At 50.1% G+C, this 68,851-nt stretch overlaps 5 protein-coding genes and 1 non-coding gene across 12 annotated transcripts; 3 read left to right on the forward strand and 3 right to left on the reverse strand.

The window, feature by feature from the left end:
• Window positions 1-252: 252 nt before the first annotated feature.
• Window positions 253-13,766, reverse strand: GSDMB (gasdermin B). Its single transcript, XM_043904445.1, is given in 14 exon segments — window positions 253-580; window positions 1,026-1,096; window positions 1,470-1,608; window positions 1,712-1,872; window positions 2,712-2,738; window positions 3,751-3,789; window positions 4,333-4,417; window positions 5,126-5,297; window positions 7,148-7,200; window positions 7,203-7,321; window positions 8,668-8,769; window positions 11,293-11,535; window positions 12,732-12,818; window positions 13,646-13,766. Coding segments are annotated over 14 exon segments (1,563 nt in total). The 3' UTR covers window positions 253-436.
• On the reverse strand, window positions 13,740-20,179 carry ORMDL3 (ORMDL sphingolipid biosynthesis regulator 3). 4 transcript variants are annotated; one of them, XM_043904441.1, is made up of 4 exons: window positions 20,024-20,179; window positions 16,648-16,847; window positions 15,795-15,946; window positions 13,740-15,371 (listed from the first exon to the last, which is right to left on the reverse strand). In XM_043904441.1, the coding sequence occupies exons 2-4, from the start codon at window positions 16,819-16,821 to the stop codon at window positions 15,236-15,238; spliced, it is 462 nt and encodes a 153-aa protein (XP_043760376.1). In that variant the 5' UTR covers window positions 16,822-16,847; window positions 20,024-20,179; the 3' UTR covers window positions 13,740-15,235. The 4 variants fall into 4 exon arrangements, with proteins under 4 accessions (XP_043760376.1, XP_043760378.1, XP_043760379.1 ...); XM_043904443.1 differs by having other exon boundaries at window positions 16,648-16,842; window positions 20,024-20,151; XM_043904444.1 differs by lacking the exon at window positions 20,024-20,179 and adding an exon at window positions 19,488-19,707 and having other exon boundaries at window positions 16,648-16,842.
• LRRC3C (leucine rich repeat containing 3C) lies at window positions 17,849-32,701 on the forward strand. Its single transcript, XM_043900785.1, has 5 exons — window positions 17,849-17,854; window positions 19,663-20,207; window positions 20,441-20,559; window positions 28,489-28,525; window positions 31,898-32,701. The coding sequence occupies exons 1-5, from the start codon at window positions 17,849-17,851 to the stop codon at window positions 32,697-32,699; spliced, it is 1,509 nt and encodes a 502-aa protein (XP_043756720.1). The 3' UTR covers window positions 32,700-32,701.
• TRNAG-GCC lies at window positions 25,911-25,983 on the reverse strand. Its single transcript has one exon. It is a non-coding gene; the product is annotated as a tRNA-Gly (tRNA).
• Window positions 32,702-40,550: 7,849 nt separating the features above from the next.
• LOC122693236 (protein CCSMST1-like) lies at window positions 40,551-41,056 on the forward strand. The gene has a single exon (XM_043900786.1). The coding sequence runs from the start codon at window positions 40,551-40,553 to the stop codon at window positions 41,004-41,006; it is 456 nt and encodes a 151-aa protein (XP_043756721.1). The 3' UTR covers window positions 41,007-41,056.
• A 10,833-nt stretch (window positions 41,057-51,889) lies between these two features.
• GSDMA (gasdermin A) lies at window positions 51,890-63,116 on the forward strand. 4 transcript variants are annotated; one of them, XM_043904447.1, is made up of 12 exons: window positions 51,890-52,045; window positions 53,905-54,123; window positions 54,304-54,484; window positions 56,367-56,532; window positions 57,687-57,783; window positions 58,419-58,466; window positions 58,858-58,884; window positions 59,416-59,436; window positions 60,340-60,494; window positions 60,960-61,074; window positions 61,936-62,009; window positions 62,526-63,116. In XM_043904447.1, the coding sequence occupies exons 2-12, from the start codon at window positions 53,910-53,912 to the stop codon at window positions 62,766-62,768; spliced, it is 1,341 nt and encodes a 446-aa protein (XP_043760382.1). In that variant the 5' UTR covers window positions 51,890-52,045; window positions 53,905-53,909; the 3' UTR covers window positions 62,769-63,116. The 4 variants fall into 4 exon arrangements, with proteins under 4 accessions (XP_043760382.1, XP_043760383.1, XP_043760385.1 ...); XM_043904448.1 differs by lacking the exon at window positions 59,416-59,436; XM_043904450.1 differs by lacking the exon at window positions 58,858-58,884.
• Window positions 63,117-68,851: the final 5,735 nt, after the last annotated feature.

The following is a 68,851-nucleotide window of genomic DNA, read 5'->3' on the forward strand; positions in this document are numbered from 1 at the left end:
TTTAATTATTGTCTTGAAAAATATTAACTAGAACTAAAAGGTTTATGATGAAAACCAGCAGGCTCATCCTATACTCCTGCACACCCCTCAGTCACGAGGCTCCTAGCTTACCACTCCTTTAACTGCTTCCAAAGATGTGTTGAAATCCCTTATCAGCTGCCTAATTCTCTTTATTCCTTGTGGGTTTCTATCATTTCCATCACTTTATTGTCATTTAGTGAAATCTGAAGAGAGAGAGAGGTAATTAATATGATCAGTCTGCCATTTTTAATCAGAAGTTCATGCCTACAATCTAACTGATTTTTGGACATTATCATAGTGAATGGGATGTATCAAAGAATAGCAGTGTGTTTTAAAGACATCATTCTGGTGATTGGGATTAGGGATGATGAGGACGGACTGGGGAGGGGAGCACTCAGGCTGGTGGGGAGAATGCTTAGGAAGATGCAGAGATGGGCTTCTCACCCAGCTGTAGCAGGATAGAGACAACAACATAGAGGGCACAGGCAGTCCTTGCCTCAGGATCACAGCTCACATCTAGGGGCCCCTCACCCCAGTTCTCCTCCAGGACGGGCTCCACCTGGAAGGAAATCCACTGGACTGTAAAAACTGAGAACAAGGAAATATACCAAAAATGGCAACTATGTGGCCATACCCCTTAGTCCCGAGTCCATAGCAGAGGTCCTAATCCACCTCGGCACACTTTCCTGCAGAGCCTGGGGAGCCTCATACTCCCAAATGGTAATAGACACTGCTGATGCGTCAACATGGGGCTGATTGCCCTCCTGGAACTAATAGTTTCCCACTCCCTCTCCAGCCCACAGGCAAACAGCAGAGCCTAAAAACCCCATCCTGAATTGTCCTGAAAACTACATGTCCAAGGAATTGCCACAAACTGGCTGCGTAGATGTGAGCTGGCAGTGGACTATGAAGTAGGAAGCGAGGTCAATGAGGTTTCTGGGTCCCTTGAGAGCATGGGCAGTCACTTCCACTAGGACCTGGGCCCTCAGCTCAGGCTATCTTACCTTGTCCTTCATGTGGGGCAAGGTCCCCTTATCTAGGGCCTCAGCAACAAACTGCCGGACCTCAGACAGCTCTGGGGACAAGAGAGAGGGTGGTCAGCAGAGAGGCAGGGCACATAGTGGGACAGGGCTTCGCTGTCTGATCAGACCCCGGACAAGCATCACAGAAGGTTCCAGAGAACCCCAGAGTGGCTAGACGGGGATTATTTCCACTGGGTTTCTGCTTTCCTCTTAGCCTGCAGGAGGTCGGAGACTGCACCATGGGGAAAGAGGAGGCAGTCCCTCCATCCCTGTCCTGGGGAAGATGGCTGGTTTGTGAAGTGTGAAGTCTGTGCCTCACAAAATGTAAGAGGCAGTGATAACTCCCTTCCTCCCAAGAGTTGACTCCCCACAGGTCCCTCTGCTCACATGCCCTCCATGCCAGCTTATATCCAAGCCCCTCCTCACCCTTCAGGGCATCCAGGATATCCCAAATGGTTTCTGCGCGTGCCTCTATCAAGACTCCAGCAGCATTGAAAAGACTGCTTATGAGAGAATTCGCCGCGTTGTTCATCTGTAGCTCCCCGGAGCACTGGACCTCAGACACCTAGGACCAGGAGATGGGAGAGAGGAGCCTGGTCCCATTAGAGTGGATTGTCTCCCCACTGGTCCCTCCCTCTCTCTGCCCTCTTCTTCCTTGGGCCTCTTACTCTTCGCTCTAGATCCTGCAGCTCTTCATCACTGTGGAGGCACTTAGTCAAGCAGTTTAGCACCTCTTTTTGCTCCTCTGGAGTCAGATCCTGGAGGACTCGCACCATACCCTGAACCCTCTCTGTTATGCTTTGGAAACTCTCCAAACTCAAGGACTCCCCTGTAGAGGCAGAAATTGGGTAGAACCCAATCCCTTCAGCCTAGCAAGCTCCATTTCCAAGTCCCCCCAGACCCCATTGTTGATCTACCTTTCTTCTGGAGACCACTTCTCTGTAACTTCCCTTCTTCTAGTCTTTTTCTGTTAACATGAAGCAGATCGATAACCCATCATCACTGCCTTCTGCTGACCCCACTTCCACCTCCCAGCTCACCCTCAATTCTTCTCCACCTCCGGGAAATCAAAGCTTACGTAGTTCTTGCCATTCAAAGTGCAAGCTTTGAACCACAGTAGGAGTGATGAGGATTTAGAGAAAGTTAGAGCAGTGGTTCTCAATCTTGACTGTGCATGAGAATCCCCTGCAGAGTAATTAAAACCCCCAGTGCCCAGACCAGACCACACCCCCAGATCAGCTAAATCAGAATTTCCAGAAGTGGAACTCAGTCATCACTACTTTCAACATTTCCCTCAGGTGATATCAGTGTACCAGTGAGAATCACTGTGTTCAGAGGAGATAGATGCAACCTCTAAAGTGGAAACCTACTTTTGGCACTGCCCTCCCTTCTCCAGGGCATGGCAACCCACTCCAGTATTCTTGCCTGAGAATCCCATGGACAGAGGAGACTGGTGAGACACAGTCCACGGGGTTGCACAGAGTCGGACACGACTGAAGAGACTGAGCACGTACTACCCTTCGCCTCCCAACACTCTCCACTACTACTACCACACACACACGCATGCACACACACTCAGCTGCCGCACTTGAACTGCATTCCTTGGGGCCAGAGGGCTCAAAGGTGAGGACTGCAGCTACCCTGAACATAGCTGGCCTCCATCCTTACCCAACCACGGTGAACCGCCATCTTTCTCTGCAGAGAGAGGAAGAATAATCTCAGTGAGTCCTCAGGTCACCTCCACCCCAGCTCACCCCATGGACATTCTTGTCCCAGTGGTGGGGGTTCTCAATTCTAGACTCTGAGCCCTCACTGCCTATGCTGGGGAGCCTGCAACCTCATCATGGTGTATAAATGACAAAGTACTATATTTACAGACCCCTTCCTACACTCAGAGATAGGCAGCCACAGGCATATGCCTAAGATGATTGAAGGAGAAAGGGAAGTCCAGAGAGAAGCACCCATGCCCTTAGCCACTCAGAAAATTTGGGTGACAGCAGGAACTGGAATCTATTCCCTGACTCCTCTGTGATGGCACTTAAGATTGACAGAGAATCTCACCTGAGCTAGCAAGACCTCGCCAGAACTGAACCTGCAGCTTCTACAACTTTCAGTAATTTCTCTTGAGTGTTCTACTCCACCTAGACTTCTACTCCACCTAGAACCTCGCTCCACTCCTTCACAAGGGCCCTTAGGCAGAACAACCGTTATGGGATTCAGGGGAAGGTCAGAGGAAGCCACACACCGAATCATACGGGTCTCCTGGTCTAGTCCTAGTTCCTTTTAAGGTTAGTACAACCTGGGGGCTGTAGGCCTATTGAGCGGCAGAGCCAGGCCAAGACCCTGAGACTATCTGACTCCTAGTCCAGTGTTCATGCTGTTGTGTGAGAACTGGCCAGGCAATTCAACTGTGCTTTGTAAGCCAATAGGCCTTCTGTAAGGACTGTGAACCCAGAATCCAGCCCACTGACCTACACAGGGCAAGTCAGAGTTGGCGGAGCCTAGAAACCCTAGGCCAGCATGCAATCCAACCTACTTATCCAACAGGCAGATTTTCCTCCTGCCCTCACCTTGGCTCAAACTTGAGTGCATCCTGTTACATTCTCAGCACTGATGACTCTATAATTCCAGGTCATTTGCTATCCTCTTTTTAAAACCAGTATCCCTGCCAATTCTAGAATGATGAACAGGAAGCCCACTCACTCACCTTCTGGAAAGGATCTGGTTTCGTCAAAGAAACAAATATCTTAACCAGTTTTTAAAAAGAGAGGAAGAGAGATCAGTTGTTAGAAAGCCCAGTTCTCTCTCTGTAAGTTCTTCTTTTTAATATCTCCCCAGTCTTCCCAGCCTGCCCAACAGGAAAAATAAATTCTGGGAGAGAGACAGGAGCTAACACCTCTAGGGAAGAATTGGGTTTCCCAGGTGGCTCAGCAGTAAAGAATCCGCCTGCCAATGCAGGAGACACAGGTTCGATCCCTGTGTTTGGGAAGATTCCCTGGAGAAGGAAATGGCAACCACCCACTCTAATATTCCTGCCTGGGAAATCCCATGGACAGAGGAGCCTGGCAGGCTACAATCCATGGGGTTGCAAAAGAACTGGACATGACTTAGCGACTAAGCAACAACACCCTCCATCCTTCTTCCCAGTCCCTGAAACTTCCCCCCACCTTCCAGGTCACCAGGACACCTACAGACTGACACAGACCCCAGTTGAACTGACCCCCACCTTCTTCATGTGTTCAGCTCCCCTATCCCACCCCACCCCCTGACCCCACGAGGCCTAGCTTACCCATCCTCTCCGCGCTGGGGAAGACAAGCTGCTTTACCCGATAGGCCAGGACCTTCTCAGGGGTGATGGTCACTTCCTCTTCATTCTAGGAAAAAGGAGCGATGTAGATTGACCCCTCAGTTCCTGACATAATTACCTTGCCTGATCCCCCAAACATTCCTGGGAGGTAGACATTATTACCCTCAATTTACAGATGAGAGAACCGAAGCTCTGAGAGGGTCAGCAGATGAGCCCATTTCACATCAGCAGAGTTGATATTTGATTCCACATCTGATTTCATTTCCATTTCATTCAACAAATATTTATGGGGAATTCCCTGGCTGTCCAGTGGCTAGGACCCAACACTTTCACTGCCAGGGGCCTGGGATCGATCCTTGCTTGGGGAACTAAATTTCCACAAGCCACATGGTGTGGCCAAAAAAAAAAAAATTTATGGAGGACAAAACATGCCTGCTTTGCTCCAGGCATCACGGCTCCTGTTGTCCTGCCTCCTAAAAAGGTAGGAAGACAATGAACAAGCAAACAACACCTGTATAATTATGAGCCATGGGAAGCGCTAGGAAGCCAATGAAAACAGAGCACCGCCAGAGATTTAAAGGGGAGAGACTGTGTGATACTATATACTTTCTTGGGGCAAGAAGAGAAGTTGTAAGAAGGCCAAGGAGCAGGCAAGACTGCTCAGAAAAGTCTAGAGGAAGAGATGAGGAGCCTGGTGTCTGGGCTGGCAGCCCCTGACCTGCAGTGGGTGAGCCAAGCTGGCTTGCCCACAGTCCCTGTCTCCAGAGATCCTAACCTTGCTTTCGTATTGGAGATCAGAAAGTTCCAACAGGATCTGAAAACTAAGTTGCTTTTTACATTTCAGAGTTTCAGTCTTTGCTATCTTCACAGTTTCTGTCACTAGATACAGGTCTTCTCTCTTCGCCTGGATTGATTGGAATGAAGAAGGCAGTTCCTTCTTCAGCTTCCTGGAAGGAGTAAAAGGGGGAATGAGAGGGGCCCCACCTCCTAGGCACATCTCTCCCTCCCCACCAGTTACTCTGTATTTGAGAGTAAGTGCTCCTGAGGTCAGAAAACCAAGGAACATGGAACCCCTGTCAAAGTTCACTTTACCCACCATGGAGGGGAAGGGGTGCAAAGTGGGAAGGGAACCCACTAGCATTTCTGGAAGATTAGAGTATGCCAGCACAGTGAAATACTTCACATGTTGTTTCATTTAACCCTCTCCACACCCGCATGATATAGGCAGGCTTGCATTCATTTTTCATATGAAACTGAGGCTTAGAGACAGGTCCTGAATGGTCCAAGTTCACACAGCAAATGAGCAGAGATGGGATTCAAGCCCCGGTCTGTATGAGTCCAAAGCTTCTGCCCTTCTCATGGCACTGAGATGGGCATGTGCCCAGCCCAGAGCAGCCCCTTCTCTGAGAAGCAGTCCCAGCTCCCTACACGGGTCTCTGGGACCTGGTTGTGTATTGTCCACCTTCAGGGTCCATGTGCCATTTCTGATTCCATAAGGGAATTCATGGGCTTCCCTAGTAGCTCAGAGGGTAAAGCAACCACCTGCAATGCAGAAGACCTGGGTTCAATCCCTGGATCGGGAAGATCCTCTGGAGAAGGAAATGGCAACCCACTCCAGTATTCTTGCCTGGAGAATCCCATGGACAGAGGAGCCTGTGGGCTACAGTCCATGGGGTCGCAAAGAGTCAGACACGACTGAGCGACTAACACACAAGGAAATTCATTTTGTGACTTAACACAGCCTGGTGGAACTTCTGGTGTTTGCAGCCAAAAGACCTCTCTACATCCTTGCCTCTGGTGACCTTCCTTTACCTACCTGCCCCCACACAACTCTATTTACACACTCAACATAGCCTCACCCTAGAAACAATGCATTCTAGAAAAAAAATAAGTTCCCTCAGCAAAGGCCCCTCCCCAGCAAGACTGTGGTGGTAGGAGCAGGTCAAAGGACCAGTCCAATTTCACTGGAAGCCTTTCAGTTCTGAATTAAAAAGGGGAAACAAAAGGCATCCACCCTGCCCAGGGAGGGCTAGCCCAGGAAAACAGAGGGGCCTCTTTCCCTGAACCAGCCACGCTTTCCAACGATTCCAGCTAGGGGAGAAGCCACCAATACCAGCCACAATATAACTGCTGAGGCGGAGGCTGCTGGAGTCCCTCGGAGGGACCATGCCCCCAGCTATCAGCATGTCTGTAGCCCCTGATCGTTGCCACTCTGGTGGGGCGGGGTGATGGCACTTCCTGTGCAGGAAATGTTCAACCGGGGTGCTTTGATTTCACCTTGCTTCCCCTCAGCTCTCTTCTTGAATACTTACCATGTGCTGGGGATAAACAGCGAGGTTAGTAAAGACGGTCCCTGGTCACAAGCTGTTCTTAGTGCAGCGAGGGACAGGTACATGGAAACCACGGACTTGCCAACAAAGCAAAGTGAAACAAGCACAGAACGAAGGTTTGGGCAACACAGTTTAAGAAAACAGAGGAGTGTGGTCTCAAAACCAGCCAGTTTGCTCCAAGTCAGATCCATCAGTTACCCTGGAGGACAGCAGGAAAGGAAGTGAATTGGGGACCTCAGAAGAAGGGCTCCTGGAGGCTGGTTCTGGATGAATGAGAAGGCTTGCTAAGGCTGGACAAGAGGAGGGCATGCTTGAATAAGGACTGGGTTGAGGTGGGGAGGAGTACTGGGAATAGGGAGTGACAGGCAGCACCAGCCAGGGCTCCCCCCACCTCCAATGGCCTAGGTGCCCCAAAATATGGGCTGCTCCCTCTCTCCTTCTCCCTTGCTGTCCACCTCCAGCCTCACTTGTTCCTAAGGGAATCCAGGAATTTGAAGGGTATCTCGCACTTTTTCAACTTTAGATATTCATCTCATGGAAAATGTGGAATGCTATTTTAAATGTCATTTTGGGGGAAAATTTCACTGTCCAATTTTCCTTTGAGTCTTCGACGTCCAGAATTTCAAAGTTACCATCTTGACCTGGAAAGAGAAAGGTAAGGTCACAATGTCGTTATTATCACTGAGGCTAACCCAAAAGATCTCTAGAAGATCCTTGCTGATGTGCCCATCCTGGGCTCCCCTCATGATCCCCTTCTCTTCTGAGCAAGTCTTCCAGCCATGGCTCTCCAGCCAATGCTGTTCTCCCCGGAAGTTATCATAGCTGGAGCCCACTCTGCCACATTCTTACCAAATGACCTTGGGTAAGTCACTTCACCTCTGAATCTGTTTCTCATCTATAGAAGGAGAATATTCATAGCACCTACTTCCAGTGCTTGAGGAGATTAAATCATGCAGCTAGCACTTAGCACACTGCTAAATGCTCAGTAAATGTGAACTAGTCCTATTAAACCATTTGAGAGGTTGAAATGAAACAAAGAAAAGTAAAGCGAAAGAATTAGGAGCCCCTGACCACCTGGCTTCCCAGGTGGTGCTAGTGGTAAAGAACCCGCCTGCCAATAGAGGAGACAATGAGACTTGGGTTCGATCCCTGGGTTGGGAAGATTCCCCTGGAGTAGGAAATGGCAACTCGCTCCAGTATTGTTCCATGGAGAATAATGGACAGAGGAGCCAGGAGGGCTATAGACCATGGGGTCACAAAGAGTTGGACATGACTGAGGGAATGAACACAACCTTTGGGAAATAAAAACAGAGCAGAGTTCAATCTCTGTGTTTGTGTGACCTAAGCAGGTGTAAAGTGAGGCAACTCTGGAAAGTTGCCCACCAGCATGGACTCTGCCTGGCCTTGCATAAGGCCTTGTGTAAGGGCCTAGAGTCCAAGTCCATTGCAGCCCCAGAGTTAATGGCGAGTGTGTGGAGACGCTGCCAAGTTGAGTGCCTTTCTCTCAGACCTCCCAGTTCTGAGCCCACAGAGGAGGGAGAGAATCTACTGCTGCATTTTAGGGGTGGGCCTGGATTTCTAGAGAAAAAAATGCATTTTGAAACTGGTGGAAACATGACAGACCTGGAAACAATGCCTGAAATCAGTCCTGTGTGTGTGACGCTAATGTCTCAGGGCCCATTTGTTTCTTGAGTAACGTAAAACTTGGTGTACTTTATCAAAGAGAAAGAAAAATCAAACCTCATGCACACAAAGGCTACAGCGTGGGAGAATTCCCTGGTCCAGTAGTGAGGACTCCATACTTCCACTGCAGGGAGCATGGGTTTGATCCCTGGCTGGGGAACTAGATCCCACTAGCCATGCGACATAGCCCACACAGTACAGAGAAGGGCAGCGGGGAAGAGTAACGTGACAATGAAGAAACCTAACAGGTACTACCTCAGCCAGGTGACCAAGGTCAGTATCAACAGTGATAAGTCTTGTTGACAGTACATAGCCTTGCTATGAGGGTTTCCCAGGCAGCTCAGTGGCAAAGAATGCTCTGGCAATGCAGGAGATGCAGGTTTGATCCCAGAATCAGGAAGGTCCCCTAGAGAAGGAAATGGCAATCCACTCCAGTTACCTGGAAATCCCATGGATGGAGGAGCCTAGTGGGCTTAAGCAACAGCAGCAGCAAACCCTTGACATGATGTGGTGAGAACAGCACTTTACCTCTGTAATCTTTCCCCGCCCTCCAAACCCATTTCCTAGGTCTAAGAGACAGAAAAAAAAAATCAGACAAATCTCAGTAGAGAGGCATCCTACAATATGCCTGACAGCTGCTGCTGCTAAGTCACGTCAGTCATGTCCGACTCTGTGCGACCCCATAAACAGCAGCCCACCAGGCTCCCCCATCCCTGGGGACCAGGCAAGAACACTGGAGTGGGTTGCCATGTCCTTCTCCAATGCGTGAAAGTGAAAAGTGAAAGCGAAGTCGCTCAGTCGTGTCCGACTCTTCGCGACCCCATGGACTGCAGCCTACCAGGCTCCTCCATCCATTGGATTTTCCAGGCAAGAGTACTGGAGTGGGCTGCCATTGCCTTCTCCAATATGCCTGACTAGTACTCCTCAAAACTGCCAAGGCCATTAAAAACAAGAAAATTCTGAGACACTGTCACAGCTGAGAGGAGCCTAAGGAGATGTGACAACTAAATGTAACATGATGTCCTGGATGGGATCCTGGAACAGAAAAAGGACACTAGATGAAAACCAAAGATATCTGAATAAAACTAAAGAAATCTGAATAAAACTTTGTTGCTGTTCAGTCACTCAGTCATGTCTGACTCTTTCCAGCTCCATGGACCACAGCACATCAGGCTTCCCTGTCCTTGACTATCTCCCGGAGCTTGCTCAAACTCATGTCCATTGAGTTGGTGATGCCTTCCAACCATCTCATCCTCTGTCACCCTCTTCTTCTCCTGCCCTCAGTCTTTCCCAGTATCAGGGCCTTTTCCCATGAGTTGGCTCTTCACATCAGGTAATGGACTTTAATTTTTAAAAAACCTATGTACAAACATCCACACCAAATAGTTAAAAATAATAATGTTTCAAAAAGAAGCAGGTCAAATTGCTAAAAATCAATTTAAATTATCAGTTCACCTCATTCTTAATTTTTTTAAAGTTTGGTTTCACCTCTGTCTCTGAATTTTTTATGCAAACAGAATTTCCCTTAAAGGAAGTTAACCTTGTCGATTTTCCATAATTAAACTTGCCCCTGCTGCCCCTGGAGAATAATGTGATCATTGCAAAACATCCTAGTCCTACTTTGAAGTTTTTTATTTTTGTCATTTGGCAAACTGATTTTTTGTGGGGGGGCGGTGGGGTAGTTGGCCATGCTGGGCGGCATGTAGGACCTTAGTTCCCAGGAACTTAGTTCCCCTACAAGGGCTCGAACCTGTGCCCCCTGCAGTGGAAGTTCGGAGTCCTATCTACTGGACCACTAGGGAAGTCCCTGATTTTGATTTTGATTTTTTTGAAAACTAGCTTTTAGTAAATTGACTCTTGGCAATTCAATTTTCAGAAAATCGACGCAGAGTCTTTGAAAAATGCTAATCTGAAATTTTCCTAAAGATGCTTGCTTGCTGAATTAAACTCCACTTGTGGAAAAGCCCATCACCTCTGAGCAATCTGGGTACAGTTCTTGATCACATAATAGTCATACGTGGCAGGTGCTCTAGAACCATACAGTGGTGTTGTTAGAATTCTTTTCCATCTCTTGCAGAGAACCAAAAGGATTTTGGTAGAGATGTCTGAGCTGTAAAACTCCTCACCATGAGGCATGAGATGCCGTAATAAAGTCTCCAAGAGAAGGTTCATCGACACCTCTCCTGGGACTTCTGAAACCCAAGAAACCCCAGGAATTGGGAATCGCTGAGCTTGGAAGCAGGAGAATGGGACAGACTTCTCTCCTAAGGCCTCTGAACCCTTACGGAGTTCTGCTGACCAGCAACTTCCCATTCAACCCATATCCCCAGGGAAAGGGAAGGGCTAATAACTGCCACCAGCAAAAAGCCTGGGGAGAACTTTTATTGAATGCTCCTTCTTGCCGGCACTGTGATAAATGATTTACATAATTCACCTCATTTGACTCTTGCAACAGTCTTCTCAAGTTGACAGATGAGGAAACAAGCACAGATAAAGCAACTTGTCCAGAGGTTACCCAGCTGGCAAGTGTGGCAGAGCCAGGTTTTGAAGTCAGACGCCCCCCAGTTCTAAAGCCTGAGTCCTTTCTTAACCACTATGCAAATTGTTTGCATTTATTTATATGTTTCAATGATTAACTTTATAAACACATGAGAAGACCTCAGCTAATTTAAAAGCGAATTATTTACAAAGGGAAAAAATAGGAAAGAAGACTATTTAGGAATAGTTTGCAAGAAAAACAAACTGCCACTTCCCCTATTCCCTTCTCCCCATGCAGCTCTCTTAAGCATTTCTTAAGTTGAGGTGTATGGATACGTACATACAAATTCTACGGTTTCTTTGTTGACTGGTTGACCTGGTTGATAGCAATGGGGCATTGAGAGAGGGGCAGAGTAGGAGTGGGCAAAGTCTCTCACCACCTCATACTGACCTTGGAACTCAGGAACCACCATATCAAATGGTACTTCACTCTCCAGGATGTCTTTCAGGGTGAGGTTTGTCTTGTCATACTGGTATCCAAAGAAACGTCTCCTCTTCTTCACCAGACAGAAGCAGTGGAATTTGTCAGCATCCGTGAAGCTTCTGACAGCAATCAACTCTCCACTGTTGTCTAGCTCTTCAACCACAACTCTTGTGACTGACTCAAATAGTGTGGGCATTGTGCCTGGACCAACTGGGGAAAGGAAGTCAATTGCAGTTGGGGGCAGGGGGATATTGGTTCAGGTTTTATGATCTTCTACTTTTGGCAGATCCAAAAGTTCTAGGCCAACCAGAACTTGGAATGATTTGTCTTCCCTGTTTCTAGGTGTGGCATTCACTACAAACTAAGATGGAATGACCATTACAAATGCCAGACTCTCCTGGTAGAACCCTTCTGGAGGAAGGCTGGAATGGCGATTGCCCCAAAAGGAAAGTGAGACCTGTTTTCTGAGTCTCCCACAGCAGAGTTGCTCAGAGGGACCTGATGGGTGGCAAGGCAGTCCCACCATCCCCAAACCTTACCAGTGCTGATGAACAGAGGAACCAGGAAGAGATGAAGGGCCTGGCTGCAGACCTCACGTTACCAACCCCAACAGACGACTTCTTCCCTTGGCTCTGACTCCTGGGCCTCCCTCCCTTCCTGTTCTGCAAGGCAGTTGGATGGGTGCCCCTACCCACAATTTCCCAGTAAGATGGTGATAAACTGGTCTCAGAAGGAAACAGAAAGGGTAGTACCCTACCTTTATACTTAAAGAGTGGCTTGCAGCTGGGTACCCTGGACAGCCACACACCACCAAATCCTGTCTCCTCCATTTCCGGTCACCTTCTGAAGGATTCCCTCATATTTGGTAAAAGCAAATGAATCCTGAAACCTCACCTGGGATATCTCCCGCCACCCACTCTCTGCTTCACCCTCTCCCTGGTCTACTTTTGGCCCCTGTACCTCTCCACTCGCCGGCCATGCGGAACCTTCCACAGGCCCATCACCAGTCCAGCCTGACATACCCACCACGTTGGAGCCCTCAGGCTCTCTTCCCCCTAAATCCTTCCTACTCTTTCCTCTTCCATCAATCACTCTGCCCCTCCTTCCTTTTCAGATCTTTCCCCCCTTTCTTCAGGTTCCTCTGCCACCCTCCTGAGGCCAGACCACACCCCACAGGCTTCCTGGTCACCTTCCTCTAATTCCCTTCTGGCTGATGCAGACACCTGCTCACCCCTCACCCATGTTCCCTTCTCTGCCCCTGCCCCCGTCATGGTGATCAGCTCACAACTCACTCCCCACCGGAATCCTTCTGGGATTCTGGAGAGGCTGTGCCCATCTCTTTGGACCACAGGTGTGTGGTCCGAAAAAGAGGCCGCCACACCTCTTTTTTGTCCTCAGCTACTCACCAAAAATGGAGGTTGTAAGAATTCCCTCTGTGTAGGGTCTCTGCACAGTTCCAGGCCACTGCGTCTTGGGACTATATAATATGGGAACTGAAAGAAAAAATAAACTGGAGAGCTAGGAGCCCCACCTCTCAGATTTTTAGATATGCCCCTTTATGGCCTGGCTGGAGGCCGACCCAGGTCAAAGGTAAGAAACCGACGGGGCTTCCCTGGTGGTTCAAAGGGTGAAGCATCTGCCCGCAATGCGGGAGACCCGGGTTTGATCCCTGGGTCGGGAAGATCCCCTGGAGAGGGAAATGGCAACCCACTCCAGTATTCTTGCCTGGAGAACCCCATGGACAGAGGAGCCTGGTAGGCTACAGTCCATGGGGTCGCAAAGAGTCGGACACGACTAAGCGATTTCACTTTCACTTCCCTCCTCAAGGACCCAGGGCGCAGGTAGGTGGGAGGCAGACAGGCAGACACAGATAAGGCACAGAACGGGCTGTAAAGGCCCCTCCCTGGCAGTGAGCCTCAGTAAGTCCTCTTCCCTCCCAGTCATGCTTATGGAGGGAGAAGGAAGCAGGAAGCTTCCTCTGAGGACACAGAGGCCAGGGGGAGAAGCCGCCCTCCAACGCAGGAGGAGAAGTGACAGGAGTTCAGGGGGAGGAATTCAGAGGAAAGGACTGGGCACCCCTGGGACTCTGGCTTCTTCAGGAAGCCACGGCTGAACTGATGCCCTCCCTGGCGGCAGCACAAACTCTCCCTCTGCCGGCCCAGCCTGGCTCAGCCAGTCAAGCCTAGAGGTGTGAGTTCTGTCTGAGGACCAGCCAGGCGAAATCCCAGAGCAGACTGCTGCACTCTGGCCAGCTTACTGCCTTGGCTAGCTCGCCACCAGCCCTTTCACCCCGTTCTGCTGGCCCCAGGGGCCCTCTCACCAACCAGCAAAGGGTTGGACCCATGCTCCACACTGCCCTCCCCCCGCTCCTCCTCCAGAGCCCTCCAGGAAGCAGAGGCCAGACTCCGGGGAAATAGGAACATGTTGTCCTTTATTTGCATTTCGCAGAATACTGTACAAAGGGAGTAAAAATCCTATTCACACTTTGCTTAGAAAGATTTTGAGGTGAAAGTTCCCTATGATACATGGGGTGGGGCTTGGGGGGACCAAGAGGCAGAAAACACAGCCAGTGACCCCCCAACCCCCACTGCTCCCTCAAGGCCCTGGTACCCACACCTCAGAAGTGACACAGACCCCAGTCAGACAGAGGGGTGGGGAGAAGGCGGCTCCCCTCTGGTCCGTGCTCAGGCTCCCGCCCCCCTCACCTCCTCAGCCTGAGGGGACAGCCCCCACAGGTCACTCCCTGCTCCCTCCACTGTCCTGCCCAGGCGGGGACCATGCAGGACTCTCTAGCCCACCAAACCCATTTGGCAGTGACCTGATGAGCCCACGGGTGCATGCCACACAAGAGGCCCTGGCCCAGCCCCCATCTGCGCGAGAAGGTCACAGGTGAAGGGCTGCGGAGGGGCCGCAGCAACGTTTCTGTGCATCGTCCCCAGGCCGCCCCCCACCACCACCGCAGAGAGTGTCACATCAGACCTGGGCTTATGATGACTCACGGGCCTCTCCAACCCATTCCACCCCCCCACGCCACCCCTGAGCTGCACATCCACAGCAGCCTCCCTCCCAATGCATCACCCCACCACGCGGAGGGTAAATGACCCCTCCGAGCCTGCCCCTCCTCCCAGACCACTTCTCAAAGAATGAGGTTGGGTCTGTCCCCACCGCCCACCCCCCTCACACCAATCCCAGCTGCTATGCGACCCCATTCTTCTAAGACTCAATTCAGGATCCCACCCCTGCCCCTAACTCCCTCCCCCAGGGCCAGGACGGCTGCAGCCCTGGCCCCTCACCCCTGGGACCAGGCCACCCACATCCAGCCCGCCATCCTGCTCCTTACCCTCCCCACTCCTACCCAATACCCCAGGTGGGTCGTGCGGGAGCCATCTGACTTGGATTAGACAATTCTCTACCCAGAGCGATGAGGTGCTGCCACACCTCATCATGGATACAAGCACACACTAAGTGTCACTCTAAAGACTTAAGAATTAAAGTGAAACAAACTAGAAGCTGTACCGTCCCCTCTGCCCCACTCACAGGGGTTAAAGTGCTTTAGCAGTCTGAGGATGAGCAAGTGAGCAGGGGGCTTCTCTTACCCCAACCTCACAGGTCTGTGTTCAGCCCAGAAGCCCAGCCCATTTCATGAACACCCCCACAGAGTCTCTATCCAAAAGGCAAAAGGAAAAGATTAAAAAAAAAAAAAATCAGAAGGGTCAGAGCCCCAGGGGGCCCCACCCCAACCCACTACAAGCTACTTCAAGTCTGCTACTGGGGGAAGTGAGGGGAAAACTAGGGCCCAGAGGCTCATCCCCGTCTCTGGTGGTTACCAGAGGCTCCTTCTGTCTTCAGCATCACAGCCCAGGCTTCGACCCCTCCCCTGCCATCCTGGGCAGGGGAAGGAGCTGCACCCTCAGTACTTGTTGATTCCAAAAATCCGGACTCCGTGGAGCTGGGGCAGCTTGGGAATGAGCACACTCATCAAAGACACAGTGTTGAGGATGAAATGGATCTGGTCGTACTTGGTATAGAAGCTGGTGAGGAAGTACCTGTAGGAGGAGGTTGGGAGGAGGTATAAAACTCTGTATGAAAGATCCCTTTCTTCCCCCCTCCCTGGTTGGGGGAGACAGATTCCTGACAGTGAAGAGTTACGGGAAAGACCCCCCAGAACTGAAGTAGGGTGGTAAGATTCCCCCCAACTACAGAAGCCCCCGCTGACCCAGGCCCCGTGCTCTACCCCAGACCTGTGGACCAAACTCAGTGGCAGGAAGGAAGCTCCAACGGAGGACAGACAGGACCAGGGAGTTAAAACCTGAGCCCAGCAAGAGACCCAGGGGCACCCCAGCCTTTCTTCCTCTGCTCATTCCTAAGCCAAGAGACACAGCTGGCGAGGGGTTTAAGCCTCTCAGGGCCCCAGGGTTCCCTGGGCCTTGGCCTTTCCACTGGCATCCTCCTCTGCCCAAGGCACTCACAGCACGATGGGTGTGATGGTCAGGAATTTCCGAGACGCGGTGAACTGGACCCCATAGTCCATCTGCTCCCAGTGGGTGAGCAGCCTCGCCTTGCCCTGGTCCGGGGTCTCAAAAGGTGTCCCCTTCACTGTGTGCAGGAAGATGTACATGCCCTGGAGGGAGGGGCCTTCGTTAGAAGACGCAGAAGGCCAAGGGCCCTCCAGCTCAGCTCCTCTGCCCCAGTCACAGACATGGGCTCCCAGCGATTCGGAGCCCCATCTACTGGGCAGGGGGATGCGGGCCGGAGGTCAGGCTGGAGCAGCTGGGAGACTGGCCAGAGAATAAGGAGACCCACTGGGTGAGAGGGCAGGCCTGGCATGAGGAGAACTCCCGGGGAGGAGTCACCCATAGAACCAGCAAGGAGACGCCGTCCCTCCAGCCCAGGACTAGGCTTCCTGCGCCAGCTGGGAGGAGGCCAGCTAATGGAAAGGAACCAGGTCTTGCTTGCCCACCAAGAGTACCAGGGAGCAAGCAGGTAGTGAAAGAGCATGGAGGGGCAAGAGAGAAGGACACTCAGATCCTGACTGGGGGAAGAGGCATTTCTGCCCCAGGTTAGGCATCTAAGTGCTGCAGACTCTTTGGGGTCCTTAGCTCAGCTCTTGATGACCCCCTCTTCCAATCCATAAGCCACCCCGTCCAAGAGGTGTGGCCATAGCTGCAGATTTTATTCCAGTAACGGGAAGTGGGGCAGAAACAAGAGAACTCTGGTGACTGATGTCAGCATGTAACCCTGACATCTGGCCCACGTCTGGGGGGAAGGGTCCCCTACCTCCACCCCAACCCCACCAAAGGCAGGCAGCAGGCAGGCCCTCACCATGTTGTGGATGAGGTTGGTGAGGGTCCAGACGACGGGGACGCTCACAAAGGGGATGCTGAGCAGTACGACGTGGAGAAGCCCAATGGCCAGCACGTACGAGAGCCAGATGCCGCGGCTGTTCATCACCCGCGTGTTGGGGTTCACCTCGCTATGTGCTGTTCCCACGTTCATCCTGCTGCCCCTCTCCTGCCACTGTCCTACAAACAAGCAGCACAGGTGAGACAGGTTACACTACTTTCCCTGCTCCCTCACACCTTCCAATTCCTGCAGGGAGGCAGGCTTTATCCATTTCCCGCTGCTGGGCTGGGACAAACTCCAGGCTGCTCTGCACGTCATCCAATCAGGACAGTGCCCTTCCAGGCATTGGAACTGCCTGGGTGGACAGGCCATCAACAGGCATCCAGCCCCAGAGCAAAGAAACCACTGCCTGTCCTGCCATCTCACGCTCTAGGGGGGCCCTCTACCCAAGAAGCCCAGGGCAGGGGAGAAGAGGCCTGTGCCCTAACAATCACTCAGCAATAACCCCTGCTGGACTCCGTCTCACTGAGGGTCTGATATGACACATCTCCACCCCTGAACCCCAGCTCTCCTGAGAAGAAATAAAAGGAGGTGAGAACAGGCAGTAGTGGATGAAGTATTTGAGGGTCACTGTTTCTACCCACCTTTCCTAATTCTCCAATTCTGGGTATCCCTGCACCCTAACTCAGGAGAATTGGTGGGGGTAGAGAGAGAAAAGGAAAAAAGAGAAAACAGATAAGAGACAACCTTTGCCCAGACCTGGAAGCTGCCTTCTTGGGGACACAAAACCACCCGTCCAGATGTTTTATCCATTTGGCAGCCACTCAGGCTAGCTCTCCTGATGCCACCCATTTTCCTGCCAAACCACCTCGGCCCTTTTCCCTATTAGAGGAGGGGCAAGGACAGTGAACATGATCAACATCTACAGTGCCCATGGGTGTCTGGAGCCCACATCAACAGACGTCTCCCAGGGACACACCTACGGCCTCTCTCCTGACCCCTTCCCTCTCTATCCACCCATCCTCACCTGAGCCTCTTTTCCTAGTATCTGTTTCCAAGTGTAAGTTATTAGCACCATGCCTTCCTCTGCCCAGTTCCAAGAGCAGAGGCCCTGCAGCAAGGGGAACCAGGAGGGCTGCCCTGGCTGCCCATGAAACCATGCAGCCCAGCCTGTTCTTGGATGCAGGTAAGGAGGGGAACGAGCAGCCCCTTGTCCAGAGCTCAGCTGTCCCCAGAACTCTGAGGGCCCTCTGACCAGCAGGAGGTGGGAACAGATGGCACCTTTGTACTGGCTCACTTCCTCAGCTAAGGGAAGATCCTGCCCAATAAAGACCCTAAGGTCATCACCATGGTAACAGCCCCATCTTTCCTGGGGATACAGAAAGGGGTCCCAGATAAGGGTATCCTGGAAGTGCTCAGAAGGTCATCCCCCGACCCTGCTGCGATGACCCCCCCACCCCCAGACTCAGTTGCCCTCTATCTCTGGGTGGGATCACAGAGACTGCATAGGAGCTGGAATTCTCAAGGATCAGTTCCCTACTTCCAGAATAATGGGAACAAGTTTCTGCCTCTCAGATGGCTCTAAGCTTAGAGACTGCAGGGGAAATGTGACCCACAACACACCTTCCCAACATACAAACATACATGTGATGGCTCCAAAAGCAGTCATGCTCTTGGGGCCCATAAGCTCAACCCATTAGGTTGGATAATTGGGCCTAAGAGAAACCCAGGGAACTAGAAAACCAGGACTAGCTCAGTTGTTTACCTTCCCAGGGCCTTAGGGCTTCAGTTACCCAAACACAGCTCCTGGGAAACCTACTGCACAAAAGCCTCCACCTGGTGGAAGGGGAGCGGAGGGTGGGGGAGACTGGCTAGGAAGTGACGGCCTGAAGGGCTTAACTACTGGGAAGAAGAGGGAGAGAGTTCCCCAAGTAGGACCAGAAACTGCTTCCCTTCCCCACTTCCCCCTAACCTAGACCTACAAGGACAAAGGAGTAGCAAGACCTCTAGCCCTCCCGAGGAGCCTTGCTGAGTCCCAGATGATTCAACACTCCTTGCTGGCTGTAACAGGGCACCCAGCAAGGTCTGAGGCGTCTCGGGGCATGGGGGCGGGGGGGGCGGGGGGGGGGCTCAGACCTATGGCTTCAACTGATAGCCTAGGAAGCTTCTTTCTGCAGCCTGAACACCAGGTGCCCTGAGAGCAGAAATTCCCAGGAGACCACCCCCCTAAAAAAGATAGAAAAGTCAATAAACTAAGGGAACGACTGGCAGCAATAAACTAAGAAAAGCTCTCTTGAGACTTTTGTGTGACTAAGGGTACACACCACTTCCATTAGTGAAATAACCAACTGCCCCTGGCCCAGAAGGGGAGAAATGGGAAGAAGAAGCTGGCAGACACAAAGTAAGCTCACAGCAGCTGAGGCTGAAAAGTTCTGCCACTAAACTAGCAGGTGGCTGCCCGCGTCAGTCCCCGAGGTGGTTTCATAACCTGCCTCAAACCAAAACCTGCAGCAACTCTGTTCTGTTAACTACTTTCTTTCAGGCAGCTCTTTCGTACTCCTTCCCTCCCTATCCTACTGGCTCCTACACAAATATCTCTGCCCAGTCTGTCAGACACCTAAGCCAACACCACAGTGCCAACGGCCAGGTGAGCTGCTTCGTAATCTCTCCCCCAACTAAGGGCAGCAAATCTTTCGCCTTCTGGGTGAGGAGCTCAAAGCACAGCAGCCTGCAACCTGGACCCCAGCGGGGAGTCCCTGACACAAAGCCACTGTCTTTCTGCCCACCCCCCAACCGGCAGGGCCACCATCGTCACTCACCACTTAGCTCCGGTTCTCCGGGAGGGCGGTGGGGATGGAAAGAAGGCGAGAAGAGCAGCGAACCCCTACTAGCACGGGGAGAGGGTGAGGCGAGGAGGCGGAGTCCTCACTATTGTTGGGGTTTACAGAGTGGGACTTCGAGACGAAGTAGGGGTCTCCGCTCCACACCCCCCAGCCTGGGACCTCGCACTTGGAGCCTGGCCTCGTCCGGAGCCCCACCCCCACACGTTCACCCAGCTGGAAGCGGCCAAACCTTTATCCCCGAAGTCCAGCCTCTCCCCGCCCCCATCCCCAGCCCAAGCGCTTCTCCTCGACGCCCCATCCCCTGCCTCCTGCCCCCACTTTCCCCTTTGGGCATCACTTCGACCGATGCACCCCCGCCCCCGGCCGATGCACCCCCGCCACCTCCACTCGCCCTGTCCCGATCCCCTCCAACCCGGGCGCCTCCCCAACAGCCCCCACCTCCTTTCCCGACCCTCCTGTAGCCCCGGGGTACTCCCGGCTTGGCCACTCCACGGCCGCCCGTCTGGACTCACCGTGTGGGGCCGGAGGTCGAGGCCCAGGAAGGGTGCCCGGGGGCGGGGGCCGCTGCTGCTCCAGCAGCTGTAATGAGCCGCGGCGGCAGCCACCCCGCTGGCAGCTCGGGCCGAATCAGCGCCCCGCGCCAGCCCCCATTACGTCACCGCCCAGCGCCGGGCCGCCCGCAGCCTCCTGGGAGTTGTAGTATTTACCCCTGCTCCAGCCCAGCGCTCTCTGGGGCCGCCCGCAGGTTTCAACTGTACGCGATACAAAGGTCAGCTGGTATTGCTTTGACGCATAACAATGCCTGTTTTTGCGTCAGCGTGCTTCTTGTGGAGTTTACTATTGCCCGGTTTTGCAGATGAGGAAACTTTTAAGTTTTAAGTAACTTGCCATAGGTCCCCGCTGGCTGTAACAGGGCACCTGTTACCCAGAAATTCTGACCCCAAGTCAGAGTTTTTCAACTACACCTCGCTGCCTCCAGACAACTCTCCAGACAACTACTGGCTCTGCCCCTGTCGGGCCTCCTGGAAGCGGGTTTTTCGCGATATTGGTTAGTATGAGAGTCTGGAGGGCAGAGAACTAAGTCCACAGCCTGTCTGCTGCTTAGTTACACCTGACCCAGGCCGGCCTGGGCCAGGTCTCATCTTTGGCCTTCCCACATTAGACGTGGGAAGACGACATGTGACTTGGGAAGCCACCCTGATGAATAACCAGGTCCCTGAGTCCCAGTCCCAGGTCAGCTGTGTGGGTTTTGGTGGCTCTGGGGTCTGCAGTTTTCCCCTCAGAACTCTGCAGGCCAGGGCACAGATTTTCCTGCCAGGTAGGCTAAGCAGGTACTGCTTCACCAGCAGTGTAACCCTCGGCAAATAAATTGTCTTAATCTCCAATTCCATACCTGTGAAAACCTATCTCCAAGGTTGTGGAAATTCAAAAGAATGTTTGCAAAGCGACTGTTATATTGTAGGAAGCTGTTTCTGTAGGAGGCTGAACTAAAGGACTCTTGAGGTCTCCTGGGTCACTCCCACTCTCCATGTCACCAAGAGGGCCTTGTTTGAGTAGTTTCTACTTTCCCTGCCCCAGCTTTGAAGTCCACTCTATGCCCAGCCGGGCTGAAATAGCAGGATCAGGTGATGTCACGACTGGCCAACCTGCCTGGCTGTGAACACACACTGAAATGAAGGTGAGGGAACAGAAAGGAGAATGCTGGTCCAGGGAACCTGGGGAGCACTCCTCTGTGACCTCACCCACCCTCTCACCAAGGGGCTGCCAGGAAACAGCTGTCATAAAGCTGGAGTGGGCCCCTGAGGGACCTATTGGACACCCAACAGGTGGATATCTGAACCACTCAGGGCAGGAGAACAGGCAGCTTCTGAAATATTTCCAGGGCCAGTAGCTCGAGAGCACTCAGCCCAAGACTTGAATAGTCACCCCAGAGTCCTTTTTTTCTTTTTTTTTTTACCCCAGAATCTTAAACAGTTGTGCCTGGGCCTTACAGAAGTTCCTGCTGGAGGCCCCTTCTGAAGAAATAAGCAAAAACTGCGTGTTGTCCTTCCATAGAGGCCTCCCCAGTACTGAGGGAAAAAAAATTCTCTTATTTTTCCCCAAATGCGCCTACTGGACTCCTTCCACTTTTCTCTGGGAGTCTTTCATTCTCCCCATAGTTGATCAAGCTCTCTGATCTTTGCCAATTTCCTGTCTGTGAAGTTCAGTGACCCAGACTGGTTCCAAGCCTCAAACAAGGGTCTGACTAAATGCATAGTCTAACGGAAAGATTACTGGACATGCCATGACCTATTAATAGCTCCTGTTATCAAGGGTGGTTTTTTTTTTTCTACAATGAGAATGAACAGAGTCCTGACTCACTCTAGGTTTGTGGTGAATTGTGGATCGCTTTCTGCTTAATTTAGCCTGAGTCCCTGTCATCACCTTTCTCCTCTGGCTCTCTGCCCTTGTAATTACCATGTCTTCACCAGACATCCTTCAGCCTTGAATAGGCCTAAGCACAGTCCAGAATGAGTGACAGCACTCTTATGTGGTGCTGGCCAGTGTGTAACCCCTCAAACAAACAATTTCTGATATATGCCAAGAGGTTAAAAAATTGTTCAGGCCTCAGAGCCATGATTACACTTCTGGTAACAGATTCCGAGGAAGTACAGCCCATGTGCTATATGTGAGGGTATTCATTCCAGCATTATCTATAACAATAGAAAACTGAAAGCAACCCGGTTCAGTTCAATTCAGTCCCTCAGTCACGTCTGACTCTTTGCAACCCCATGAACTGCAGCACGCCAGGCCTCCCTGTCCATCACCAACTCCTGGAGTCCACCCAAACCCATGTCCATTGAGTCAGTGATGCCATCTAACCATCTCATCCTCTGTCATCCCCTTCTCCTCCTGCCTTCAATCTTTCCCAGCATCAGAGTCTTTTCAAATGAGTCAGTTCTTCGCATCAGGTGGCCAAAGTATTAGAGTTTCAGCTTCAACATCAGTCCTTCCAATGAACACTCAGGACTGATGTCCTTTAGGATGAACTGGTTGGATCTCCTTGCAGTCCAAGGGACTCTCAAGAGTCTTCTCCAACACCACAGTTCAAAAGCATCAATTCTTCGGTGCTCAGCTTTCTTTGTAGACCAACTCTCACATCCATACATGACCACTGGAAAAACCATAGCCTTGACTAGACGGACCTTTGTTGATAAAGTAATGTCTCTGCTTTTTAATATGCTGTCTGGAGAGTTGGACTGTGAAGAAAGCTGAGCACCGAAAAATTGATGCTTTTGAACTGTGGTGTTGGAGAAGACTCTTGAGAGTCCCTTGGACTGCAAGGAGATCCAACCAGTCCATCCTAAAGGAGATCAGTCCTGGGTGTTCATTGGAAGGATTTATGTTGAAGCTGAAACTCCAGTACTTTGGCCACCTCATGCAAAGAGTTGACTCATTGGAAAAGACCCTGATGCTGGGAGGGATTGGGAGCAGGAGGAGAAGGGGACGACAGAAGATGAGATGGCTGGATGGCATCACCAACTCGATGGGCATGAGTTTGAGTCAACTCCGGGAGTCAGTGATAGACAGGGAGGGCTGGCGTGCTGCAATTCATGGGGTCACAAAGAGTTGGACACGACTGAGCGACTGAACTGAACTGAACTGAACTGCAGTTGGTCATAAGTTTCCTTCCAAGGAGTAAGCATCTTTTAATTGCATGGCTGCAATCACCATCTGCAGTGATTTTGGAGCCCAGAAAAATAAAGTCAGCCACTGTTTCCACTGTTTCCCCATCCTAAGTGCCCAAGAAAAAAGTTATAGTACTATATCCACTGAGTGACATAGAAGGAAGCCATATAGTAAATGATTGTGACTAAGAAAATGTTAAATGAAAAGATCAGGATACAAAATAGCCTGTGCTGGGAGTTACCTAGCAGTCCAGTGGTTAAGCACAGGGCTTTCAGTGTTGTAGGCCTGGGTTCAATCCCTGGTCAGGGAACTAAGATCCCAAAAGCCATGCAGCCTGGCAAGAAAAAAAAAAAAAGTCTGAACACTCCCCAGGGATGCAGTCAGCAAAACAAAAACCCAACTCCATCAACAAATCAATTGGAAGAAAAAAAGGAGAGGGAGAGACTTAAAATTAAAGGAAATTAAGAAATCTATCAATCAAAAGCCTTATTGGGGTCCTCATTAAAGTACACCAACTTTAAAAGAATATTTAAATTATTGAGGAAATTTGAATGCCAGCTATTCAAATTGATTATTTTAATGAAATATACATTTTAAGGCATGGTATGGTACTGTGGTAATTTTTTCAATAAAAAAGTCCTTCTTATCTTCTGGACATATATGCTAACATATATGTGGATGAAATTATATGATGGCTGGATTTGCTTCAAAATAATCTGGGCTAGGGGTGGGGGAGGGGAAGAAAAGAAGTGAGTTGGGCCGTGAGGTGATAATTATTGAAACCAGGAGATGGGGACATGAGATTACTTCTATTATTTTCTATGCCTTTTTGCATTTGAAATTGTCCACAATAAAAAGTTTTTATAAACCTGTAAATGCATTAACGATTATGATGTGACAAGACAGAGCAACACTGGTAAGACCCCAGCACCAGACTGCCAGGGATCAAGTCCCAGCTCCTGCGGTTGTCAGCTGTGTGACCTTAGGCGAGTCACTGGACCTCTCTGCGCTGTGGTTCCTAGAAATGAAGAATGTTGATCTTCATGGTGATACCTGCCACGTGTTGTTGTGAGAATTAAATGGGTCACTACATGTGAAGCACTTAGAACAAATCCGGGCACTCAGGAATCGTTATCGACTTTTGTTAATCCAGTCCACATTTGAGTGATATTTGATCATCTGCTTCACGAGGCTGTGGAAATCCAATAAAATAAAAACAGATCTTGTGTTAGGATGGAGGGGTTGGGGGTAATCTTTTTCATTCTCTAGTTTCAAACTTTGTGTAATGGGAGATTATTCATTTTAAATTCTTTATGAAAAGTGTTTATGTTTTTAAAACAGAGTGAGTCATCTTCACTGACTTCTCCCTGCCCTCTGGGAACTCCTTAGTCTGCTCAAGTAGACATGTTCCCAGCCTTGGGGTGTTTCCATCTGGCGGGGTGGTGTGGCCTCTGCTTGCCACAGATACACCGTGTGGGCCGAGATAGCAAACAGGGGCGGGGTAACAAGCTGGGAACACATTCCTGGGGTGCTGGCAGTGGTGGGAAGTGAGGAGGTGGGATGTCAAGAAACAGAACCCCTTCTTCTGAACCCCGGGGGGAATGACTGAGCCTTCCACTCTTATCACCTCCTACTCCCCTCCAATTCATTCCGGCTGCTCTCCAGCTCCCCCCACCTCACCTCCCTCCTTCCAGAAGGGGAGGTGTTGAGGTCACACCCAGAGCAAGTGCAAGGAAGCAAAGAGCTGTTTATGTCCGCAGCTGTTTTTGTTTGGGTGGGGGGGCACCCCGGACATGTGGTGGCAGCGGAAGGGAGGGGGCAGTGATGCTGAGCCATCAGAGCCCTGAGTGAGTTTACCAAGTTGATGAGAAACAGGAGGAGGTGCCAGGACAGGCCGAGTTGCCAGTGGGCACTCCACTCTCCTCCCCTCGCCCTGCCCTGTGGTTGGCTATTTTGGGCTGCAGAGGGAAAGGGCTGAGCCTGCCAGGGCCTCCTGGGCCAGAATCAAGGCTAGGGAACCAGAACCTCCCTCTGGGAACCAAGAGCAGGCTGCTCATTAGGAACCCCTCCACTTGCATATTCTCTGATACAAACAACTGAGATTTTCCCTTATGCGGGGAGAAAAAAAAAAAAGTTTAGAAAACTGTAAATATCACCAGATCAAAAGGGCAATGGATATAAAAACAGTAGCTTTAAGAAAAGCTCCCCTAGGTTCCTTCTAGTCTCATGACTACCCCTAGCAGTCCCCACCTCTTTAGGAATTCTGGGCTGCCACTGCCCCAGATCAGCTTCCGCCTTCCCCTCCTAATACAACTCTGCTTTCAGGGGTAATCACAGCCACCATTATTAGCATTTGCTCTGTTCCAGGCGCTGGGCAAAAGGCCTTACCTACATCAACTCTCTCCATCTTTCAAACAACTCTGTGAGATGGGTATATAGGTAGATAGATAGGGTTTTGTTTTGGGGTTTGTTTTTTTTTTTTTTTTTTTTGGCTGTACTGGGTCTTCGTTGCTCCTCAGGCTTTTCTCTAGTTGCAGTCAGCCACTCTAGTAGCCACTAGGCTACTCTCTAGTTGTGATGATGCGCGGGCTTCTCACTGTGGTGGCTTCTCTTGTTGGGGAGGACAGGCTCTAGGAAATGCGGGCTTCAGTAGTTGCCGCTCCTCAGCCCTAGAGCACAGGCTCAATAGTTGCAGTGCAAGAGCTTAGTTACTCCACGGCATGTGGGATCTTCCCTGGACCAGGGATCGAACCTGTGTCCCCTGCATTGGCAGGCAGATTCTTTACCACTGAGCCACCAGGGAAGCCACAGTAGGTATTTTTATTATCTCCACTTTGCAAATGAGAAAACTGCCGTAGGAAGAGTTTAAATATTTTGCCGAAGGTCACACAGCCAGGAAATGGCATTTTTCCCAAAAGTCAATCCTGGCCACACACACTCCTGCAACCATCTGTCCTTCATGTTTGCATCAGTGCCTTATAAAGACTTCTCTCCTGCACTGGGAGCGCTGTATTTATGTTACACATCCACTGTCCCTGGAGGCTGCTTGCTCTGTATTTCTTACTCATATTTGCATATCCTGTATACAGTAGGTTCTCAGGAAATGTTAGCCTTGAGGCACACCTACCAAACTACTGCTGCATCAAGCCCCTAACCACTCTCCCCTAACCACACCGGGCTCTCTCTTGCTCTTGTCTCAGCCTACAATGCCTTTGTGCTGCTGGTAGACTCCTGTTTGTTCCAGAAAGCCACCCCTCACCTGTCTCCTTCTCTGTGAAGGAGACTGTCCAAACAGAACCCGCTGCTTCATCCTCTCAGCTTCTCTGACGCCTGCAGACGCCTCAGCTACAGCCCACCCCTAGGCCATCAAGAGGCCAAATTTGCCTGCATACCCATCTTCCCCTATTGTCTGAAGGCTATTCTACTTCTCTCTGCATCCCCAATGCCTAAGAGGCCCAGCAGGTGTGTGCCGAACTAAGGAGAGAGTACTTCTGAGGATGGGAGCGTGACGTATGTACACCCTTGTCAGTTTCCACAAAAGAGCAGAGGACTTTGTTGCCCCCAAAGCCCAAACGGCCCAAGAGACTGGTGTTAGATGGGTCCCTGGTTGACATGCTGGGTCAAGGAGACAGCCCTCCTCCTTTCCTTTCAGTTGTCACTCTCTACCCAGGCTGAGCCTGGGGGGCGCGTTTTCAATATAAGGCAGGGAGGGGCCTAGAGGACTGCTCAACTTCCTTCCTCCAAAGTCACATCTCTGGGGCATGGAGTTACTGTCGTTGGAGGGAAGAGTTGTGACTCAGGCCACGGAGGGTGGGAGCCTTCGGGGCCTACTTTCCAGGGCCCTGAACTTGAGAGCCAAGCCCAGTCATGCCTCAGCCTCTTCCCTGCCTCATCATCGTAGATACATTAAACATCAGGCTGGAAGGGATTTCAGAGGCCAAGAGTCCAGAGAACCAAAGACCCAGGGGAACTGGGGAAGGATGCCCACTGGCACAAATGTCTGATGACCCTGAGCTCCTCCAGTCATAGCTCCTTCAGTCGCCCATCCCTCATCACTTTCCCACCTGGACTGGTGTGGTAGCTGGTCTCTCACTCACCAATACATCTTCCACACGGCCAGTGGCATGATCCACATTCAAAGCTAATTTTAATACCCTTCCATCCATCAGCCATGGAAACAAGTCCTAATTCTTGCCTTGTATACAAGGCCCCAGGATCTAGATCTTTTCCACTTTAACTGCAGCCTTTGCCACCACCCCTTCAGCTCTACATCTAGGAGAAGCCAAGCCTTCTGATGCTCCCTTCTTCCTTCATATACTCTGCTGCTCCACCTAATGAACTCAGCCTTAAAACCCAACTCAAATATCCCTCCCTGGTAAAGCCTTCCCTGAGATCTTGGAAAAGTTAGTGTATCAGGTAGGAATGCTCTCAGTTAAAAGCAACAGAAAACCCGAGCAAAGGAATGATTCTGACCCTGGGTTGCCATCAGAATCACCTAGAGAGGAACTTCCCTGGTGGTCCAATGGTTAAGACTCTGCACTTCCAGTGCAGTGAATGCAGATTTAATCCCTGGTTGGGGAGCTAAGATCTTTTGTGCCATGAGGCATGGCCAAAAATATTTTTAAGTGAAAAATATTTAAAAGAATCACCTAGGAGCTTTAAAAAGTCCCCATCACTATACACATGCCAGATCAATTTAATTAGAATCTTTGAGGTGGACCCAGGCATCTGTAATTCTCAACACCTCCCATGTTCTAATGTGCATCTAAGTTAAGAAGCACTGAAGCAGGAGTTATCTTTCTCACATAATGAGTCCAGAAGTAGGCAGTTGCTGGTGTTGGCTGAGCGGCTTAGCCATATCCAGGCCAGGTCTCAGTGATACTCCTGACCTTTCCTTTCTGCTTTGCTGCCTCGAGGTCAAAATATGGCTGTAGTTGACTCTTCCTGTCCAATGCCTGAAGAAAGCTGTAGAGAGAAGGGGAGGGTTGAATCCATCCTCTTTTTATGAGCAAATCAAAGACTGTCCTAGAAACCCCTCAGTCAACTTCAGCTTAGATGTCGTTGGTCACAGTGAGCCACACCCAGCTGCCAAGATCGCTCCTCCCAAATCAGTGTGTGTTATCGAGGAAGGAGCTCAGGAACGGACACTGAAGGGTGGCAGAATACATCACCCCAAAATATGTCACTTGGGCCTAAGGATTATTTTGAGCAGATGCAAGAAGGGCCTTCTAATCTCTTTTCTTCCAGAAAAGAAAGTGGAAGTGTTCATCGCTCAGTGATGTCCAACTGTTTGCGACCCCATGGACTATAGCCCACCAAGCTCCTCTGTCCAAGGACTTCTCCAGGTGAGAGTACTGGAGTAAGTAGGACCTTGTCATTTATCTCTTTTATATATAGTGGTATGTATCTGTTAATCCCAAATTCAAAGTTTATCCCTTCTCATCCATATAAATGTGTATGCTTTTCTCCTGTTAATCTGCTTATGTCACTTCAATTATCAGGCCCAGCTGAAAAGCCCTAATTGGGCAGGGGAAAACTGTTGCCTCCCCTAGAGCACCAGCAGATTCTGCCACGGTGACTTAACCTCTCTCTTGGCTTCACACATCATCTGGCAGACATCACATTAAAGGCATTGTGCAGACGTGTGTCAACATGTCCGTGTCTCCCGCCAGACTGGCAGTTCTTAACTCAGACTGAACATTAGAAATACCTGGGGAGCATTTTGAAAAATACCAGTGCATACACCCCATCCACAGAGATTTTAATTGGTCCAGGTACACCCAAGCATAACTAATTTTAGAAACTCCCCAGAGTGATTCTAATGGGCAGACTGGGTGAACCACTGGGCTAAACCACTGCTATCTAAGACCTTCAAAACGGGGGCTGGGGACTCCCCTGGCAGTTCTGTGATTAAGACTTCACCTTCCAAAGCAGGGGGGAGTGAGTTTGCTCCCTGGTTGGGGAGTAAAGATCCCACATGCCTCATAGCCAAAAACTAAAATATTAAAAAAAAAAAAAAAACTAGAAGCAATATTGTAACAAATTCAATAAAGACTTTTAAAATGGTCCACATTTAAAAAAAAAAAAAGAAACTTAAAAGAACAGGGGCTGAATCTTGAGCACAGCACCACTTATAACATGGGACTCACAGGGTATCTTCACTGAATGAACAAATGAATAAATGAATGAACGGCGGAGAAGAACTTCTGCTTCAGCCTCGTTCACCCTCAGACTGTACTGTGCACCGTTCTGAGTGTTATTCTTCCTTCTTCTCTGTTTTCTCATCTCTACTGAGCACCACATTCAATCACCCTCAGTGAATGATATCCGTGAGCCAGCCGGACCCTCCTGGGTGCACGGACTTCCTGCTTCTCTGACAGCTGCCATACCAGACACCTGAGTCCCACTCTTACCTAGCAGCAGCCCTAGTTGAAGGAGATAACTCTCTCCATCCACATCCAGGTTGCCCTCTTGTGCCTTAGCTAAAGCCCCACCCAGTGTGACAAGACAGCAGTGGGAGGGCGGGGGTAGGGTTCCACGTGCTTCCTTTTCCACACTCAGCCCCATCCCAAAGTGGACCCCCAAGTATTCAGTAGCAGAGTGTCTGACCTAACGAACAAGCAACCCACAGACAAAAGGTCCACTTCTTCTGCCCAAGTGTAGAAAATGCGTCTTATCGGATTCCGTAGACAATCTGCAGTCTGAGAAATGACCCTGTTAATGTCACCAGAATGAGTCAGTGGTGAGCACATCCTCAGTGATAACATCATCCCATATCCTAGCCTCTGATTCTGACTTCCATTACCCGCCTGAAAATGCTCGTTCAAGGTCACCTACAGGGCCAGGCTGAGGTCCTGCAACCTGTGCAGGGCCCCCATGCCCTCCATTCAGTAGGGCCCTGCACTTGGTTTTACAACCTACTGCTGTTGCCGTCTTGAAATTCTCAAGTTTTGAACAAAGGACCCCACGTCTTCATTTTGCACTGAAGCCTGCAGTGCTGTTCACCCATAGTCTCTTAGAAAATCCAACAAGGTTTTTTCCTCCCCAGAAAGGCCTCCACAGCATATGACCTCAGCTCTCTGTGACACCCACTCCTCTGTTCCCTTCCCTTACATTAGGAGAGGGTGGCGTGATGGGGCGGTGTGGCTGTAAATGACGGTCAGGATCAAGAGACCCTGGGGAATAAGTCGTCCAAGCTCTCCCCAGCTCCTGGGCATGAGGGAGAGTTAAAAGTACCAACTTGGGAGCTCAAGGCCCCAGCAAACTAAGAGAACATGAGTCAGCTCCAATCCAAAACAGAAAACCAGTGAGAAAACTTCTAGATGACCGTATGGGACTTCAGAAACCTTAAAGAACCCCCTCCAGCTCCTTAAGAGGCCATCTGCCAACAGTGCAGAGAACTAATAGTGCCCCCTGCCTGGCAAGGAGGCTGGACACCCTTCAGGGAGCCAGAAGATGAGGTCCTCCCAAGAGAGACAAGTTTTCCCAGAAAAAGGGTGAAGGAAGCTTATTTACCATGGAAGAAGGTGTGCGCAGTAGGAGGAGAGATGGGTTGCTGAAGGCAGTGGTGTGAGATGAGGCCCCCCCAGGCCTGCCAAGTGGGAATCCTCCTACTGAGCCAGGCTCTGGGCAGAGGGCAGAGGTTCTAGGAGGCAGAGTCTCAGCCCTGGCAGAGAGAGGAAGGATGGAGGCTAGCAATGTCAAGGCCTTGGAAAGAGAGCCTGAGGCAGGGAATAGAATTGGGGCCTGGTCTTCCCACAACAGGGCTCATCAGAGTCCGGGATCTACCCTCTCTGGGCATCGCCTGGCCAGACCAGGGCTCAGGTATCCGACACCTGGGGCCCGGAGTCACATGCCAGGAAACCCAACACTCCTGGGCCCCAGCCCCCAGCTTCCAGCAGCTACGGGAGCAGGGCTCCGGAGGAGGAAGTGGGTCTCCAGAGTCGCACCGCAGGGAGGCTACTTCCGGGAAGAGGGCAGCACAGGAGAAGGCTCTCCCAGCAACAGGGTGAGAGGCTGGGAAGAGGAGGAGGGAGAGGACAGGGAGGAAGAGTGGGGCGGAGAGGACAGAGCTGGGACGGGCCGAGGGGTGGACGCTCCAGGAAAGGGGGTGAACAGGCACAGAAGGTGGGAGCCTGGCTGGATACCATGAAGTCCTATTACTGATCCGTCCTCCCCGTCTCCTTCTCACGAGTGCTCTCTGGTGCCTACCTGGCCCACCTGGCAGCCACCCAGGTCCTTTATTCCAGTGGAAGGAAACAGTACATGGGCAGAAGCAGACGCTTAGGAGCCCCCAGACCCAGAATGACCAACAGAGCCTTGGACAGAAAGACTTCCTAGATTAGCCCTCCAGAATCAAAGAGAACTTAGAAGAGTCTCCGGCCCAGGGGACCATCTACCCCGAGGGCCCAGTAAGCAAGGAAGCAAAAGAGCCACCCAGGCCTGAGGGGGAGAAGGAAATGGCAACCCACTCCAGTATTATTGCCTAGAGAATCCCATGGACAGAGGAGCCTGGCAGGCTGCAGTCCATGTGGTCGCAAGAGTCGGACACGACTTAGCGGCTAGAGAGAAAAAGAGAGAGAGGCCTGAGGGAGCTCCCAAAGGAGAGGCCCTAGCCCAAAGAGAATCCAGAGGCAGACTTCAGGAAGAGAATGCTGGCCGCAGGGAACAGAATTCTCTCGACTCACTCTTCCTTTCTGGAACTTTTCCTTCCCCAGATTCTACTCCAGTCCAAGACTATGCCAATCTGTGGCCATGTTCCCGCCAGCCAGTCACCTCCTGTCCCTGCTGCTGGTGATAGACGCAGGGGGGACCGTGCCCAGCCCCCAGGGGGTTCCCCAGGGCTGCTATGCGGCAGAGGAAGCTGGGGAGCGGACCTTCCGCTGCAGCCAGGCAGGTCTGAGCGCTGTGCCCACCAGCATCCCCAACGACACCCGCAAGCTCTACCTGGATGCCAACCGGCTGGTGTCGGTGCCAGCTGGTGCCTTCCGGCACCTGCCTGTCCTGGAGGAGTTGGATCTGTCCCATAACATCCTTGCCCACCTCTCAGGGGCTGCTTTCCAGGGCCTGGCGGGCACACTGCGCCGCCTTGACCTCTCTGCCAACCAGCTGGCCTCGGTGCCCGTAGAGGCTTTCGTGGGGCTAAAGATCCAAGTGAACCTGTCTGCCAACCCGTGGCGCTGCGACTGTGCCCTCCAGGAGGTGCTCCGGCGGGTGAGGCTGGCCCCGGGCACGGGGACGGGCATCGTGTGTGGCCCGGGAGCCCGACCGGACCTGGTGGGGCAGGAGTTCCTGCCGCTGGTCGGGGAGGAAGAGTTGTGTGGGACAGGGCGGGGCGGGGCCCAGCGCAGCACCGACGTGGCCCTGCTGGTCACCATGGGCGGCTGGCTGGTGCTGGTGGTGGCTTATCTGGCCCACTACGTGTGGCAGAACCGGGACGAGACCCGACGTCCCCTCAAGCGGGCCCCCGTGCTGCCTGTGCGTTCTGAGGACTCCTCCACCCTCAGCACAATGGTCTGACGACCAGGGACACTTCTCTGGGCCCACGCCCGGCTCCCCTCTCCTCTCCTCTGACCCCCTCTGCCTCCCCTGCAGCCCCTTCCCATCCCCCAATTCCACCCACTTCCTCCTCTGTCTCTCCAAAGCACCTGATATCTCTCAGTCCACCAACACCATCTTCGGTGCCTGGGGGGTTGAGCGCCTACTTTTGGTACCTACTCTGCTGGTCTCTCATAAAGAGAAGGAGGGAGAGAGACTGTAACAGTTATTGTTATAGATTCACTGCATGGAAAAATATCTTCCAGAATTATGAATTAATTAACAGCCTAGAATTCTTTTTTCATACTTATGAACTATATAATGAAGAACTGCAATGCATTTTGCATGGCATTCATTTGTTTAAAATTGCTACTTTCTAAAATTCTCTTGTTTTCACATTTTGTTGGGGAACCCAACAACTCTACTGAGAAATCCAACTCAGTAGAGTTTCACCCAAGAAATAGCAGTAGTTGGACATTTCTGGATTTTTCCATATTGCTTTTTTTCTTGTTATATTTATACTTGATTTTGAAGGGTTGCTTATGCTTGTGTCACTGCAAGCAATCAGTACCCAGTCATCCTGTAACACAATGATACTTATTGTACAACAAAGCCTGAATTTCTACCAACTGTAAGCCCCTAGAGTTAGGTGTCTCCCTCCTAATCCATTTATCTATATCATGGCCTTTTCTCTTTACACTCAGCAGGTTCATAAGGTTATTTGCCTTTAGTGATTTCACTTTCTTACAGTATGAAATATGAAGGTTGATAAAAGGAGAGATTGCATCTAAAAAAAAATAATAAAGAACAGGAAAGCAAAGCTAAAAGAAATAGCAGCTCTAATTTATTTCTTTGAGAGTCTCAGGTCTCCTTAAGTGTTTTCCTGTTTTGGCTCTTCAAATCCAGCCTAAGCTAAAATGAAGAGGTATAGTAGATGCTGGTATTACATATATGGACAGTTCCCAAAGACCCCAGTAGAGTAAAGACCAAAAGGAAGCAAAACTAAAAGAATATAAAACAGGAGAGCTGGGTTCAATCCCTGGTTTGGGAAGATCCCCTGGGATCTTCCCTTGGGAGAAGGGAATGGCAACCTTGGGAGAAAGGAATGGTAACCTACTCCAGTATTCTTGCCTGGAGAATCCCATGGACAGAGGAGAACCTGGTGGGCTACACTCCATGGGGTCACAAAGAGTCGGACACGACTGAGCGACTTTCGCTTTCACTGGGCCTGGACTGTGCTAGACTGAGACCCAGAGCTTCCGAGTCCACGGAGATGGGGGAGTGACAGACCAGAGAACGGTGGCAAATGGTCATGTGTTCCACCTCGGAGGTAGGACCAGGCAGCTGTGGAGCGTGGCGGAGGTGGTCTCAAAGGTGGCACTGAGTGGATGTTTGAACTGACTCTTCAAGAATGAGGGGGGCTTTGGCAGAAAGGGGAAGGTCCCCAGCTGAAAGGTGGTGGGCCAAGGCAAAGAAGATGCAAAACAACTTGGAATGTCTGGGCAGCGGCAAGACTTACCTGGGGGCTGGAGAAGAGGGTATATAGGAGGGCGAGGAGACAGAGGGACCAAGCTGGCGGTGAGGTCAGAAGGGACCCTGCGGGCTCCTCCTCTCTTCTCCCTCTGCCTCTGCTGAAAAGCTGCACCCGCCCCGCCCCCCCTCTTTCTCTCTCTCTCTCTCCTCTCTCTCTCTCACGGACCCAACCTCCTCTCCCACTACCCTCTACTGTGGATCCCCTGGCTTAGGGTCCTCTGCTTCCTGTTTCCGAGATTCCCTAGCTCTCTGCTCTCTCCTTTATATACAGAAGGGCTTCCTGAACCCTTTCCCTTGGGAGAAAAGCAGTTTCTGCTCCACCTGAACTGGGGATGGATCACTAGAGAGCTAGAGGGATGGGGAGGTTTCCCACCCCCACCCCAGTACATCACTGGACAATTCCGTGAAGTCCCTTTATTAATGTCCCTGATCTCTTTCTTGTTTCACTGAACATGTGTGGCCCTGCACTGAGGAGTGGGAGGGTGTTGAGACCTTCACCTCCACCACCAGCACTCCTTTGATGAGGGTGCTCCCGCTGAGCTGGTTCCAGCTCCTCTTTCCTCTCCTACCTCCCAGCTCCTGACACCAGGGTCTATCTGCCACGGATGCCAGGGCCTATGCATTAATGATGATGGAAATGGAAGGAGAGGGGATGGGAGGGGACCGGAGGGAGGTCAACCAGGGAGGAGGGAAGGAGGGCAAAGCTCAGACTACTAAGGGGGCATGGGCAGAGGGAGTCAGTACTCTCTTAGCAATCTGTCTCTTCTCTCAGCAGGAGTCCAGGTAGGGGGCAGGGAGAAACTCGATGTCCCCACAGTTAATCAAAGAATGCCTGGACAGAGTGGGAGGGGAGAAACCATGCTGGTTGAAGGAGGGGGCCGTATGAGACATTCCCATCACAAAGTCGGCTTTTCATGGGACCCAAAGTTGCCAACACACACTGTCCCTTGTCCTTATGAGGGTGACTCACCCATGTGGCCTCCGTGGAGGAAACAGTCACTTTGGGAAAGCTCCTGGGAGCCCCAGTAGAAACTGAAGATAAACACTGAAGCAGGGTTCCACCTAACTTATGGCAGAGCCTGGGGCAGAGGAGGAGGCCACTCAACAAGCAGCAAAGAGGAAGCCATCACCTCCCTTCGTCCCTCTGACCCATCCTGACTTCTTTATCTCCTTTCCAGTCCTGCCCGATCCTCTCTCGATCCCTGAGGTTCCCCCAACCACTCCAAGGCTGAGCTTCCTCACCTCACCCAGGAAACCTCCACTCGACTCACCTCACAAGAACCTGGGACAGGCCCCCATCTTCTTTTCTCAGGAGACATGGGCCTCCATCTCCACTTCCAGAGATGCTCAGGGGTGGGGGAAAGAACTTGAAGGTGGGGAGTTTCAGGCTGTGGCTTTGACCATCCACCCTAGCCACATCCTGGCCTGGGCCTTAGGATCCTGCCCCATCCCTATCAAACCCTCCGTCAGTCCCTTCCCTACCACTCTCAGAATCTGCCCCCATTCTGCTCACCCATCCCCTTCCAGAATCAGCTGGGACTCATCTCACTGGGTTCTGGGAAATAGAGTGTGGAGACCTGTGGGAGTGGGAGGATAGGGGACGGGTGGGGCTCCGGGTCCCTGTCATTGGTGCCTTTTTCGGGAGGTTCATTCAAATCCCTGTTGTCCTGAGCAGCAGCGACAGCATCTTTAAGGTCTTCAGAGACAGGGTTCCCCTACCCTGACCCCTAACTCCAGTTCTCAGAGATAAGCGCAGGATGGGAAAGGATCCAAGGAGGGAAGCCTGGATAGTAAGCATCCCACCAGTTATCACCATGGCTCCCCTCTGGCTCAAATTCCTTTCCCTCTCTGGAATTAGGAGAGGAGGGAGGGAGAGGGAGGACAAGTGGGGCGAAAGACAGGGGGCAGAGTGGGGAGGTGGCAGGGATGGGGAGGTGGTGGGCTGCTGTGGCTCTCCTCCCCAGAGAGCGACCCCCTCACCCAGGCCAGTTAGGGTCTCTGAGGCAGAACTTGGTGCAAGGGGTTACCAAATGCTGTAACTTTGGACTTCCCTGGCGGTCCAGTGGCTGAGACTACGAGTTCCTAATGCAGGGGCCCTGGGTTCAATCCCTGGTTGAGGAGCTAGATCCCGCATGCCACAACTAAGAGATTTCTCATGCTGCAGTGAGCTAAGACCCAGTGCAGCCAAAAAAGAATCTGCCTGCCAATGCAGCGGACATGGGTTTGATCCCTGGTCTGGGAAGATTCCACATGCTGTGGGGCAACTAAACCCATGCACCACAGACACTTAGCCCACGTCCTAGAGCCGGTGCTCCACAACTAGAGAAATCACTGCAATGAGAAGCCTGCACACGGCAGCTGGAGAAAGCCCAAACATAGCAATGAAGACCCAGAGAAACCAAAAATTAATAAATAAATGAATAATTTTTTTAAATGCTTATAGCTTCAACTCAACCCATGATAGGAGACTGAACAAAGTGGGGCACCCATAGACTGAGAGAAACACCTGCTGGGATAACAGTCACTGACCCTAAGCCCTTCCCTCAGCACCTTGGCCTCTGGGTATCCTCTGAGCAGGCAGGAACTGGTGGCAAACCTGGTTTCACCCCCATCCTTACCTCTACCAGGCACCAGAGGTCATAGAGCCAGAGTTCCAAAATGCCACCTGGGCCCTGGCACGGCAGCCGGATGGCCTCATTTTTGTTCCCTGCTTCTGGCCCTTCTGCCTGGTCCAGAGGTAAGGGAGACATGCTGTGTCGAAACCAACCTCACCCCCAAGGTGTGCTGGAGCTAGAAATAAAACTGCCAGGTACTGAGAGAGCCCAGCCACATGCCTAGTCCAGCTTTGATGTGAGAACCCAGGAAGGCAGGTCCCGGCTTGTCATCCACAAGCAGCACCCTGGAGCCTGCGGGCTGTGGGTGGGGGTGGGAGCACAGGAAAGTCCCTCACTCAGCCTTTCCATCACCAGCTTCTTCCTGCCTATGGAGCAAAACCTGGAGTGGCAGAGAGAGCAGACGCTACCCTCAGGGAGTCCCCATCTGAGGAGGAGAGCTATGACCCTAATTCTCAGGGAACCCCTAGGCTAATGGAAGAAATTGCAGAGCTTTGATGCTGGTGAGGCCAAGACATCCCCCAGATGAAGCCCATGCAACGCCTGGTTAGCTACCAAAGGCAGTGGAGAGAGAACTCAGTTCACGGAAACTGAGGGAGACAGTTAAGAAGCAGCAGGCGGGGCACAGCCCCACCCTTCCTGTCCTGGCCTCCCGTGCAGACCTACCAAGTGCAACCCTGAATGAGCAGCTGCTGCTGCTGCTAAATCACTCAGCCGTGTCCAACTCTTTGCAGCACGTTCCTCTGTCCTTGGAATTCTCCAGGCAAAAATACTGGAGTGGGTTGCCATGCCCTCCTCCAGGAGATCTTCCCTAACCAGGGATTAAACCCGCATCTCTTATGTCTCCTGCATTGGCAGGCGTGTTTTTTTTACCACTAGTGCCACTTGAGAAGCCAGGTGATGAGAGGGTGTGGGTATTAAAACTAGGAGGGAGAACCAGGCACCTTCTTCCAAGTCCCTCCCCCATTAGACTAAGGGGAGTTCCAACTTAGAAACGGTTTCCCCTCATCTCTCTGAGGCTCTGTTATCAGCAACCTCAGCATCCTGTGAGGAATGATTTCCCAAACCAGGAAGGCAGAAAACCAAACAGACAGTGCAAGGTATCTGAGCTGCCACAGACAATGCCACAAGTCCACTCACTCATTTCATAAACATTTATTGAGTTACTATTACGTATCAGGTCCTGCAGGTACAAAGAGAAGGAAGTCATGGTGCCTATCCTTGGGAAGATCACCTGGAGAACAGAAAGGCTACCCACTCCAGTAGTCTGGCCTGGGGAATTCCATGGACTGTGTGGTCCATGGGGTCGCAAAGAGTCGGATATGACTGAGCGACTTTCCCTTCCCTTAGTGATGACAGAGGCGTGCACAGGGGTCATGTGAGCCCAGAAGGGACATCTAAAGCAAATACTCACTCTGGTTCAGGCACTTTGTTCACAGGAGCACTCACAGAGAACCCATTTATTTTGCCTATTTTTGAAAATCTTTTTTTACATAGAGTTCTACTAATATCGCAACTATGGTTTCCTGCATACAAACATTCCTATTTGAAATAGGAAAAAAGAAAAAAAAAAAAGAAATAGGAAAAAAGTTCATCACAGATAGAACAACAGCAGGGCAAATCAACAGCCTGACAGCAGGGAGAGACATTACTGAAGTACTATTTTTTATTTATTTATTTATTTTTGGCTGCACTGGGTCTTTGCTGCTTTCCCAGGCTCTGTCCATAATAAATAACGCAGAATGACTATTGGAAACTGCTCATTCTACCAGCGCTGTATCCTCATACCGTCTTCCCACGGGACCAAGATCTGCCCTGCGGCTGTACAGAGAGCCCAGTCGCTCCTGGAACAGCTCTTTGGGTGAGTGAAGATGCCTCTCCAGCATCTGAGTCAAAACATCATGATCCTTCTCTGGCCCCGTTTAATGTCTCATGTTCAACATCACACCCACACACCGACTTCAGTTCCCTGGAATCCAGTTTATCTCCTGCTGGTCTCAATACTCTCTTCTGCACTTATGATGATCACTATCTTCCTCTTTTAGAAAGTTAAAAACAACAACTCAAGTCCCCATTCTAAAACTAACGTCAGAGGTCAGCCCTCAATTTTCATTCATTTTATTCATTCATTTTAGGGGTCAGGGACCCCTATCATGCAAAGTCAAGCCATCAGGAAAGGTTCTCTCAAAGAATGTATGGGGGAAATCACAGGGGCATGGTGTCTGTCTTGGAGAACCAAGAAAAGACTCTGAGATCAACAAAGCTGCAGTCATAGGACTCCTAGTGAATATCTCTGTCACATGCAGCAACAAAAGTCAAAATTCCTACACCCAAAACCTCAGCATTAAGAATGATCTGAAAAACCTAAGAAGGGATGAGTTTGCAGAGTGAGGTGGGGAGGCAGATTGAGATAACAGGCCAACCAAAGAGCTTGGCACCAAGGGGCATGTCCTCGCCCCAAGCAGTGCAGGCTATCAGAGTGGACAGAGATCTTTATTTCATTAATACTTCTGCCCCGATAGAAGGGAAACTTTCCTGAATGCATCATCTGCTCCCTATCCCTGAGAGTGAACGCTCTAAGATTTGACCTTTTTTGCAAGTAACTCAAAGTCAAGAAGATTGATATTACACATTTTTGCCATTTTGAGGTGGGGAGAAGCTTTTGTCCACACAGGGCCATTTAGAAGATACTACATGTAAACTGGGCTTCCCTGGTAGTTCAGCTGATAAAGAATCTGCCTGCAATGAAGGAGATGTCGGTTTGATCCCTGGGTTGGGAAGATCCCCTGGAGAAGGGAAACACTACCCACTCCAATATTCTGGCCTGCAGAATTCCATGGACTGTCTAGTTCATGGGGTCACAAACAGTTGGACATGACTGAGTGACTTTCACTTTCATTTTCTTTCTTCACATGTAAATTGGTGCAGTCACTATGGAGAACAGTACAGAGGTTCCTCAGAAAACTAAAAATAGAGTTGTCATATGATCCTGCAATCCCATTCCTGGGCATATATCTGAAAAAAAATGTAATTTGCACCCCAATGCTTATTGCAGCACTATTTACAATAGACAAGACATAGAAACTTCAACATCCATCGACAGAAGAATGGATAAAGATGTGGTACGTAGATACAATGGAATACTACTCAGCCATAAAAAAGAACTAAATGAAAAATAAGAATAATTTAAAAAAGAACTAAATGAAATAATGCCATTTACAAAAACATTGGTGGACCTAGAGATTATCATACTAAGTAAAATCAGAAAGAAAAATAAATACCATATGATATCACTTATGCATGGAATCTAAAATATGACACAAATGAACTTATCTATGAAACAAAAACCTGACTCACAGACATAGAGAACAGACTTGTGGTTGCCAAGGAAGAGGAGGGTAGAGAAGAGATGGATTGGGAATTTGGGATTAGCAGATGCAAACTATTATATATAAAACAGATAAATAGCAAGGTCCTACTGTATAATACAAGAACTATATTCAATATCCTGTAATAAATCATAATGGAAAAGAATATGAAAAATAATGTATATACATGCCTACACATATATATACCTGTATATATACTATATATGTATATATATATGAATCATTGATGTACACCAGAAGCTAACATAACATTGTAAATCAACTATACCTCAATAAAATAAATTTTTTTTTAAAAAAAGATGACACTACAGGGCCCTACTGCATTGCTTTTTGAGTTCTTAAAAATACTTTTAGGCGTTCTGTGCGCGCCGGCGGCCGGGGCGTTCCAGGCGCTGAGGCTCGTGCGCTGGGCTTCCCGAAGCCCTCCTCCGCCGCCCAGCGGCCGGGCTCGAGCCCAGCTCGCGGCCGAGGGCGACGAAGAGGATGACCCTCACCGTCCCCTTCGGTTTTCCTCCAGCAGAGCCGCGCCGCTCCGCTGGACAGTGAAGCAGTCCCTGGGAACCGAGCAGCAGCGGCCCTGGTGGGTGGTGCTGCCCTTCAGCCTGTCCCTCATGGCTCTGGTCATTTGGTGCTTCTTTAGGCAGGAGACCAGCGCGGACCGGTGGTTGAGACGGATGTTGCTGGAAGAGGTACCAGAGCCCAGCGACGCTTCTGAAGATCCTGGAGTTCCGGTGGCCCACGGGGCGAGGACTTAATGGGGTGCCAGGAGCGAAGCAACAGACCTTACTTAATAAAATCTTACTTAGGCTTTAAAAAAAAAAAAAAAAAAAAATACTTTTAGTAGGCCTTCCTTATTGATCCAGTGGTTAAGAATTCACCTGCCAAAAAAAAAAAAAAAGAATTCACCTGCCAATGCAAGGGACATGGGTTCCATCCCTGATCTGGGAAGATTCCTCATGCCACAGAGCAACCAGCCCATGTGACCCAACTACTGAGCCTGCATGCTGTGACTACTGAAGCCTGCAAACTCTAGAGCCCATGCTCTGCAACAAGAGAAGCCACCACAGTAAGAAGCCCATGCACCACAACTATCAATACAAAAGAGCCCAGAAAAGGGTGGTGAGTTGTCCAAGGTCACACAGAGTGAGGCGTCCTGGTTCTTCCAGGACTAGAATCCACAGGCCCCTCTGCCCCTCTATGATACACACACTCCCTTCCAAGGGAATGGGTTGAGGGAAGGGTGGACCCAGGGGTGCCACTGAGAGAGCTGGACGTGGACAGGAAGAGAGCTCCACCCGCTCAGAGCCAGCTCCACCCCACCCAGTGCAAGAAGCTGAAGAAGCTTCAGGAGCATGGGGAGAACCTGTCTGTACATGGTGACTGAGGCTGTGAGATGCTGAAGGGAGCCAGACAGGAGAGTTAGCTCCATCCCCCTCCTCACTGCTGTCGGGCATCTTTTATAATACCACATCTTTTATAATATGTATTTATTTGGCTGTGTTGGACCTTAGTTGCACCATATAGGCTCTAGAGCACAGGGCGCAGTAGTTGCAGCGCTTGGGCTTTGTTGCTCTGTGGCAGGTAGGATCTTAGTTCCCCAACCAAGGATGGAACTGGAGTCACCTCCATTTCAAGGCGGATTCTTAACCACTGGGCCACCAGGAAGTTTCCCCTGCTCCTTGCTTCTCTTTTCTAATGACTTTTCCATCTATTATCTCACAGGAATCCTGTGAGGTTAGGCTACCTTGCTGCTGCATCCCCATTTCATGTGTTTAAGAAACTACCTGGGAAAAATCCAGTGGCTCACCAGCTTCTTGTTGGGGAATCTGTGAGCAAAACCCAGGCTTTGAGACTCCAACCGGTGCTTTCCCCTCACAGCTCCACCTCCTGCCAGAGTTCTCACCCCATCTGCCAGGTTCCCCTGTCTTCATTTCTCTCCCATGATCCCCCCTGCGCCACCGGCCCCTTGATGGCCTGTCTTTCCCCAGGGCTCTCTCAGTCCCATCACCACCATCAGCCTGCCCCAAGCAGTAGTCATTAGGGGGAAGGGGGTGGGGGTGTGCCAGGTGGAAGCTGGGTGAACATGAAGGAGAGGAGGGGAGGCAGGCAGCCCAGGGCTCATCCCCCAGCCTCAGGGCTAAAATCTGGGAGGTGGAGGTCTTCCATTCCTCTTTAAGTTCTGCTCCCCAAACTAACTGATGACCCCAGACCCCTTCTCAGCCCCTTCCAGACCTTTCTGTGCAGCTCCCTAAAGCATACACCTCACACCACTCCTCCCCTCTCCGAGATTACACTTCGTGGGTATATGTGGTGAGGAAAGTGGGCCAGAGAAGGCAAGATGAAGGCAGGGAGTCAGTGCCCCATTTCTGACCCCCACAGACATGTTCCTATTCAAGGACCAGAACCTGACATTGTTCCCCTCCAAAGGTGAGAGAAGCTGGAGGACTCTTCTTCCCTCCCACCCCATAATATGATGGAGGCTGGGAAAACGTGGACAAAGTCTTAGAAGGCGAGAGGGACACAAAGACACCCCCCGCCCCGCCTTTTCCAGCAAAGGAAAGAAACTGCTCAAATGAGGACCTCATTCCCAGAGTCCCTTGGGGTGATGGTGGCTGGGATGCAGAGGGGTCCCTCAGACCTTGACAGGATGTAGTGATGTCAGGAATCTCAGCCACGGGTTTCTTGGGCCTTTAAGTGCATCCTCTCCCTGCCCCCAGCCTCCAACACCACTCTACCAGGCAGGATGAGGCTGGGCTGCATCGTGGAGCCGGAGGACGCCTCTACCCTTCGGGCTCTCAGTCCTTCTGCTTCCCCTCGGCAGGATCCTCAACACCCATCGAAAAATACTGTAAGGAGCTGAACTCCTGTGGCACCCCACAACAGGCCCTGATCTGATCCTCTTTCCCTGGGGAGGGCTTCTTGAGGGAGGACCAGGACACCAAACCCCACACTCAAGTGCCTGTGAGTGGCGGGCCTTTCGGGTGACGTTACATGAAAGTAGACACAGGGCAGGATTCTGGTCACTACTATCCTGTACTCAAAGCTCTGTCTGGGCCTGAGCCGGTCCCCGGAGGGCCCACGGGGTTTCGGAAGCAACAGGCTGAGGTGTAGGAGTTGCAGCTGGCACCGTTCGGCCGGGCGCTGAGGCTGCAGGGGCCCTGGGCCTCGCGGGGGCGGGGCCGGGGCGCCCGGGGGCGGGGCCGGCGTCCGGGGCAGGGCCGGCGTCCGGGGGCGGGGCCGGGGCGGAGCGGACAGGATTGCTGGAGACTGGGGGCGGGGCGACACGGGAGTTCCGAAGCACGCTGCAGTGGTGACGGCAGGACGGCGGGGCTTAAAACGCCTGGGGGCCAGGTTTGGGTCTCTGGGGGAGGACTTGAGGTGCTGGTGCTGGTTAGACCTTCGGCGCTGAGGGCGAGGCCAGGTGGTGGGGGCGGGACAACGGAGTGAGGGCGGGGCTTAACGCAGCTGGGGGCGGGTGTGGGCGGCCTGGGCTGGAGCTAGGGACCTCAGGGGCCAGACGCAGGTCGGGTAGGGCGGGACTGGCCTCCTCCGGGAGATCTCGGCGAGCACATCCACTTCAAGGGAGGCTTCTTTATGCTAAAGTGGAGATTAGACTCCTGCCCCGAGGGAGCCCTCCCTCTCAGTGGGGAGACCTGCTTCTCCTCCCTCACAGAACTCCCTGTCTCTCTTAACTACGGGAATATCTAGCTGATCAGTTCTCACCTTTCTACCATATGCGTGAGCGGGGCCTGGATCTTAACAAGCCAGAGGTTCTGGGCGTCCGAGGGGCAGGCCCGGGGGACTCAGTCCTCAAATGACTGTAGGAGACTTCTAGCAAACTCAGCCCCATACTGGCTGAATACATCCTCTCCCTGTGAAGGCTCTGGGCGGTGAGGGTCGGGAGTTGGGGTGGGGTGAGTTACTGATGTGGTTGTGACGGCCCTACTGGACCCATCTCAGTGGTACTTGGTACTGGACTCGGCCAGTGCCAAGAAGGAGGACCTGAAACATTACAAGTCCCAGTGCAAAATGAGAAATATGTTAAAAATTTATCGAGTTATTATTTAAGATGACAACTGTTGTCCTTTTAGTCACTAAGTCGTATCCAACTCTTTGGGACCCCATGGATTGTAGCCCACCAGGCTCACATCCTGGAATGTGAAGTCAAGTGGGCCTTAGGAAGCATCACTACAAACAAAACTAGTGGAGGTGATGGAATTCCAGTGGAGGTGATGGAATTCCAGTGGAGGTGATGGAATTCCAGTGGAGCCATTTCAGATCCTGAAAGATGACGCTGTGAAAGTGCTGCACTCAATATGCCAGCAAATATGGAAAACTCAGCAGTGGCCACAGGACTGGAAAAGGTCAGTTTTCATCCCAATCCCAAAGAAAGTTAGTGCCAAAGAATGCTCAAACCTCCGCACAGTTGTACTCATCTCACATGCTAGTAAAGCTTAAAATTTTCCAAGCCAGGCTTCAGCAATACGTGAACTGTGAACTTCCAGATGTTCAAGCTGATTTTAGAAAAGGCAGAGGAACCAGAGATCAAATTGACAACATCTGCTGGATCGTCGAAAAAGCAAGAGAGTTCCAGAAAAACATCTACTTCTGCTTTATTGACTATGCCAAAGCCTTTGACTGTGTGGATCACAATAAACTGTGGAAAATTCTGAAAGAGATGGGCATACCAGACCACCTGACCTGCCTCTTGAGAAACCTGTATGCAGGTCAGGAAGCAATAGTTAGAACTGGACATGGAAAACAGACTGGTTCCAAATCGGGAAAGGAGTACATCAAGGCTGTATATTGTCACCCTGCTTATTTAACTTATACGCAGAGTACATCATAAGAAGCGCTGGGCTGAAGGAACCACAAGCTGGAATCAAGATTGCTGGGAGAAATGTCAATAACCTCAGATATGGAGATGACACCACCCTTATGACAGAAAGTGAAGAAGAACTAAAGAGCCTCTTGATGAAAGTGAAAGAGGAGAGTGAAAAAGTTGGCTTAAAGCTCAACATTCAGAAAACTAAGATCATGGCATCCGGTCCCATCACTTCATGGCAGACATACGGGGGAACAGTGGAAACAGTGGCTGACTTTATTTTTTGGGCTCCAAAATCACTGCAGATGGTGACTGCAGCAATGAAATTAAAAGACGCTTACTCCTTGGAAGGAAAGTTGTGACCAACCTAGACAGTGTATTAAAAAGCAGAGACATTACTTTATCAACAAAGGTCCATCTAGTCAAGGCTATGGTTTTTCCAGTGGTCATGTATGGATGTGAGAGTTGGACTGTGAAGAAAGCTGAGCGCCGAAGAATTGATGCTTTTCAACTGTGGTGTTGGAGAAGACTCTTGAGAGTCCCTTGGACTGCAAGGAGATCCAACCAGTCTATCCTAAAGGAGATCAGTCCTGGGTGTTCATTGGAAGGACTGATGTTGAAGCTGAAACTCCGATACTTTGGCCACCTGATGCGAAGAGCTGACTCATTGGAAAAGACCCTGATGCTGGGAAAGATTGAGGGCAGGAGGAGAAGGGGACAACAGAGGATGAGATGGTTGGATGGCATCATCGACTCAGTGGACATGGGTTTGGGTGGACTCCGGGAGTTGGTGATGGACAGGGAGGCCTGGTGTGCTGTGGTTCATGGGGTCACAAAGAGTCGGATATGACTGAGCGACTGAACTGAACTAAACTAAGGCTCCTCTTTCCATGGGACTTTCCAGGCAAGAATACTGGAATGAGTTGCCATTTCCTTCTCCAGGGGATCTTCCCAGCCCAGGGATCAAACCCATGTTTCCTGCATTGGCAGGTGGATTCTTTATAGCTGAGCCAACAGGGAAGCCCTAACTTGACAACAGCAGTGTTAAACTAAGCATGAGACCCATGCACAGCTTGCATGCCCATCAAGCCAGCTGTGCCAAGAAACGAAGCAGAATGACTCAGGGTCCAAGCTCCAGTTGTCCCCTCCAAAGGAAAATAAGAGGTGCAAGGCTTCCTACCCCCCCCCATCCCACTCATTTTTCCCAATGAAAAGGGGAATATATCCTTTTAAGAATCTTCTCTTATCGTCTCCTGGAGGGGAGTGAATCTGCGGCACCCCCAACAAACAAACACACACATCACACACATGCAAGCCCCAACTCCCAGAGCTGCCTTACAATCCCCTGCCCACCAGAGAGGGAGAGAGCGTGCCCCTGTCCCTGATGCCATCACCACTCCTGTACCCTCTGCAGAGCTGAACCAGGAGCAGCAGCAGCTTCTGGCCATGTCCATGGAGAAAGTCTTCCTTCTCCAACAGACAGAGTTGGTGAAGATCTGAGGATTGCACAGTGGATGTCAGGGATGACAACAAAGGTGAACTTAAACACTAGAAAGGATGTGGGAGTGCACCCAAGTCCACCCCCTCTCTCATGACGAGCACTCTGGACCAGAGAGCAGAGGGTACTTCTCCAGGGCCACACAGCAGGCTCTTGGCAGAGCTCTCTACAGATCTCAGATCTCCAGATTCTTAATCCATGCCCATTTCTTCTCTGATATAGCACTAACGGGTAGAAGAGGTCAAGGAAGGGGTAGGGACTGAAATTTAAAATTTTACTGCAGACTACCTCTGAAGTTGGTAGGTCCCCAAATGCAAAGGACTTCGTGATGTTTATTCTCCACCACGCCGGTGGTGACCATCCTGGAACAAATTCTTCCAGTGGGAGGCAGTGCTCTTCTGTCTTCACTTCAAGCTGCCCAGGGGCTTTTAGGGGGAGGAGCTGAAGGTCACCGCGCCCTGGCTGAACTCTGCAGCCTCGACATACAAAGGGATGGGCCCCACTATACCCAGGAGCCCAATGCCCCATCACCACTCTGCGTCCTCCACACTGTCCTTGCTATCTTTCAGGCGTGGCCAACAACACCTGGCTTTTCCCAACTGGAACAGGGGAAAGCAGAGTAGGGCTTGACACAGGCCTGAGAAAGCTGGAGAAATGGAGAGGAGCTTCGTCTCCAAGTTTTCCTGGAAGCAGAGTTTCAAAGGCTCCACCTGGGACTCAGTCTCTTTAACCAGGATCTGGAGACTGTCCCATCTGGAGAGCCTAGGAATCATGACTGAGGAGGAAAGTTTCCCTTTCATCAGCCAGGAAATGGGTGGAGTTCCAGCCCTCGATGCAGCTGCATCTTCAGCCTGACAGGTCGGGAACCTGGCAGCAGAGGGCTGGGGGCAGCGAGAGCTGGAACCTTAAAGTTGGACATTGAGTTTGATGCATTTCTTCAGTTCTTCAGCATAATTTTGATTTGAGTAAGTATCACAGGCCATTGACCAATGTCTGCTCAGACAGGATTTGGGAGATATTTTGGGCTCCAAAGCTGATTTGGGAATTTGGCTTTTAAGGGATAAGAAAAGAGGCCGGGGTTTTACTTCATTCATGTCACAATCTGAAATCTGCACCCCAAAACTTCCAACCTCCCAGGAGAAATATAAAACATGATGGCTAGGGGCCCATTCTTTCTGCTCCTTCATCACTCCAGCCTGTCTTCATCCCTAGCTAGTCCACCTCCTTTTACTCAGCAAAGGTCTAGAAGCTTGTCTGGGCAGGGGGTCACTTCCCCTAAATGCTCCAACCTTCCCAAGTCCTTCTCCTTTTGTCTTCAATCTGGAGAAGGGGGTAGCAGAGGATAAGATGGTTAGATAGCATCACAGACTTAATGGATATGAATTTGAGCAGACTCTGGGATTAATGGAGGACAGAGGATCCTGGCAAGCTACACAGTCCATGGGATCTGGCCTACATACATATGTTATATGTGCTAAGTGGCTACAGTCATGTCCAACTCTTTGCAACCCTATGGACTGTAGCCCACCAGGCTCCTCTGTCCATGGGATTCTCCAGGCAAGAATACTGGAGTGGGTTGCCATTTCCTCCAAGGGATCTTCCCAGGAATTGAACCTGCATCTCATATCTCCTACACACACACACACACACACACACACACACACACACACACACACACACACACACACACACACACACACACACACAAATGAAGAAAATGGATAATCTGCAGGGTCTGCAGTGCACTCTATGGGTCAGGTTTTCAGAGAACAGGTGGCTGGGGCTTCCTCCCCTAAGTGTATTCCCTTCCCTGATCCCCTTGGCTGATCCCCCATCTCCTAGCAGCGACACATAAAGCACAAGCTTGGCGCAAAGCTCAGGGGTGATTATCACCCATTACTTCCCCTAATTTACCACCAGAGGGAGATAGAGAGCAAAGCCTGTTTCTTGCATCAGCACGGTGCCCCACCCTGGCTCCTGTTTCAACAAATCTCTATTAATTGACCTAAAGCGTTCTTACACATTAGTACAGTTTAAATTTTCTCCAGTACAATTGTGTCCCAGATTCCCCTGAACATAAACAAAGACTCTAAGGAAAAGAAGTCTCTGAACCCTAAAGGGATTGTGTGTGTGTGTGTGTGTGTGTGTGTGGTACTTTTTGCAGCTCATGGACAGTAGTCCACCGGGCTTCTCTGTCCATGGAATTTTCCAGGCAAGAATACTGGAGTGGATTGCCATTTTCTTCTCTAGGAGATCTTCCTGACCCAGGGATGGAACCCAGGTCTCTTGCGTCACATCTCCTGCATTGGCAGGCTGATTCCTTACCACTGCGCCAGCTGAGAAGCCCCAAAGGAATTCTGTGGTCTATTCCTAATGCTTTTACCAGAGGTTTTCTTAAGGAACTGGTAGTGATGGGGGTGGGGTAGAGGGGGAGGTTGACAGAAAGACAGGATATCCTGGGTGGATGGGAGGAGTAGCACAGGGACAAGCTGACAGAGATGTTTTTATGCCAAAAGCACAAGACCTTCAACTGGCTGCCTCACAAACCCTTATTTCTTCTCTGTGCCTTGAACCCTCAAAGACTCCAGCTTGCAACACCATCAGGCAGTGTGGGGAATGGAGCAATAGGATGGAGGTAGGTGGGAGCAGGCCTGGTAGATTTCAGATTGAAAGAAGGATGGCATGAGAAATAAAGGAGCAATATTGCTAGGTCAGAGGAGAGAAAGCTGGCTAGATGGATTTTGGGGGTCCCCAGGGAGAGCAGGTACAGGCGTGACTTTTTTTTTTTTTTGGCCGTGCTGCACAGTATGTGGGATCCTAGTTCCCGAACCAGGAATCAAACCTGTGCCCCCTGCAGTAGAAGTGTGAGATTCTTGACCACTGGACCTCCAGGCAAGTCCCCAGGCGTGACTTCTTGAAACCACTATTCTCCAAATCTTTGGAGAACGAGCTGGACTGGAAACCTTGACTTGCAGTCAGCGGGAGGAAGATAGACACCAGGAAGAAACTCCCAAAAGTCTGGCCAAGGCAATGGCGGCTGGGAAGAGGGTGGGGAGTGGGGCCACCTACTCTGGAGCTTATTAAGGGATGGGAGACTGCACAGCCCAGGACCACATGCTGGTTGCTATGGAATCACGTCCATGTGCTGAATAAGAGCTATAGAGAGGAAAAGATGAAAATCCAGGAAGAACCAGGAAACGAGACGTGGAGAAGATATTACACAGACACACATTTCTGCATACACGTGCACTCATGATGGGAACTGCATGACTAATGACAGGCCTCCCACACACTCCAGCTCCCACCTTTTCTTCTAAGGAAAAGGGATGTTTGCTTAAGGTGATGGTTAGAGCTGTTGAAGGAGGAAGTATTAGATAGCTGCACAAGATGAGCACGGGTGGATAGAAAAGGAGGTGAACCGAAAGATGGAGGCAGAGGACATCCCTGGTGGTCCAGTGGCTAAGACTTCACCCTCCAGTGCAGGGGGTGTGGGTTGGATCCCTGGTCAGGGAACTAAGATTTCCACATGCCACAGGTTGCAGCCAAAAAGTTTAAAAAAAAAAAAATGAGGTTGGGGGCTTCCTTTGTGGTCCGGTCATTAAGAATCCACCTGCAAATACAGGGGACACAGGTTAGATCCCTGCACCAGAAAGACCCCTCATGCTGGGGGGCAACTAAGCCTGTGCACAACAACTACTGATCCCCACACCCCCGAGAGCCGGTGCACTGCAACAAGAGAAACCCCCGCCATGAGAAGCCCATGCATCACAACTAGAGAAAGCCTGCACATAGCAACAAAGACCCAGTGCAGCCAAAAAATTTTTAAAGTAATAATTAAAAACAAAAAACCCCCACAAAGTTGTATTCCTACAAAGTTAATACACAAAAATCAATTTAAAAAAGAAAGATAGGAGGCAGGAAACAGATGCCCAGCAAGGGCAAGGTCTTGTCTTGTTTCAGGACCCAGAGAAGAGAGATTTGGGAGCAACTGACATACTGACTGAGACTCTGGGGATAAAGGTGAAGTAGTTAAGTTTTTAGAACTTTGGCTGAGAGTGATGTGATCTAATCTCTCCCATTCACCACCAACCCCTCAAGAAAATCTCCACTGAAGACCTACCTTATTCTTCATGGCCTTCAAGGTCACATTTCACTTTTGGTAGGTGATATTGAGGAGAGCCTCCAGGCGAGAGCATGAAGGCTCAGTGGTATTCAGGTTTATGTGCAGATGGACAGTCACAGATCCCAACAACATAGGAGCCTTGCTTGTAAGTGTCTTGATTTGTTATCTAGGGACCTGTCATGTGTATAAAGTCTCCTTCACAATTCCTTCCAGGCAGAGATTTAAGATAAGAGCAAGACTTTGATGGGGAGGGATAAATTAGGAGTTTGGGGTTAACAGATACAAACTACTACATATAAAACAGACAAACAACAAGGTCCTACGGTATAGCACAGGGAACTATATTCAGTATCCTTCAGTACACTTTAATGGGAAAGAATATGAAAAAGAATACGTACATACATGTATAACTGAATCACTTTGCTATATACCTGAAACTAGCACAACATTGTCAATCAACTATACTTCAATAAAATTTTCAAAAACTATACTTCAATTAAAAGGAGATAAGAGCAAGACCTGAGTAAGCAATGATGAGGAGTCTGAATTCCCATGACAAATACACATTGTGGGCTCTTTCATTAGCTCCACTGGGCCTCTGCCTGCGTATATGTGTATGTACAATACTACGTGAGGTATGGAGATACCGAACAGGAAGCAATGCGGGGAAACACTTGGTGTATCTCCGTCTCCCACTGCACAGACATAAGCTTCCAGCAGTGCCATAGATAGGTCTCTGTTTGACAAACAGGGCAGCGGACAGTTTTTCAGCTGCTCTGCTTGTTGTTGGAATCTGAGGACACACAGGATTTCTTATCCCCTCATCACACCCACAAGCCTCATCATGAATCCTAGATGCTTCCTGATGACCATGATGATGAAACAGACATGCCTGTCCCACATCACACACATGCATGTGAACACACACACACACACACACACACACACCTGCCTGTCCCCACTGCCTCTCTCTGCAGCCCCCTCCAAGGCACCTTCCTTCCTCTCTTCTCAGCCCATCAAGCCAAACTTCAGTCGCCGCCTCTCCCCCACCCACGCTGGCACCTGCCTGGCAGCACCTCACCCATCCCCTCAGCCCTCAGGAGGCCAGGGGCCGGGGCAGGGTGCATGTGGAACAGGTTGATGCTGTTCTCCCGGAAGTGGAGCAGCTGAGGGGTGGGGTCACTGGGGCAGGCGGGGTCCCTGGAAGCCTACATCCTTGCCTCCACAGAGGCATAAAGCCACAGCCTGACCTGGTGAGGGACGGTCATTCTCTCAGCCTACAGGCCCAGAGGGCTCCTAACCTTCACCCAAGACCCAGCTGCCAGATAGGACTCAGCACTGCTCCCTGGTAAGAACTTGATGACACCAGAGGGTAGGGGGCAGGGGGGGCTCTAGGGGTGAACAAGAACATGGGTGGGATAGGAAGGGCCTAGGAGTCCCATAGGGCCCAATGGAGTAGAAATGTTTTTTGTAGCATTTATTTATTTATTTGGCTGCACTGGGTCTTGCTAGATCTTTTAGTTGCAGCACGTGGGATCTACTTCCCTGACCAGGGGTCGAACCTGGGGCCCCCTGCATTGGGAGCATGGAGTCTTAGCCACTGGGCCACCAGGGAAGTCCGTGGGGTAGGAATCTTGACTAGCCTTGGGGAGGGAAGGGAGAGGTGGCCCCGTGAGCACTTCTCTGGTGAGGAGGAGACAGCAGTCACCCAAGACTTTCCTGGCTGGCCAGGTTGCCTGTCCCACCTGAGCCCTCCAAGGAATGAGGGATTAAAAAAGCGTGTTGGAGCATGGTTGTATGGTTGGCAGAATGGCCCCGTGTACCTGTGAGTGTGCCCCCGGCCTCCCTGACTCTGTGAGGTGCCCACAGCGGGTGGTGAGGTAGTTTCCAGCCAGCTGGTATGTCCTCTTCCACCCCTGGGGATAATTCAGCTGGGCCAGCTGGCTGACCAGCTAAAACACCTGGACTTGAACCTCAAAGGCAGGGACCAGAGGCCATGAACCTCTGGAGGCCGTGAACCTAATGCAGGCCCCGCACTCTCCAGGGTCCTCTGATCCTAGCTTATGTCTCCCATTGTTAGTTGCTTCAGTCATTGTCTGACTCTGCGAGGCTATGGACTGTAGCCCGCCAGGCTCCTCTGTCCATGGGATTGTCCCAGCAAGAATCCTGTAGTGGGTTGCCAGGCCCTCCTCCAGAGGATCTTCCCGACCCAGGGATCAAACCCGTGTCTCCTGCATTGCAGGCAGATTCTTTACCATCTGAGCCAGAGGGCTGCATTTCTTCATTCACCTCTTCATTCATTCTTTCCACACACATTTGTCAAGCTCCGCGTCTGCACTGGGCACTGTGCTTGGAGCTGAGGCCACAGAGATGACTAAGACCCACTTCCTGGCCTCGGGGAGGTCACGGTCAAATAGGTGAGGGTCAGGTAAACAGGTCACAGCCACATGAGGTGGCAGGTGTTTCAGAAGGACATGTACACAGTGCTTTGTGGACATGGGGTAGAGTCACGGGCTGCTGGAAGCGGGGAAGGAAGGGGTCACAGAGGAGTGACCCAAAGTGAGTCTTAAAGGACAAACAGGGATTCTAGATGGGAGAGGAGGTATTACAAGCAGATGGGCCAAGAGCAAAGAGCATCAAGATGTCTGGATCTGTTGAGTCGTACCTGGAGGGAGGCGGGTCTACCCATAGCTGTGAGCCAGGAGCAGAGCACATTAAGATATAGGGAAGTGACTCCCACCCAAAGAGAGAGCAACTGGGTGAGCAGCACCATTCCCTGGGTCCTCCTAGGCACAAGTGGTGGCTGCCTCCCTCCCCCAGATTCCCCAGGTGGTGGCTTTCACAGTTCACTGGTGGGGAGACAAGGTGGGCGTAGCTGAGTGAAAGGAGCTTTACTTCCATATTAATGAGATGTGCCAGTCAGGCTCCAAGTCCGTGAAGAAAGTGAGCAGGGAGTGAGCAAAGAGCCCTTCACAAAGAGAGGGGAGGTCTGGCTCCTCTAGCCAGCCTTGCAGCCGGGCAGGTTGTTTCAGCTCTCAGGGCCTCATTTCCTCACCATAAAACGAAGAATCCTCTGGTCCCTTTCAGCTCGGACATCCTGAGGATTCAGGCGTCTTTAAAGAGCCACCCTACCCCAGAGCCCATGGACTTGTCTTGGTGGGAGATGTCACCCTTCCTCCCAACTTATCACTTTCCCTCCCCGTACAGAGACAATGACCATGTTTGAAAATGTCACCCGGGCCCTGACCAGACAACTTAACCCTCGAGGGGACCTGACGCCCCTGGACAGCCTCATAGACTTCAAGCGCTTCCATCCCTTCTGCCTGGTGCTGAGGAAGAGGAAGAGCGCCCTCTTCTGGGGTGCCCGGTACATCCGCACCGACTACACCCTCCTGGACATTCTCGAACCTGGCAGCTCTCCTTCAGGTCAGCCTTGGCCACGGACTTGGGGACTGAGGGACGGGCTAGAGCCGACCTACCCGGAGGACCTGAAGCTGTCTCTGTCCAGGGGACAGCGGTGGGAGTCCTCTAGCCAGAAAGTTCTCGAAGGAGGCAGGGAGGAGGAAGCGCCTCAGCCTAACCCCCTTCATCTTCTCCCTCCTGCAGACCCAACAGATTCGGGGAACTTTGGCTTTAAGAATATGCTGGACGCCCGAGTGGAGGGAGAGGTGGATGTGCCAAAGACGGTCAAGGTGAAGGGGACAGCCGGCCTGTCCCAGAACAGCACCCTGGAGGTCCAGACGCTGAGTGTGGCGCCCAAGGCTCTGGAGACCTTGCACCAGGAGCGGTGAGACTCGGGGCAAAGCTGTGCGGTGAAAGGGTGCTCTGGGCTTTGAGTCAAAGGGCAGGGCCCTCACTCTGAACTTTCACCTATTGGTCACCCCAGAGGAGCTCTTGAAGATGACCCTTCAGCCTATGGGTGCATTTCCTAACCACTCCCCTCAACCCCAGCCCCATCCTTCCACTGCCTCCAATACCACCTCCCCACTGTCACGAACACCCCCCGAGGATGAATATTTTCACAGTAATGAGTTGCGTGGCCTTGGAAAAGTCACTTCACTTCAGCTTTCTCTCCTGAAAAATGATGAGTGTTCGATGAAATCCTCTAGGGTTTTTTCCCTACCATAAGACTCTATGAAAATACACTAAAAGGGGAAGAAATCATAAATGCTCCCTACTGTGATGTGAGCCCAGCATTTTCCTTGCATAAACAAAGCCCCCCACCCAGCCCCAACCCTCACCTCAGGAATGCTGCCCCAGCAGCACAAGGGGTGTGGCAGTTGCCTTGTCTGCAGGTTTCCTCAGATGTTTGACTTGACAAGGGAACTGACTTTTTAAGTAGTTAAGTGGTGGTTGAAAGGAAGTGAGTGCCGGGGAGGCAAGAAGAAAGGGCTGAGGTGCTTGGGGAATCATGCAGTTAACTCAGCATGTCTAAGTACAAAGCATTCTATTTGCTGCTGGACTACATAGAATACCTTTGCCTTGTGATTTCAGAGTGGGGGGAGGAAATGTACAACAGTAACTCTAACCCAAGGCTAGAAATATAAGTGCCAGAGGAGGGCTTTGCCTGAGTTTTGTGGCAGGTCAGAGGGACTTCTTGTCGGGGAAATGAGGACAGACTTCGCGGAGGAGGCAGCCCACAACCTAGGCCTTGAAAGTGCTCCATCCATAGTCGGGGAAATAAGATCCCACATGCTACACAGCGTGGCCAAAATAAATAAATAAATGCAATCCATCCATTAAAAAAAAACATTTTTTTTTAACCTATAGGGGCCATGAATAGCCAGTTTGGCAGAAGCAGGTAAGAGTAAAACAAGGGAGAAATGTAGGGAGAGCCAAGACCATGGAGGACCCGGGTCAAGGACACGTCTATGCTGCAGGCACCAGGGAGACCTGGCGATGCTCTGATGTGCTATGATTAATCTGGCCAAACGGAGGAAGGGTGTCAGAGGACAAAGAACAGGGAAGGCAGGCAGACCAGGCAAGACTTTGTTCCACTGCCCATCAGAGACAGAAACTCAGTACCGAGGAGCAGACAGAAAGAAAAGGGCTGAATGGATGCAAAGTCTCAAGGACAACAGAGTGGGTGGACTTGGCAGGGTGAGGGAGAGGATTTTGTCAAAGTGCACCTGATGGAGATCTAATGTGCAGCCTAGCCATGTTAGTAATTCTATATTGCAGGGAATTCTCTGATGGTCCAGTGGTTAGGACTCCGAGCTTTCATTGGCGGGAACCCGGGTTCAATCCCTGGTCAAGGAGATAAGATTCCACAAGTCAAAACAAAAAAATGGAGAGTAAGAAAGGACCCCCCCCAGGAGAGATGCACAGAACTAAGAATGGGGAGGAAAAAGAGGGGCATCCAAGGGAGAAACAAACAACCACGAGACCCCATTCTAGGCCAAGGGCTGTGCCCAAGGGTTCCCCAGTCTCTCTCTTCCTCCCCAGAGGTCGGTGTCATTATCCTCGTTTTATAGATGAGGCCACCCAGACTCAGAGAAGCTGCCCTGCCAGGAGGCGGGAGAGCTGGGTTCCAGCCTTTCTTGCTCCAGAGTCCTCACGCTTCCTGACACCCGCATGCCTCACTCCTGGGAATGACAGAAGAAAAGAGAAGAGCAAGGCCCAGATGGGGAGAAGCTCTGGACAGTTCCTTTCGGTTTCTCCTGTCACAGAAAGCTGATGGCAGAGCACCCGTTCCTGGAGGAGATGCGAAGCCGAGGAGAGAACCTGTACGTGGTGATGGAAGTGGTGGAGACCGTGCAGGAGGTGACCCTGGAGAGAGCTGGCAAGGCCGAAGGCTGCTTCTCCCTCCCGTTCTTTGCCCCGTTGGGGTTACAGGTTTGCCTCACGCACACACACTTACACTGAGTTTACCCTCAGAGGCTGCATTGCTTTGACCAATCCGCGCCCCCTGCCCCAGGATACTGAAAAGGACCCACTCCCTCCCCTTGCTCTTCAACGTCCAGACACCAGTTGGCCAGGAACCAATCATCCCTACGGTCAAGGTGCCCAGTTGGGTAGATTCGTGTGCCAGCTGCCACAGGGAGCTAGGAGGGAAGGGGAAACTCACCTTACAGTGCTCCCAATCTGTAAGAAAGGCGTCCTTGCTGCCAGAAAGGTCTCAGTCTCATGAAGGAGACACAGAGGTGAAAGGCCAGAGAATACAGGCTTGGAAAATTCAATGTAAATAAGTAGTCTTTACTTACCTATATCTATACTGTGTAAGTATAGATCCAAAAAAAAATGCAAGGAGTTGAAACCAGTCAATCCTAAAATAAATCAACCCTGAGTGTTCACTGGAAGGACTGATGCTAAAGCTGAAGCTCCAATACTTTGGCCCCCTGATACAAAGAGCTGACTCATTGGAAAAGACTCTGATGCTGGGAAAGATTGAAGGCTTCTAAAGGAAATGATAAAGGATGAGATGGTTAGATAGCATCACTGACTCAACGGACATGAATTTGAGTGAATTCTGGGAGATGGTAGAGGAGAGAGGAGCCTGGCATGTTGCAGTCCATGGAGTCACAAAGAGACAGTCATGATTTAGCAGCTGAACAACATACTGTGTAAATATTCAAGGGCTGAGTTGGAACCAGGAGTAAGGATTAGTCATGGAAGGCTTCCTGAAGGAGGTGATCATGGGACTGATGGCAAAGAGGAAGAAGGAACCAGGGCCTGGATGGACGCTCTAAAGTGGGACAGGGATGCACAGGCAGGTGATGAACAGGTCTGCCCAGTTCCTTCATGTGTCTGAACCCGGAAGAGAGAAAGAGGTCATTAAAGGAGTGATCAGCAGAAATGAGCAGAAGAGCTCTGAAGCTCATTCCACACGGGGTGGAGAGGTGATCAGGGACACCACTGAAGGGTTCCTAACTTCTCATCTCCCCAAAGGCTTTTGGGCCTGGCCTTCCACTTGCCCTTTACCCCCTCACTCCCAACATCTCACATGTAGGATCTCTGCAGACTCACAAATCCTCATTTTCTACTCCTAGGGATCCGTAAACCACAAGGAGGCTGTCACCATCCCCAAGGGCTGCATCCTGGCATTTCGAGTGAGACAGCTGATGATCAAAGGCAAAGATGAGTGGGGTGAGCATGTTTTCCCCTGCAGACAAGAGTTACCCACACACTCCTAAGGCATCCTGCTCCCCTCTTGTGGCAACACTGGGGAAGGAGTAAAGGAGTATATTGTATTGTGGTCCAACCTCCACAGACAGAACTGTAGGGGCTGCTCTGGGAGTGAGGAACCCTGGATTCTGAGCACCTCCTGAGTGCTAGGCACCTTTGTTAGCAGGGAGAAGGGAGTACAGAGATGAACAAGCACAACCTCTGCTCTCAAGAATTCTGGGGCCAGGAGTTTCCTGGTGGTCCAGCAGTTAACTCTCCCTACCTCCACTGCTGGGGCCTTGGGTTCGATCCCTGGACAGGGAACTAGGATCTGGCATGCCACATGGCCAAACAAAATAGAAGTCTGGTGCTGATGGAGGAAACAGACACAGACACCAGGGCTAGAATGCAAAGTAGAAAATAGTGATATCATACGGAAAGGTTTACAGAGGAAGAAAAGGTTATTTCCAGCCGTAGAGACAGATCAGGGGATAATGTTGAGGTATTCAAAGATAGGTTCTTATCCTTTAGCAGAGTCCATGGGCTTGAGGCCAGAGAAAGAAAGTTGGGGCAGCTACTAAAAGTCCTTCTGCCCTCCCGACTCTTGTTCCTTACAGATATCCCACACATCTACAATGATAACATGCACACCTTCCCTCCTGGAGGTAAGTAAAAATTGCTTCCTGGCTTCCCACATGTTCCTCCCTACCCCTGACATTATCTGCTGACATCCTGCACCCTCTAATAGGGTATACCAGAAGCCCCCATGGAGCCCCCTGGCTTTGTTTCCCAAGGCTCTAAAAATATCCATCTTCAGCTTTAGGAAAGACAGATAGAGGCATAGACATGTGCCCAAGAGAGACAGAGAAACAGAAAGAGACCGGAAGGCACCATCGGAAGCAGAAATACTGGAGACAGTGTGTGTTCCCAAAATTGCAGGGGCGGATGAGCTCTGTTTTTATAATGATCACTGATAAAGCTGGCTTGACAACTGCTCTAGATAAAAAGACACAAAGAGGTTTTATGCTGACATATGTGCGTTGTTTCTGTCTTCAGAAAAGCCAGAAGATGAGAAGTTCACCCGTAAGTGTTTCCTGTCATTTCACTGGAACTTTCTTGATAGGATTTTAAAACTCCAGTGTTTTTCTTTCCTTCTCTCTGGGACTGACAAGGAATCTGGCAGAGCAGATCTCAGAAAAACTATTGTCTCTGAAACGTGGCAGGAATTCCAATAGCTTAGAAGAAAGCAGTGGAAGGGGGAAACTCTTTGGACAAGACTTCCAGGTGGTCAGATGCCTCCGACCTCTGTCCTCAAGGCCTTGGTAATAATGACCTGTCACATGCCCATCTGTGTCTCTGCTGCCCAGCGCCTGGGGCAGGAGCTGCTGAGTCACAGTAATGCCAACTCAATCCAAGTGCCCCTTTTCACAATGCCTTAGCTTCTCTGCTGCCCCATTTCTGCCTCCCACAAATGGTACAAGAGTATCTTTAAGACAGCTGGGACATCCCAGGAGACAGGATGTATTCCCTAACCTCCATTCATGTCCCACTCCCTGGGTATGACTACTGTTTGGGAGGATTGCCTTCTAATTGGATTTTTTTTTTTGCCTTCAGTTATCCAGGCATCTGATGTTGGTAAGGAATTTTGTGTTTCTCCCTAGATTTTGGCAGGAAGGCAGTGGAAGTAACCTTGGGCTGAAGGGAGAGGAAGACAAGTGCTGAGTCCCTGGTGGTGGGGCTTGGAGCCACTTCCAGGAAGCCACTCTTTCCAAAGCAGGCTGGATGTGTTCCTAGGATGCCGGGCCCCTAGAGGGGCAGGCCAAGGTTCAAGCTATCCCTAGCCAACCCATGTCCCTGGATTTAGACCCACTGCTCTTGGGGCCTCCCAGGTGCTGCTAGTGGTAAAGAATCTGCTTGCCAGTATAGGAGACATAAGAAACGTGAATCCAATCCCTGGGTTAGGAAGATCCCCTGGAGAATGGCATGGTAACCCACTCCGGTATTCTTGCCTGGAGAATCCATGGACAGAGGAGCCTAGCAGGCTACAGTCCATAGGGTCGCAAAGAGTTGGACATGACTGAAGTGACTTGGCACGCAGCACACACACACTTCTGAGCAGTCCCCTCCTGATCTTCATCCAGTCACCAAAATCACTTTGTCAATTGACTCTTGCGAAGAGAAAATAGACCTTCCTTCCCAACTCTACGGAGGGTCCTAGAAAAAGGAAGGCCAGTTGTCTACTGATCTGGGATGGAGCCTAGAATCTCAGGGGGAATGGATGCCTGGTTTAGATGATACTGTGGGTCCTGGCCCACCCCTCGATTCCCCATCTCCCCACTCAACACCTTAAGTCAAGTCTGGGGAATAACGTTATAACTGTGTACCTTGGTCAAGCAAAAAAAGAAGCCAGGCTGTAGCTGAGAGCAGAACTCAGGGGCAGCAGAGCCTGGGGGCCTGAGCAGGGCTGAGTGAAGGAGACTCGCCGGGAGGGCACATACTGAACTGATGAAGAGGATACCGCGTCTACTGTTCCCACAGGGGTGGTACACGAGGACTTCAGGACCCTAAAAGAAGAGGTTCAAAGGGAGACCCGGGAAGTGGAGAAACTGAGCCCAGAAGGGAAGAGCTCCCTGCTCAGCTCCCTCAGCAAACTCCTAGGGAAGAAAAAGGAGCTACAAGAACTGGAGCTCACGGTGAGGACCCAAGGGAAGGGTAGGAGATGCAGGAGAATGTAGGTGGTGCAGCTGGTGGGGGATCCCACAGACCTGGCAGAAGATGGTCGGTGGCCAGAGGAGTCGACAGTGGATGACTTCTCCAAGGCTGGTCAAGTGCCCCCCTCCCAGGCTGCCAGGGTCACCACTGTGCCCTGTGTCCCTCTGGAGATGGGCAAACAGTGATGATTCCCAGGCTTCCCCCTGATCAACAGAGGGTGGGCAGCAGGCCAGCAGGACCTCCTTTTGGAAGGGGGCTGGACCTTTCCTTTCCAGAGTCCAAGACCCAGGGACCAAGGAACCCAAGAGTCTAATACTTTTCAGGACTTGATATCTTGAAAAAGAACAAGGAAATGGAGACAGTTAACACACACCTCAAGGGACTGTCATGCGCCAGGCACTGTGCCCTCTCGCCATGTTCTCCTAGTCACCCAGCTTTCCCCACAGCTTGAAGGAGCTCTAGGCAAAGGACATGAAGAGACCCTGGAGGCACTCCCAAAGAATGTCCTGCTATCAAAGGAGGCTATGGATGCCATCCTCTATTTCCTTGGAGCCCTAACAGGTAAGTGGGGAGTGAGGTCTTCATTTATACATCTATTCAGTAGTAAGAATGAGTCACTAAATGAATTCTTAAATGAATGAATGAGTAAATAAATGCCAGGCAAATGATATTGCAGTTAAGTAGTTTATATCCACATTTTAAAAAATTGGTTTCATTCCTAAGGATTCACATGGTCACCATACCCTAGTCTTGCTAAAAGAGGTTGGGAAATAACCCTAGTTTTATCAGCCATATATTTAAAACTTCTGCATATCACTAAGCTCAGCACTTTAATTTCAATATCTGATAGCTTTAATCTGAGGATAACATCTTCTGATCTTACCCCTGAATTCTTTTTCCCTCTGCAAGAAACATTGTCCCACTTTGAAAAACACTCTGATCCTTCACATGTAAGCTGAGATGTTTGTTCCTTTAAGAAGGCTGCCCTAGGAGCTTCCCTGGTGGTGGCTAAGACTCCATGCTCCCAATTCAGGGGGTCCAGGTTTGATCCCTGGTCGGGGAACTAGATTCCACATGCCTCAACTAAGACCCAGCACAGACAGATTAATTGATTAATTAAAAAAAAGAAGAAACCTACCCTCAAACACCAAGACCAAAGTAGATCATCAGCTATGGCCCCTGTCACAGCCTATATTGTAATTGCACGTTATTTTGTCTTCTCCACTAGAATGCAGAGAAGTTTCTTGAGTGAGCATGATTTTCACCTAACACACCAAGCAAAGGTGCCTGGCCCAAAACAGGCGTTCCACCGTGGGTGAACATATAAATCAGTGAATGCTGAAATTCTGGAAGTACACCCATTTGGAACTTGTAGTTCCCTTTGCACCAACACACATCTCTCCCTCTGCTTTTTTTCTCCAGAGCTAAATGAAGCCCAACAGAAGCTGCTGGTAAAATCCATGGAGAAAAAGATCCTACCAGTGCAGCTAAAGCTGGTAAGAAAAAATGGCAGATGTTAGGGAGACTTTGGAAGGGAGTCAGCTATAACTGGTGGAAAGATACAATCTAACCTAATGACAGAACCATCCTACAGGGCCTCCATCTTATCCTAGGAGATCATGCCTACTTCTCATTTCTCTCCATGTTTCTTCCTGTTTGCTATTTCACAACTAGAGGTAGAGGAATGCGTTTCTGGGCAACTATCTGCGTTTTTCAGTCTGATCCTGGGAGAAGAGACAAAACTCTAGCTTGGTTTATTCCTAGTGAAGTGATGTGAGTCAACCTTAATGTCTCTGAGTCTGCCTCAATTCACTCCTCTGTAAAATGGGCCTAAAAATAAATGTGATGCCCATCCTACAAGGCTGTGAAAAAGCCCAGGCAGAGCTGTCATGTAATGTAACCTAAGGGGTTATAGTGAGAGAAGGTTAGCCCTCTTTGTTGATTTTGTGAGTTGGGAGAAACTAATAGCGGTTTCCAGGTCTTTCTTTTCATGCCGCTTTGTTTCCCTCCAGGTGGAGAGCACAATGGAACAGAATTTCCTCCAGGATAAAGAGGGTGTTTTCCCCCTGCCACCTGAGCTGCTTTCCTCCCTTGGGGAAGAGGAACTGACGCTCACAGAGGCCCTGGTGGGCCTGAGTGGCCTGGAAGTGCAGAGATCGGGCCCCCAGTACGCGTGGGACCCAGACACCCTCCCCCGCCTCTGTGCCCTGTACGCCGGCCTCTCCCTCCTGCAGCTACTGACCAAGGCCTCCTAACTGGCCTTTTCTATTCAACTCCTGCTTCCTTAATGCCTTCCCTACCTCGCTGTACCCTGCACTGACACCCAAGGGCATTTCAGAACCACCAGGCTAAGGATAATGGAAACTGTAGCTGATCACTCAATTCCCACTTGTCCAACTCTGTACATCCCCCATCCCTACTGCTCCACAGCGCATCCACAGATGCTTAAATTCCCTAATAGTGGAAACACTCAAACTTGAAAAACTATGAACCATTTCAGCAAATCCCAAATTAATTAATTTCCTATCCCAACCCCTCCCACTTATGATTCCAAAAATCAAACTGGAATTGATTTAAAAAATATTATTTCACTTTGAGTGAAATGTCTTTTGGTGTTTTTCCTTAAAGAATCTATCCTAAGGAAATTCTTAATTTGTGCCAGGAAAAAAAAAATAGACATTATCATACTCTATACAGATTATATGTACATGAACACTATTATGATGTCCTCAGACCAGCTAGAAAATGCTCGGAGAAGAACTATGAGTGTGTAGAATGTAGAATCTAGACTCTAGAATCAGAAGATCATCAAAGCAATTTGTCTTCCAAGAGGAGCCTCTGAGGTTCTCTGGACTTGAGTTAGGGACTGGGAAAGGTGAAGACATGTGGTACAAGCACAAGAGTAAGATGACTTCCAAGTTTATTGAGTAGAAAATGCAGGGGAATTCCCTGGCTCTCCAGTTGTTAGGACTCTAAGTTTCCAATGCCAGGGGGCCAGGTTTTATCCTCAGTCTGGGAACTAAGATCCCACAATCCATGCAGCCAAATATATATATATATATATATATTTTAATGCAGATAAGTAAAAAATAAATGGTAACCCAAGAATACTGGGTGGCTTCCCAGGTGGTACTAGTGGTAAAGAATCCACCTGCTAATGCAGGAGATGCAAGAGACTTGGGTTTGATCCCTGGGTCAGGAAGATCCCCTGGAGTAGGAAATGGCACCCCACCCCAGTAGTCTTGCCTGGAAAATACCACAGGCAGAGGAGCCTGGTGGGGTACAGTCCATGGGGCCGCAAAGAGTCAGACAGGATGGAGCATACACAAGAATAAGACTGATCCAAAATTTTTAAAAAGAAAATATTATCTTCTCATTCCAACTTTCCTTCTTCTGCCCTCAATTAGGGTGTTTGCAGGAGGAAGTGAGGTGGGTAGAATTGGCACATGGACGGGTTAACATACAAATTCAGTCTCGTAAAACTGCTAGGTTTATACCAGCCTCCTCTGCCTAAAGCTGGGTTTTAACGTCTTTCACTGATCTCTTTTAACGTAGTTTAATGGGTGGAATAATTTCTCCAAGGTTTTTGGCCCCAGGAGTCAGACTCTGCCCCTTCCTAGCCACCCCTCTCCAGGCTGGTTCCCTTACTCACCAAGAATTCAAGACCAACTGCCAAAAAATGTGTTAAGCCATCCTCCCCCATGCTGGGGCATCTTCCAAGGCCTGGATATATTGCTCAAGGACAGACTAGGTAGTTATCTGCTGACTTGATTGTTTTTCCCTTGTGATGTAAACTTAATAATGAAGTGAGCTAACACTCTAACTATCCAGAAGCGTAACCTCATAAAGATGAACAACAAAGCCCATCTGTTTTCTTCCACTGCCATTCTCATCTACCTATGGTTACAGATATGGTGTTATAAAGAACATGCTTTAGGGACTTCCCTGGTGGCCCAATGGCTAGCACTCCAAGCTCCCAATGCTGGGGGCCCTGGTTTCATCCCTGGTCAGGAAACTAGATCCAGCATGCTTCAACTAAGACCCAGCATGGCCAAATAAATAGATATTTTTTTAAAAAAAGAAGAAGAACACATTTTAATGAGTTTACTCCAGTGATGATTCAAAAGTCCTGTTATCCAATCTCCCAGCCCTAGAGGGCAGGGGTACAGTTAGGGAAGAATTGGTCATTTTTCACTAAAACTGGAGAACACAATTTTCCATTTAAGAAGTCACTACTTAGTACAAGGAGCTAGCTATTCACTGCAACAGTATAAAAGGAGGGATACAAAGAATATCCTCTCTCTGTAAAAATATAAAGGAGAATATGGTCAAAACATTCTCTGCCCTGTAGGACCTTACAGCAGGGCTAGGTTGCCTTGCAGGGTCTGACCTGGTCTAACCACAAAGCTTCCATTTACGGAAGAGATAAAAATTCCAAGATACAAAAGGAGTTTTTTGTTTTTTGTGTCTTAGGAAATTGGAATCTTTATACTCCTGCAGAATCACCGGAGGAGTCCTTTGAAAAAGTGGACAGGGTTTCAGGTCCAGTTTCTTCTCCCTGGGGGACTCTTAGGCGCTCTTTAAGTGCACTATTATTCTGTTCCCCATTTCACTACAGCGTCTGTCTGGATGCATATCATCTCCCCAAAGGAACCCCGAAGCCTCTCTTTTCCTCCAGCCTCACAATACACCACAGCCCAGAGCAAAGCAGATCTTCCAGCATACCACATTCTGAAGCTGATTTTTTACCAGCCCGCCCCCTAAATATGCTATCCCTAGGTCTCATAGAGACCAGACTCCTAAATTTTATTACATTGAAGTAATTACACCCAAATATACTCTCCCCGAAATAAAGTCCAAAATGAAATGCAGTACTGGGATGCAGTCTCAAAAACAACAGAATGATCTCTGTTCATTTCCAAGGCAAACCATTCAGTATCACAGTAATCCAAGTCTATGCCCTGACCAGTAATGCTGAAGAAGCTGAAGTTGAATGGTTCTATGAAGACCTACAAGACCTTCTAGAACTAACACCCCAAAAAGATGTCCTTTCCATTATAGGGGACTGGAATGCAAAAGTAGGAAGTCGATAAATACCTGGAGTAACAGGCAAATTTGGCCTTGGAGTACAGAACGAAGCAGGGCAAAGGCTAACACTTTCGCCAAGAGAACAAACTGGTCATAGCAAATACCCTCTTCCAACAACACAAGAGAAGACTCTACACATGGGCATCACCAGATGGTCAATGCCAAAATCAGACTGATTATATTCTTTGCAGCCAAAGATGGAGAAGCTCTATACAGTCAGCAAAAACAAGACCGGGAGCTGACTGTGGCTCAGATCATGAACTCCTTATTGCCAAATTCAGACTTAAATTGAAGAAAGTAGGGAAAACCACTAGACCATTCAGGTATGACCTAAATCAAATCCCTTAAAATCATATAGTGGAAGTGAGAAATAGATTCAAGGGATTAGATCTGATAGGCAGAGTGCCTGAAGAACTATGGATGGATGTTCATGACATTGTACAGGAGGCAGTGATCAAGGCCATCCCCAAGAAAAAGAAATGCAAAAAGGCAAAATGGTAGTCTGAAGAGGCCTTACAAATAGCTGTGAAAAGAAGAGGAGTGAAAGGCAAATGAGAAAAGGAAAGATATACCCATTTGAATGCAGAGTTCCAAAAAATAGCAAGGAGAGATAAGAAAGCCCTCCTCAGTGATCAATGCAAAGAAATAGAGGAAAATAATAGAATGGGAAAAACTAGAGATCTCTTCAAGAAAATTAGAGATACCAAGGGAACACTTCATGCAAAGATGGGCACAATAAAGGACAGAAATGGTATGGACCTAACAGAAGCAGAATATATTAAGAAGAGGTGGCAAGAATACACAGAAGAACTATACAAAAGAGATCTTCATGACCCAGATAATCACAATGGTGTGATCACTCACCACTTTGTCGAGCCAGACAATCTGGAATGTGAAGTCAAGTGGGCCTTAGGAAGCATCACTACAAACAAAGCTAGTGGAGGTCATAGAAATCCAGTTGAGCTATTTCAAATCCTAAAAGATGATGCTGTGAAAGTGCTGCATTCAATATGCCAGAAAATTTGGAAAACTCAGCAGTGGCCACAGGACTGGAAAAGGTCAGTTTTTATTCTAATCCCAAAGAAAGGCAATGCCAAAGAATGCTCAAACTACCACACAATTGCACTCATCTCACACACTAGCTAAGTAATGCTCAAAATTCCCCAAGCCAGGCTTCAACAGTACGTGAACCACAAACTTCTGGATGGTCAAGCTGGATTTAGAAAAGGTAGAGGAACCAGAGATCAAATTGCCAACATCCGCTGGATCATCAAAAAATCAAGAGTTCCAGAAAAACATCTACTTCTGCTTTATTGACTATGCCAACGCCTTTGACTCTGTGGACCACAACAAACTGTGGAAAATTCTTCAAGAGATGGGAATACCAGACCACCTGACCTGCATCTTGAGAAACCTGTATTCAGGTCAAGAAGCAACAGTTAAAACTGAAGATGGAACAACAGGCTGGTTCCAAATAGGAAAAGGAGTATATCAAGGCTATATATTGTCATCCTGCTTATTTAACTTATGTGCAGAGTACACCATGAGAAACGCTGGGCTGGATGAAGCACAAGCTGAAATCAAGATTGCCGGGAGAAATATCAATAACCTCAGATATGTGGATGACACCACCCTTATGGCAGAAAATGAAGAACCAAAGAGCCTCTTGATGAAAGTGAAAGAGGAGAGTGAAAAAGTTGGCTTAAAACTAAACATTCAGAAAACTAAGATCATGGCATCTGGTCCCATCACTTTATGGCAAATAGATGGGGAAGCAATGGAAATAGTGATAGACTTTCTTTTGGGGGCTCCAAAATCACTGCAGATGGTGACTGCAGTCATGAAATTAAAAGATGCTTGCACCTTGGAAGAAAAGTTATGACCAACCTGGACAGCATATTAAAAATCATAGACATTACTTTGCCAGCAAAGGTCCAACTAGTCGCTTTGACTATGGTTTTTCCAGTAGTCATGTATGAATGTGAGAGTTGGACTATAAAGAAAGCTGAGCACCAAAGAATTGATGTTTTTGAACTGTGGTGTTGGAGAAGACTCTTGAGAGTATCTTGGAGTGCAAGAAGATCCAACCAGTCCATCCTAAAGGAAACCAGTCCTGAATATTCATTGGAAACTCCAATACTTTGGCCCATGATGTGAAGAAGTGACTCATTTGAAAAGACCCTAATGCTGGGAAAGATTGAAGGCGGGAGGAGAAGGGGACGTGACAGAGGATGAGATGGTTGGATGACATCACCGACTCAATGGACATGAGTTTGGGTAAACTCCGGGAGTTGGTGATGGACAGGGAGGCCTGGTGTGCTGCAGTCCACGGGGTTGCAAGGAGTCGGACACGACTGAGCGACTGAACTGACTGACACTCTCCCCTATCCGCATTCCTCGGCTGCGGATTTTATGCCTTATTTTCAGCACTAGCTAAACACAGATGGGCTTGCCTTGTGGCTCAGCTGGTAAAGAATCCGCCTGCAATGCGGGAGACCTGGGTTCGACCTCTGGGTTGGGGAGATACCCTGGAGAAGAGAAAGGCTAACCAATCCAGTGACTTTCACTTTTCAAACTCAGACAGTCTGAATCCCATAGGGTTCTCTGTCGTCTCCAATTCGGTTTTATTTCAAATCCAACAGAACTGATACTTTCCAATTGTGGTCCTGGAGGAGACTCTTGAGAGTCCCTTGGACAGCAAGAAAATCAAACCAGTCAATCCTAAAGGAAATCAACCCTGAATATTCATTGGAAGGGCTGATGCTGAAGCTCCAATACTTTGGCCACCTGATGCCAGGAACCGAATAACTGGAAAAGACCCTGATGCTGGGAAAGATTGAGGGCACGATAAGGAGGCGACAGAGGATGAGATGGTTGGGTGTCATCACCGACTCAATGGACATTTGTTGTTGCTCAGTTGCTCAGTCGTGTCCGAGTCTTTTCTTGACCCCATGGATAGCAAGCAGTACGCCAGGCAAACTCCAGGAGACAGCGATGAACAGGGAAGCCTGGCGTGCTGCAGTTTATGGAGTCGCAAAGAGTCGGACACGACCGAGCGACTGAACAACAGCCTAGCTCCACAACCCTGCGCAGATTCTTTTCTTCTCTCGTGCCCGATGCACCGGGCTACGGTTGAGGAGCAGCCTCATGGATCTCGAAAGTGAACCCTGCCGGGGGTAAACTGAGCGAGTTTAAGCATGAAACCCGCCCAGCAATTCACGGCGTCAGTACGCCCTGCGTTCCAACAGGT

The sequence above is a fragment of the Cervus elaphus genome, chromosome 5 (assembly GCF_910594005.1).
Source record: "Cervus elaphus chromosome 5, mCerEla1.1, whole genome shotgun sequence".
Lineage (NCBI taxonomy): Eukaryota > Metazoa > Chordata > Mammalia > Artiodactyla > Cervidae > Cervus > Cervus elaphus.

Excerpts from the sequence above, each read along its gene's own strand:
- ORMDL3 (XM_043904441.1), bottom strand. The coding sequence starts at position 16,821 with ATGAACGTGGGAACAGCACATAGCGAGGTGAACCCCAACACGCGGGTG. Across the intron at positions 15,947-16,647 it reads CCAACCTCATCCACAACATG|GGCATGTACATCTTCCTGCA; the intron begins GTGAGGGCCTGC and ends CCCTCCCTCCAG. Across the intron at positions 15,372-15,794 it reads ACCATCACACCCATCGTGCT|GTACTTCCTCACCAGCTTCT; the intron begins GTGAGTGCCTTG and ends CTCCTCCTACAG.
- LRRC3C (XM_043900785.1), top strand. Across the intron at positions 20,208-20,440 it reads CCCGCAGCCTCCTGGGAGTT|AAATTCTGACCCCAAGTCAG; the intron begins GTAGTATTTACC and ends CCTGTTACCCAG. Across the intron at positions 28,526-31,897 it reads CTGTCCAAGGACTTCTCCAG|ATTCTACTCCAGTCCAAGAC; the intron begins GTGAGAGTACTG and ends TTCCTTCCCCAG.
- GSDMA (XM_043904447.1), top strand. The coding sequence starts at position 53,910 with ATGACCATGTTTGAAAATGTCACCCGGGCCCTGACCAGACAACTTAAC. Across the intron at positions 54,124-54,303 it reads ACCTGGCAGCTCTCCTTCAG|ACCCAACAGATTCGGGGAAC; the intron begins GTCAGCCTTGGC and ends TCCCTCCTGCAG. Across the intron at positions 58,885-59,415 it reads AGAAGATGAGAAGTTCACCC|TTATCCAGGCATCTGATGTT; the intron begins GTAAGTGTTTCC and ends TTTTGCCTTCAG.
- LOC122693236 (XM_043900786.1), top strand. The coding sequence starts at position 40,551 with ATGACACTACAGGGCCCTACTGCATTGCTTTTTGAGTTCTTAAAAATA.